Raw genomic sequence first — 72,089 nt, 5'->3', positions numbered from 1 at the left:
CCTTTCATCTGAAGTATGTCAAATTTCTTTTCAAAAATTTTAATAACGTAAGGATCTATGATTGAAATGAGGCAGAAAATTCACCTGTAAATGGATCAGTGCTGAGCACACATTCTCCCGTGTTCAGAAACTTCACATCCAATTGGCGAAATGGCAGACAAATTCAAATGAAATCAAGCAGCAGAAAAGCTTGAGGGGCTTTTTTGATTTTCAGATCCGAAAGGTCCCTTGTTCCGTCTTTGATGTGGATAATATACTTCTTTGGACGTATGGCATTTTCATAAACACAAGCTCACAATCCATTCAAACCTCCTTGCAAATGTCCTTAAGGAATGACACAATTTTATATTCTTCTCTGGTGATTAAAGTATTGCAAGAACCAGATTCTTCATAGGGAGTAATTTATTGGGATTACTTATCAGTACAGAAAAATCCAAAATGGCACACAATACTGATTGCTCTATGTTACGATCTACTTCTATGTTTCTGCATTGGACTACTATGTTTGGGTCTGTGGACTTTTTCAGACTGATGGCTTTTATATTCTATGTTTTTTATTGCCTGTTCCTTTTCCGTTTTGTTGTGCAAGGAGAAAGTGTAGGGGGTTGATGTCCTGTTTTGTTCTATTAGCTTCTTGTGTGGGGGAGGGGTTGTTATTGGGAGCTGATGTTCCTGTTTTGTTTTGTGCAGGGAAGGGGTGGGTTGATGTTCAGAATGCCATTCTCTTTTGTGCAGGAGGGTGGTTTTGATGTTTCTCTCTGAACAACTTTCTTGTCCTTTCTTTGTTTCGTGGCTATCTGAAGAAGACAAATTTCAGAGTTGTATACGGATACACGCGTTGATAATAAGAGAAACTTTGAATGTTTTTTCTTGAACCTTTGAAACAAGCTCAAACTGTTCCAGCTTGAGACTAGACTATATCCCATATCATTGCCAAAGAAAGAGAAGCAGGAGTGAGCCATTGAGCTCTGTGAGGAGTGAAGATGAAAGGGCTGGATCTGAAACATCGACAGTCCATTTCCTCCCCAGATGGTGCTTGACCTGCTGAGTCCATCCAGCAGTTTGTATTTTTTTTTGCTCTTAGTTTTCTGAGTAAACGGCATTATTTAGAAGATCATGGCTGAACTTTGACCTCAACCCTGTACCTGTCAATATACACCACACATTTCTTTATTCCTTTAATATCAGCAGTTTAGTTCATTCCTATCTTGAATATCCTATGTAATGGAGTATCCCAATTCTCTAGGGTGGTGAGTTCAGATTCTCATTACTTTGACAGCACATATTTATTTTATCTCATCGATGGCTAGCCCTTTGTTCTAGTTCTTGTCTCCACTGTAGGGGAAACATTTCCCTGTAACACTTCTCTGCAACTCATTAAAAAAAATTATACATTCAGTGGACACTTTAGTAAGTAAGTCCTGTACCTACTAAAGTGGCCATTGAGTGTATGTTCATGATTTCCTGCTGTTGTAGCCCATCCACTTCAAGATTCGATGTGTTGAGCATTCAGAGCTGCTGGCTATTTGAGTTACTGCCACTTACCCGTCAGGTTGGACCAGGCTGGCCATTCTCCTTTGACTTCTCACATTAACAAGGCATTTTCTTTCCTCCGCAGACTTGCCACTCACTGGTTGTTTATTGTTTTTCCCACCATTCTCTGTAAACTCCTCTGTGTTGTGCATGAAAATTCCAGGAGATCAGAAATTTCTGAGATACTCCAGCCACCCCGGCTGGCATCAACAATCATTCCACAGTCAAAGTCACTTAGATCACATTCCTTCCCCATTATGATGTTTAGTCTGAACAACAACTGAAACTCTTGACCATGCCTACATGTTCTTATGTATTGAGTTGCTGCCACATAGTTGACTGATGAGATATTTGCATTAACGAGCTGGTGTACAGATGTGCCTAAAATAAAATCGCTACTGAGTGTATGTTTCAATGAGTTCACTCTTGTTCTTCCAAATTTTAAGGCCTAGTCTCCTCAATTTACCTCAGCGACATGTCAATCCAGGAATGGCAGAGAATTGTTTCTCCCTTTGTCATGTGACTGATTTTCTGAGCTCTGGCCTAGATTCCATCCACTTTAAAGCTCAGCTGACTCACCAAGACTGTGCTCATTATCCTGCAGTAGACAGGCATACACCAACAACTCAAACTGTTGATTCTCAGTCTTTGATTTAGAATCCCTTCAAGGCTAGGTTCCCCTCTTTTTATTTAACACTCTAGTTCTATAAAGAGTTTATTGAAATCTATTCCGGTTTACTATCCACCAGTATCTTTCCACCTGTATCAGTCTTGCCTTCAGCCATTGTGGGTGAACGGTGGCTAATTTCCCCTCTGTCACATCACATTCCTCACATAAAGCAGCCTTTGAAACATTGCTTGATTTGGCCGCAACTCCTAATGCCTTCTACTTGGCATCCTCTTCCTTGATCATCTGCTTTGTTGGGATATTTTACCCTGTTAAAGTTGTTCCTTCCGTTCCGAAACACAAGTGATCTTGTAGATGCTGGAAATTCAGAACAACATACAGAAATTGCTGGAAAATCTCAGCAGGTCAGGCTCTATCTATGGAAATCAATAAATAGCTGATGCCTTGGGCCAAGACACTTCATCAGGACTGGAAAGGAAGGGAGGAAAAGCCAGAATAAGAACGCGGGCGGGGGGTGGGTGGGGAAGGGAAGGAAACAAGCTGGAAGCGATAGGTGAATTCAAGTGGGAGAGGGGTTAAGATGGGAAAAGCTAGGAGGTGATAGGTGGAAAAGGTAAAGGGCTGAAGAGTGGACCATGGAAGAAAGTGAAGGAGGAGGGGCACCAGGGGAAGGTGATAGGCAGGTGAAGAGAAGAGGAGGGCTGAGATGAGAGCCAGAGTGTTGAGTTGTAGTGGGAGGGGGAAAATTACTGGAAGTTGGAGAAGTCGGGGTTCTTTCCATCAGGCTGGAGGCTACCCAGATGGAATACCCAGGTTGCTCCTCCCAACCTGAGAGTGGCCTCATTGTGGCTGTAGAAGACACCATGGACTGACATGTCGGAATGGGAATGGAGACTGGATTGAAATGGTTGGCCATGGGAAATCCAGTTCAGGTTGTTAATTGCACAACTTTAATGCTTTTGATTGACTTAATGACACCATCACTGATTAAGCTGGCAAAGAACATGGCTGCCAGACCGAGTCTGTGGTAGTTATCAGCTGAAGGAATAACTTACTTCATACTCTCCAGTTTGACTGTGCAAAATCCATAATTCACAACTGCATTAGTAGAGGTGTCAAATGCGCAATACTGTGGCAACAAAGTTCCGTTTTTCCCCCCAATCTGACTGCACCATCCATCATGCTGTGCGGCACTGGAATTGTACTAACTGCGATAGACCTAGAACAGATCTGGCATTCCAGCTTATCACTGGGCATCTATGAGTCACTGTGGCTCCTCAGTAGCAACCAAGTCGAGACAAGTTTATTAACTATATACCATCAAACAAAACATTTCACCAGACCAGGGTGTAAAACACTAGTACACATAACACATATATAACACACAATTCTTACTTCCCTAAGTTATGAGGTCTACAAATGAATTATGCATAAATAAACACAGTAAAGTTAATAAATTAAATATTGTAGGGCGTACGTGATGCAGCAGGAAGTTCCGAAGCCTAATGGCCAATGGCTACTTAGACAGCATCTAGCAAATCTAGAAGGACATGGTTTCAGGTATATGAAAACATTAGTGACAGGATTTCCCCCAAATTACACACCTAGCTAACTAGTACTGTATTGCTGTACCAGTGGGAGTTCCTTCACCAGAAGGACTGCAACAGGTCAAGAAGGTAGCTCACCAAAAATTGGAAGATTTAAAGTACATTTACTGTCAAAGTATGTACATAGTATACCACCCTGAGATTTGTCTTTCCACAGACAGCCACAGAACAAAGAAAACCATGGAATCCACTCAGAGAAATCATCAACCCTCCCCCCCACGACAAAAACAACCCAAAGCATGCTAACACAGAGAAACACAGAAGGTAAAACACAAAATCAAAGGAGTCCAGGCATGTTCGGTTCTGCTCAGTTCAGATCAATCTAGCGCTGTGTCGTTCATTACCTGCAAGCTGTCCTGATCAAAATCACTCCAAATAGCAACTTAAAAAAGAGGCGGCCAGATACCACCACACACACAATGGCAATTATGGGTGGGTAGTAATGCTGGCCTTGCTATTGCACTCAATCCCTAAACTAATTTAGTAAAACAGCAAAATAGCAATAGAGTAATATGGATATTTACAGGATCTTTTATCGATATTTCTCTCTCATGTTTGTTGCACTCAGTACTATTAAATAATGGATTGTGAACTTACTGAATATTGAGTCATATAATTAATGTATTTACAACACCCTTGTCGGGAATATATTATACAAATACTTGCATTACTCATGGTTACATTTAGTTTTTGTACATATAGCACTTAAACAACATGAAAAATTAAATATCAATAATCCACCATTTATAACTGCGTTATACTCTGGTTTGGTAACACATTTGCAAATTATATTGTACAACAACTATAATAGAAGCACCTACAAAATGCACAATTTCTTTCATTGCTGTTCCAATATAGAATTAACCTTTGGAATTAAAATAGCAGACAAGGATACTTAATACAGAAATGTTGTGTGAGTGCACTATCTTTTCTGAAATATAACCTTGAGGCCAATTTGTCTTATTATGATGCACAGTATGTGCAGTTATGCTCCTTGTTAATAGTTCTCAGACAAGAAGAAGCCCAGTCAGCTGTTGTTAGTGCTCACTTTTGCTTTTCTGAATATTGACAGGCTGCAAATAACCTTTATCACACCACTATGTTCTTCACTGATGCATATGCCTGTTCACACCTCATTTCAGTCCTCACTCCAACATGCTTGTGAGATCTGACACCAAATTGAAATAAATGTTTTTCATCAGACAGCAGTTTCCCTTTATTATACGAATGATGCTTTTTTAAACTATTGCAAAACAATCCACTGATCTACACAATGTTTAATCCAGCTGAACCATTGTAACTTTATTTGTCTCCACTTCCTCCAAAACATCTTTCCATTCAGAGATCTGACACTTGACCGCTTCATTGCATAGCACCAAATCCAATGTGGCCTCTCCTTTTGTGGGCCTGTCTATATATCGAGTCAGGAATTCTTCCTGGACTCACCAAACAAATTCCGTCTCATCGACCCTTTTTGCATAAAGGAGTTGCAGTTAGGGCAATTGAAGTCCCTCGTAACAACAACCCTGATATGTTTGCACCTTTCCAAAATCTGCCTTCTGATCTGTTCCTCAGCCTTCCAGCCTCCCGGATGGCCACATCTGCACCAGGTGCATCGAGCTGCAGCTCCTAAGGGACCGCGTTAGGGAACTGGAGTTGCAGCTCGATGACCTTCGTCTGGTCAGGGAGAGCGAGGAGGTGATGGAAAGGAGTTATAGGCAGGTGGTCACACTGGGGTCATGGGAGACAGACAATTGGGTCACAGTCAGGAGGGGAAGGGGAAGAGTCAGGTACTAGAGTGTACCTCTGTGGCTGTACCCCTTGACAATAAGTACTCCTGTTTGAGTACTGTTGAGGGGGACAGCCTACCTGGCAGAAACAACAGTGGCCGTACCTCTGGCACAGAGTCCAGCCCTATGGCTCAGAAGGGTTGGCATAGGAAGAGGAAGGCAGTAGTGATAGGGGACTCTATAGTTAAGGGGTCAGACAGGCGATTCTGTGGATGCAGGAAAGAAACTTGGATGGTAGTTTGCCTCCCAGGTGCCAGGGTCCAGGATGTTTCAGACTGCATCCACGATATCCTGCAGTGCGAGGGAGAACAGTCAGAGGTCGTGGTACATATTGGTACCAAAGGGAAGAGGTCCTGAAAACAGACTACAGGGAGTTAGGAAGGAAGTTGAGAAGCAGGACCACAAAGGTAGTAATCTCAGGATTACTGCCTGTGCAACGTGACAGTGAGTATCGGAATAGAATGAGGTGGAGGATAAATGCGTGGCTGAGGGACTGGAACTGAGGGCAGGGATTCAGATTTCTAGATCGTTGGGACCTCTTTTTGGCAGGAGTGACCTGTACAAAAAGGACAGGTTGCACTTGAATCCCAGGGGGACCAATCTCCTGGTGGGGAGATTTGCTAAGGCTACTGGGGAGAGTTTAAACTAGAATTGTGGGGGGGGGGTGGGAACTGAACTGAAGAGATTGGGGAAGAGGCTCACAGATAGAGAAAGCTTGGAGACAGTGTGTGAGAGAGGATAGGCAGGTGATAGAGAAGGGACGTGCTCAGACTTTTGGACAGGTACATGGAGCTCAGAAAAATAGAGGGCTATGGGTAGCCCTAGTAATTACTAAGGTAGGGACATGTTCAGCACAGCTTTGTGGGCCGAAGGGCCTGTATTGTGCTGTAGGTTTTATAAGTTTCTATGTATCTGTTGCAGTTGGAAGGTCCATAGATTACTCCCAAATTCTGACTTCCAGCCCTGCTAACTTGATAAACAATACCTGTGATACTACCCCAGTTTAGCAATGCCACTCCCCCACCTCATTTACCTGCTACTCTGTCCCTTTTGAAACATCTAGCAGTCATGCCTGCCAAGTCTCTGTTTCAGCCGCAACATCATAGTTCCATGTACTAATCCAAGTTCATCATCCTTATTCCTGATATTCCTTGTGTAAAATACTTACTCATCCCACTGACTGCAGTCTTGCCCAATCAGCTGCCTATCCTTCCTCGCAGACTCTCTACACACTGCATCTACTTGTAGACCAACTGCCTGACCCTCTGAATCTATCACCCTAATTCTTATCACCTTACCAAACTAGCTTAAACCCTCCACAACAGCTCTAGCAAATCGGCCCAGAAGGGTATTGGCTCCCCCTCAAGCTTATGTGTAACCCATCCTGTGTGTACTGGTTAGTGGGAAACGGATAGGGAATGCTAAAGGCTGGTGTATTTCCATTTTTATCATTATGTGAACCAAAAAAATTAAAAAAAGCATATTATTATCATCAGTATGTGCCATTTCGTATGAACTGGGTAATCATGGTCTTCCAATAGCCAAAGAAAATCATGATCTTAAAACATTTCTTTCTATGTCCAAGACAAATTGACATATATCCTTCTCCGTCAACAGTGTATCAGTGTTGGGACCTTTGTTGTCAGTCATGTACATACACTGTTTGGATTAAAAAGTCTGTGGTTCGACAAGTCACTTTGCTGATGACATGAAAATTGGTGGAGTTATAGACAATGAGCTAGATTGCCGAAGTATACAGAGGGACAGAGATTAGCTGGAAAGTTAGGCAGATAGAATTTATTCCATTTGAGGGTGAGGTAATGTGTTTTTAGCTCATCTAATACTAGCCAGACAAATACAGTAAACAGTAGGGACCTTAGCAGCATTGATATGCAGTGGGATCTTGAGATACAAGTTCACAGCTCATAGAACCACAGAAAACCTAGAGCACAATACAGGCCCTTCAGCCCACAAGGTTGTGCTGAACATGTCCCTACCCTAGAAATTACTAGGCTTACCTATAGCCCTCTATTTTTGTAAGCTCCTTGTAACTATCCAAAAGTCTTTTAAAAAACCCTATCATATCCGCCTCCACCACTGTTGCCGGCAGCCCATTCCACTCACTCACCACTCTCTGAGTAAAAAACTTACCCCTGTACCTACTCCTCAGCACCTTAAACCTGTGTCCTCTTGTGGCAACCATTTCAGCCCTGGGGAAAAGTCTCATGATCAATGCCTCTCGACATCTTATACACCTCTATCAGGTCACCTCTCAACCTCCGTCGCTCCAAGGAGAAAAGGCCGACTTCATTCAACATATCCTCATAAGACATGTTCCCCAATCCAGGCAACATCCTTGTAAATCTCCTCTGCACCCTTTCTATGGTTTCTACATCCTTCCTGTAGTGAGGCAACCAGAACTGAGCACAGTACTCCAAGTGGGGTCTGACCAGGGTCCTATATAGCTGCAACATTACCTCTTGGCTCTTAAATTCAATTCCACGACTGATGAAGACCAATACACTGTACGCCTTCTTAACCACAGAGTCAACCTGTGCAGCTGCTTTGAGCGTCCTATGGACTCAGATCCCAGGATCCCTCTGATTCTCCACGCTGCCAAAAGTCTTACCATTAATACTAGATTCTGCCATCATTTTTGACTTACCAAAATAAATCACTTCACGCTTGAAATCGGTGACATAGATAGACAAAGTCATGAAGAAGGCATCTAGCTTGTTGCTCAAGGACTAAGGTACTGAGATCTATGTTGGTTGTTAATGCAAACAATGCATTGCACTGTATGCTTCGATATACATGTGGTAAATGAATCTAGTCATTGGCTCGGTCACACTAGGAATATTGTGTATAGTTCTGGTAATGCCATAAGTGTTAACGCAACACTATTACAGCTTGGAGTGTCAGAACTTGGAGATTAATTCTGAAGTCATCTGTAAGGAGTCTGTACATCCTCCCCATGGAACGCATGGCTTTTCTCCAGGTGCTCTGGTTTCCCTCAACAATCCAAAGACACACTGGATAGTAGATTAACTGGTCACTGGAAATTGCCCCATGATTAGGCTAGTGTTGAATCTGGGGTTGCTAGGCAGCGCGGCTCAAAGGGCAGACAGGGCCTAGTCCGTGCTTTATTTCAATAAACAAATAAATAAATAAAGATAGAAGATATTCACCAGGACGTGGGCTTGAATGGAGGGCTCTAGTTACAATTAGAGTTTATGTAGGCTGGGATTGTTCTCAAAGGAGTGCAATTGGAGAGGGGTGACCCTATAGATGAGTAAAATAACCAGGTGAATAGATAGGGTCAACAATGGCAGTCTTTATCCAAGGTGGCGGAACCAGAAATTAGAACCTAAAGTAATGCCTGTGTTAAGATTTCTACTGCTATGCTGTAGGTATTTCATTTTAGCAATTTTTGCAGAAGTGGCGTGTCATGCTGGTAGAATGTTTTGGTTTCGTCTAAAGATAAGAAGCCCTTCTGTTTAGCTTAGAAATGTTGTGTAGGCCAATTGGCATGGTGGAATCGGGAGAAAGTTCTTGAGGGAGCGGGGCAGAGAGAGATTTGTGACAGACAGTAGTCTGGTTTGGGGTCTTTTTTGCTGGAGCTGTGGAGAGGACAGGAGGGACCATGCCTCAGAACACCGTGCGAAGGAGAGTCCCTGTTGCAAGAAATGCTTTGTGCAGGTGAATGGTTCCACGGAGGAGGGGCAACACTCCTGAGAGAGAGAAAGCCAGTTTGCTTGAGATGGTTTTTGAGGGGAGTTTGAAAATGTGGCGGACTGTGGGTCCAGCGCCTGAGTAGGAGATACATCCCCAAATACCCAGTTTTGGAAGATCTCATATCATTATCATCTCCAACATTATGTGCACGTTTAGAGTGGCTTAACTGTAATGGGCACTTTTATTTTTTTCTTTTCATAACTGTTTGGTAAAGCTGAAACCAATAGTTAGATGAAGCTAATAATTGTGCATGGACAGTATTTAAACAGCATTTGTTGAAATTGAGATTTCTTTAATCAGAATCCTGTTTGATTGAACCCGAAATCATACCGACCCTAGTTGTATATAGTTTATGAATGGCGGCCTTCTCATTGCTGTTAGCAGAGCCAGCTAACGGGCCAGGTTTAATTACGAGCTCGGTGATGGGGCTACACTTTCTTTTAATCATTTTAGAAGACATTAGTTTACAGTGAGAGGGGGAGTGTTTAAAAGAGGTCTGAGGGGCAAGATTTTCACACAGAGAGGGTGGTGGGTATATGGAACAAATTGACACAGGAGGTGAAAGAGGCAAGTACAATCACAGTGTTTAAAAAGCATTTAGACAAGTGCAAGGCTAGGAAAGGATAGGAGAAATAAGGGAGAAATGAAGGAAAATATGGTTGGCATGGACAGGCATCTCAGTCATTAGATAGGAGCCAGGCTGAAAGGCCTGTTTCCATTCTGTACAACTCTAAGACTCTAAAATAACTGTGTTCTGAATCTCGTCTCAGAAAGTGGTTAAAAAGTAGGTATGTGGATCATTATATATGATTAATTTGAGCCTGATGATCAAAAAGTTCAAAAGTACATTTATCGTCAAAGTACATATGTGTCACCTTATACACCTCTGAGATTTGTTTCTTGCTGGCATTCACAGTAAATACAAAAACACAACAGAATCAGTGAAAGACCACACCCAACAGAACAAGCAACCAATGTACAGAAGACAACAAAATGCAAAAGTACAAATGTAAACAAAATAAAATAAATAATAATAAGACCATAAGACATTGGAGCAGAATTAGGCCACCTGGCCCATCGACTCTGCTCTGCCATTCAATCATGGCTGATCTTTTTTTCTCCTCCTCCTCAACTCCAGTTCCCAGCCTTCTCCCCATAACCTTTGATGCCATGTCCTGTAAAGAACCTGTCAATCTTTGCTTTAAATACACCCAACATCCTGGTCTCCACAGCTACCTGTGGCAACAAATCCTGCAAATTCACCACGCTTCGGCTAAAGAAATTTCTCATCTCTGTTTTGAAAGGGCTCTCCTCTATCCTAAGGCTGTGCCCTCTTGTCCTAGACTCTTCCACCATGGGAATCATCCTTTCCACATTTATTCTGTCTAGGCCTTTCAACATTCGAAAGGTTTCAATAAGATCTCCCCTCACCCTTCTGAATCCCAGTGAATACAGACCCAGAGCCATCAAACATTCCTTGTATGATAACTCTTTCATTCCTGGAATCATCCTTGTGCACCTCCTCTGGACCCTTTCCAATGTCAGCACATCTTTTCTAAGATGAAGGGTCCAAAACTGTTCACAATACTCAAGATGAGGCCTCACCAGTGCCTTATAAAGTCTCAGTATCACATTCCTGCTCTTGTATTCAAGACCTCTTGAAATGAATGCTAACATGGCATTTGCTTTCCTCACCACCAACTCAACCTGCAAGTTAACCTTTAAGGTGTTCTGCACAAGGACATCCAAGTCCCTTTGCATTTCAAATTTTTGGATTTTCTCCTCATTTAGAAAATAGACTGCACATTTATTTCTACTACCAAAGTCCATGACCATGCATTTTCCAACATTGTATTTTATTTGCCACTTTCTTGCCCATTCTCCTAATCTCTCTGTCCTTCTGCATCCTACCTGTTTCCTCAGCACTACCTGCCCATCCGCCAATCTTCTTATCATCTGCAAACTTGGCAACAAAGCCATCGATTCCATCACCGAAATCATTTATATACAGCATAAAAAGAAGTGGTCCTAACACCGACCCCTGTGGAACACCACTAGTCACTGGCAGCCAACCCGAATAGGTTCCTTTTATTCCCACTCACTGCCTCCTACCAATCAGCCAATGCTCTAACCATGTTCGTAACTTTCCTGTAATCCTCTGGGCTGTTAACTTGGTAAGCAGCTTTATGTGTGGCACCCTGTCAAAGGTCTTCTGAAAGTCCAAATATGCAACATCCACTGCATCTCCTTTATCTCCTTAAAGAATTCCAGCAGATACATCAGGCAGGATTTTCCTTGAAGGAAACCATGCTGACTTTGTACCATCTTGTCCTGTGTCACCAGGTAGTCCATCACCTCATCCTTAACAATTGACTCTAATGTCTTTGCCACCACTGAGGTCAGGCTAACTGGTCTATAATTTCCTTTCTGCTGCCTTCCTCCTTTCTTAAAGAGTAGAGTGACATTTGCAATTTTCCAGTCCTCTGGCACCATCCCAGAGTCCAATAATTTTTGAAAGATCATTTCTAATGCCACCACAATCTCTAACACTACCTCTTTCAGAACCCTAGGGTGCATTTTGTTTAGTCTGGGTGACCAGTTGCACTCACCCCCATCATTGCAAAGTGCTTTGAGACACTGGTTCTATCACATCTGAAATCCTGTCTGCCCACTACCCTGGACCCCCATCAATTTGCCTGTCGCACCAACAGGTCAACAGAGGACGCCATCTCTGCAGCACTTTACTCTGCCCTGACCCACCTGGACAGCCCCAACTCTTACATCAGAATGCTGTTCATTGACTTCAGTTCAGCATTCAATACTGTGACCCCCTCCAAGCTGATCACCAAACTTTGCCAGCTTGGTATCAGCTCATCCCTCTGCAATTGGACCTTGGACTTTCTGACTAACAGACCCCAATCTGTTAAGTTAGACAACCTCTCCTCCTCCATTCTCACCCCAAACACTGGCGTGCCTCAAGGCTGTGTGCTGAGCCCTCTTCTGTACTCCCTTTTCACCTATGACTGTGTTCCTGTACATGGTTCTAATTCCATAATCAAGTTCACAGACGACACCACGGTGATTGGCCTGATTAGGGAGAATGACAAAGCAGTCAACAGGGACGAGGTCCAGCACCTGGCCATGTGGTGTGCCGACAACAACCTGGCCCTTAACACCCAGAAGACCAAGGAGATCAATGTTCACTTCAGGCATGCTTGGAGACACACTCAAGTCCCCATCTACATCAATGGAGCTGTAGTGGAGCATGTATCAAGCTTCAAATTCCTTGGTGTCGTCCACACTTCTGATGATCTTACCTAGTCCCTGAACTCCTCCATCCTGATCAAAAAGGTGCAACAGCGCCTTTATTTCCTGCGGAGAATCAAGAAAGCTCACCTTTGTCCCAGGATACTGATGGACTTTTACCGCTGTACCATTGAGAGCATACTCACCAACTGCATCTCAGTGTGGTATGGCAATTGTCCCGTATCGGACTGCAAAGTGCTCCAGCGGGTGGCGAAAACTACCCAGCAGATTATTGGCACCCAATTGCCCACCATTGAGAACATTTATCGTAAATGCTGCCTGAGCAGGGCAAAAAGCATTATCAAGGATGCATCTCACCCTAACCATAACTTTTTACTCTCCTCCCATCCGGTAGGCACTACAGGAGCCTCCGCTCCCGCACCAGCAGGCACAGGAAGAGCTTCTTCCCTGAGGCTGTGACCCTGCTGAACCTCACATCACAGCGCTAAGCAGTATTGCACCCATATTGTACTGTCTCAGTACTTTTATATTTGTGTGCTGTAGCACTTACTTTTTATTCACAGTTATTTTGTAAATAGCGCTATTCCTTTGCACTTCTGGTTAGATGCTAACTGCATTTCATTGGCTTTGTATCTGTACTTGGCACAATGACAATAAAATTGAATCTAATCTAATCTAATTTAATAATGATTTTGACACAGTACCATAAAACATTGAATGATTGAGCAAGGGTGGCCAAGGACAGCAAATAAATCTTCAAACACCTTGTTCCCCCAGTTCTCAGGTTCATCAATGCATCACACCCCACTATGATGCCAATATGACTATTCCCGCTCATGCTTGCTCATGGTCTATGTCCCTCTCTGTCTAAATCCCTTTTACTGAAGCTTGGAATTCAATCCCAGTGTCCTCTGTAAGGAATCTGTATCCCCTGTGGAATGTGTGCGTTTTCTCCAGCCGCTCTGCTTTCCTCCCACGGTCCAACAACATACCAGTTAGTGAGTTAATTGGTCATTGTAGAATGTCCCGTGATTAAGTTAGGGTTAAACTGGGCATTGTCAGGAGTTGCTGGCCTGCTGGGCTGGAAGCGCCCATTCATGCTGCATCTCTAAATAAATAAATAGATAGATGTTGCTGTCATACTTGTTTCTAATACTTCCCCAGGTTTCTCATCCCAAACACTTGCCTCATAATAAACTTGCCTCATGATTCTCCTTTAAACTTACCCTTCTCTAACCTTAAACTGACAAATTTTGACAGTTCCACTCTAGGTAAGAGACTCCAGCTATCAGGAGGTAACTAATAAATTGGTCACTGAGTATATATGAAATATATACCACAAACAACAGACGTCCCAGCACTAATCTTTGTAGAATACCACTAGTCACAAACCTGCAGTTAGAGAAACACTCCTCAACCATTACTGTCTGTCTTCTATGACCAAGCCATACTTCCCAACTCAACATGAATCATGTGTGATTTAATCATCTGGACAGCCTATCATGAGGGACTTCATCAAATGTTTTACTTTAAGACATCTGCTGACCTACCCTCATCTATCATTGTCATCAACTCTTCAAAAAACTCAGTAAAATTTGTGAGACTGGACCCTCTTCACACCAAACCACAAAGCATGTGAGAATGGCCCTACTGAATTGCAAATGCCTTAGCCATACCACCTTGAAGAGGTGGATATAGAAGAATTGCTCCCTAAATGTCCAGGGAGGCTTTCTTCTCCTATCTTGTCTTCACTCTTCAGGAATCCTGTCTGGGTCCATCATAGCCTCGGATGGCAACTGCTCTAAATAAATTGTATGTGTTGTGAACTAGCCTCCCCTTCACTGACTCAGTCTACACTTCCTGTTGCCTTATGGAAGCAATCAATGTAGTCAAGGAGACCTCCCACCACAGTCATTCTCTCTTTTCCCTCTTCCCACTGAGCAGGAGATACATAAGCTGAAGAGTACATACCACCAGGCTCAAGGACAACGCCTATCCATTGTTAACCTCACACATCCTAAAAGCTGAATGCTTAATCTTCCAATATACCTTCTCACAACACTTGCACTTGATTTGCTCAGCTGAACTGCACTTTCTCTGTTACTGAAGCATTATATCCTGCATTCTGTTTTCCAATTCTATTATGTTGCTGTACTTATACGTGACTTGTCCAGATGGCATATAAACAAAATGCTTTTCGTTGTACTTCAGTACACCTGACAATATTAAAGCAATTCAGTTTCCAATTCCCATCTCATTCTTGGGTGACAGGGGTGGAGATTGAAGATACGTCTCTACCAGAGGAGAGGTAAGGCACTCTTTTCCTCTGCTAGCCTGCAGGTCACCCTTGGGCAAGGTGTAGTGCCTCCTTAGCCCCACGATCAGGGCAATGCGAAGCCATGGGGACGGGCGGTGGATGATTGTATGAGCAGCTGGTACATATCGCAAGTCCTGGTTATGCGACCACTGATACTAGGAAGACAATCTCTGAAGAGTAGCGATAATGGCCGGGGTCACTCATCTTGTAAAGACACTGCCCAGAAGACAGCTTCTGTAGAAAAATTAGTAAGAACAATCATGATCAAGACCACGATCGCCCACATCACACGATGGGGAACATAACAAGCAAACATATGATTCCCAATCTATGTGATGTGTGTTGCTCCAACTGTAAACGCTATCCAAGAAACAGATCTTGTAGCAGCTAGCTATTGCAGTTGAGAAAAAAACTCCCTGCAGATTCTGTCATCTGTAGAACTGCTATTGCAGTTTGAAGCAACATACAATATATTGGTTTAGATTCTAAACTTTAGAACATAGAACACTTCAGCACAGTACAGGTCATTCGGTCCATGATGTTGAGCCAGCCTTTTAACCTACTCCAAGATCAAGCTAACCCCACCCTCCAAAATACTTCTCTACTTTTCTTTTATCCACGTGCCTATCTATCTGAGACTCTCTTAAAAGTCCCTAATGTTTCTGCTTCAGAAGTGCGTTCTATGTATTTACCACTCTTGTGTAAAAGATCTTACTTCTGACATCCTCCCCCCCAATACTTCCCTTCAATCATCTTAAAATTTTTCCCTCTTGTATTAGCCTTTCTGCTCTGGGAAAAAGGCGCTGTCTGTCCACTCTATGTCTGTTATAATTTTACACACCACTATCAAGTCACCTCTCAATGTCCTAAAGCAGCTTCTGCCTTTTCCAACACAAAACAAATGTGAAGCAACTGAAATGCACCATCTTGAAGAAGATGAAATAAATGCAAGTATTAAAATCCAGGTCCATATAGGTTTGTAAGCTGGAATTCCAGCCAATCAACAATTGATAAACATGGAATTTAACAATAATAGGCCAATAGAATTGCGTGAGACATAGACTGACCCGACATGCTTGGTTGAGTGGAATAGGAACACAACTGCAGAGGAAAAAGAGAGGAAACCTTGCCGGAGTACACAAGGAGTCAATGAATGTTTGTAATTGCATGCTGATTCAGATGTTCTAGAAATTACAGTAATCAAACCAATTTTGGCTCTTGTGACATTTATTCCATTTTTGGCTCATCCAATGAGTAAAATTTTCCAGTTATCAAAATCTTTTTAAATTCTATGGAGAGTTGAACAAACTTCTGTGACCCACAGATCCTCATTAGAACTAGTAATTTGACCTTCCAGCTCAAACAAGCACATTTTGATACCAAATGTTCTCAAAAGTTTTGTGTATCAGAGCTTGGTCCTTAAACACATGATGAAAAAATACTTGCTCTTTTTATACCTTCTCTATGCCTATCTGGCCACAATCAGGAACTATTTGTGTGAGGGGCTGTTGCAATGTATGCATTGAATTAGCATACATTATTAAGAATCAATGGATATTTGGCTAGCCATTACAATCACTTAGAAGGTCTATCAAACAACAGGAATACAATCACTTCAGAGAGAATGCACTGATAGCATTTTGTATACATTCAGAAGAAAGTTATTTATTTTTTCAATGATCATCTAAATTGAACAATCCTACTGCAAAATGATAGAATAGTTTTTTTTCAACCATTTAAATTCTCCTTACTTTAATCCGAGCAATATTTTTATACATTTACCTTATTTTGAAAAAGTTACATTTTTTCAATTATTTAAAATATTTCAACTGTGGTCAGATTCACTGACAAATAGTTGGAATAATCTTGGCCAGCTCAAGGTATCACAAGGCCAACAGGACAGTAAAGTGGCAGAGATTTGGGATCTGCTCTAATTTTTGTAGGACACGAGCAAAATGAGGCTTACAGTTCAGTAGGGGCACATGGTCGCAAATATAGCAGTAACAAAGGGGGAAAATTTGAGGTGTGGAGTGCTTCAAGCTAATTGCTAATTCTGGCCCAATATGTATGGAATGATTGCTTTATATAATCTAGTTTTGGGGGGGGGGAGGGGGGTGGGTGTGGATTTCCTCTGGTTCTTCACCATTTCATTATGTATGTTGGGCCAGCTATTTCTAAGCTGGCCAAACCTCAAGTTCATCTCACATCACCAAGGTCAATATCTGAATAACTGAACATAGAAGATAGAACATTACTGCGCAGTCAGGCTTTTCAGCCCATGATGTTGAGCCAGCCTTTTAACCTACTCCATTTTCAATCTAACCTTCCCAATTAGTTCTTTATTTTTACATTCATTCATGTGAATATCTATAATGTCCCTAATATTTATCCCTCTACAAGCAACCCTGGCAGTGCATTCCATGTACTTACCACTCTCTGTGCAAAAATCTACCTCAAGGTAGATCAAAAGTCACCCTATACTTTCCTCCCATCACCTAAAAATTATACTGTCTTGTATTTTCCATTCTATTATTTTTGTATACAACTATATCAAGTCACCACACATTCTTCATTTCAAGAGAAAAGCTTTAGCTCATTGAAGCATTCCTCGTAAGACATGCTATCTAATCCAGGCAGCATCCTGGTAAATCCCCTCAGAACCCTCTTCAAAACTTCCACATCCTTCCTGTAATGAGGTGACCAGAACTGAGTACAATAATCCAAACTAGAGTTTTATACAGCTGCTACATTACCTCACAGCTCTTGAACTCAGTCCCCAGATTAATGAATGCCAAAACACCATACACCTTCTTAATCACTGGATAAAGGTCTACTGAATTGTACATCCCAATACACAGGTATTCTCAGGGTAGGAGGTTCAGTATGCTGTGGGGATTAGAGAAAGAACACAGAAAAGGAAAACCACATGGGCAGGTGGAATTCAAGGAGGGAAAAGGTGAGGTCATTGCAATTTACATTTAACAAAGACAACTCAAAATAAATTTTTAATAGTTTGAACCTTGGAGATTTGGAAGGACACAAATATTCTGGTGTCCATATTCATAAAGTAATCAAGTTAGTCTGCAAGGGCACAAAACAATCGAAACAGCTCAACAAACATTGGTCTTCATCTCAAGGTGGATCCAGATGAATGTTTAAGGTCAGATCACATCTGTTTTTACTCATACACAGTTAATAAGGAATGATATTAGCCCATCAAGAGGAAACAGCAGGTTCATTGGGATAATAGCAGGGTTTAAAGTGTTAACCTATGAGGTAGTTGTATAAACATTCCCATTTGTCTCATAACCATGGGATGACCCAGTCAAGGTAGTTTAAAGATTGAAGTATTTGATTAGATGTAGAGCAATTATTTCCTCTGGTAAGGAAATCCAAATCAAGGGGATGCAATCTTAACATTAAAGAACCCATTTAAGTGTGAAGTCAGAAAGCAGATTTTCACACAAAAGTTTAGTGAAATCACGAACTTTCTCCCCCCACAGACTATCGAGAGGAAGTGATTTGAAGCTTTTGAGAATAAGATTGACTGACTTCTGTTAGGCAAGAATACCTAGAGATTTGGAATAAAAGTGGGTAGATGGAAGAGCAATTCACATCAGATGTGATCTGAGTGAAAGCTAGACAGTCGAGGTTAAAATGAGCTACATCTGCTTCTCCTGTTCTAATGCACCCAGACAACACTGCTCCATTATCAGGATAAAAAGGTGCATTTTATGCATTAAATTAGATGAGCTTCACAGTTCTGTGACATAACTGGTGTCTTAGTCGTTACTGAGCAGTGAATTGTTTCCGGTCAGATGGTGCTGTGTTTGAACGCAGCAGCCTCTCTGGGGCCAACCAAAGGCGTTTTTAAACAATTATTTTTATGAAAGCAAGACAATGCTTGACATTAAGTACTTCAAGTATTGTAGGTCTACCTCATCGATGAGCTACTGGTTGGCGGAGAAGCTGAAGGAGCTGGATTTGATGCAGACTGTGTTGTTGCCTAATAAAGAAAGGCATCAGAGTTGGCAGGCAAAGGCAGTGTGCAGTCCAAGAGCAACTAATTGTCTAGGACGTTTCTCATGTGATTGCAAGATGCTATTGGACATTGGTAATATAAAGTACTGCCAGGCCATTTCCATAAGACCATAAGATATAGGAGCAGAACTAAGCCATTTGACCCATTGAGTCTGCTCCACCATTTCATTATGGCTGATCTAGTTTTCCTCTCAGCTCTAATCTCCTGCCTTTTCCCATTATCCTTTATGCCCTGACCAATCAAGAATCTAACTCTGTTTAAATATACATAAAGACATGGCCTCCTTGGCTGCCTGTGGCAATTAATTCCCCAGATTCACTGTTCTCTGGCTAAAGAAATTCCTTCTTATCTCCATTTTAAAAGGATGCCCCTCTATTCTGAGCCTGTATTCTCTGGCCTTAGCCTTTCCCACTATAGGAAACATCCTCTCCACATCCACTCAATCAAGGCTTTTCACCATTCAATAGGTTTCAATGAGGTCACCCCTCATTCTTCTGATTCCCAGTGAATACAGGCCCAGAGCCATCAAACACTTTTTATATGACAAGCCATTCAAAACTGGAATCATTCTCATGAACCTCCTTCGAGCCCTCTTCAGTGTCAGCACATCCTTTCTAAGATAAGGGGCCCAAAACTGCTCACAATACTCCAAGTGAGGCTTCAACATTGCTTTATAAAGTCTCAACATTACATCCATGCATTTATAATCTTGTCCTCTTGAAATGAATGATAACATTGCATTTGCCTTCCTCACCACAGACTCAACCTGCAAATGAATTTTTAGGGAATCCTGCTCAAGGACTCAAGTCCCATTGTGCCTCAGATTTTTTGTATTTTCTCTCCATTTAGAAAATAGTCAACCCTTTCATTTCTTCTACCAAAGTGTATGACCATACACTTCCCCCACACTGTATTCTGTTTGCCACTTCTTTGCCCATTCTCCTAATCTCTCCCAGTCCTTCTGCAGCCTCTCTACTTTCTCAAAACTTCCTGCTCCTCCACCTATCTTCATATCATCTGCAAACTTGGCAACAAAGCCATCAATTCCATCATCCAGATCATTGACATATAATGTAAAAAGAATCAGGCCCAATACAGACCCCTGTGGAACACCACTATTTACTGGCAGCCAACCAGGAAAGGCTCCCCTTATTTCCACTCTTTGCCTCCTGACAATCAGCCATTGCTTTATCAATGCTATAATCTTTCCTGTAATACCATGGGCTCGTGAAAGGTTGAGCAGCCTCATGTGTCAAAGGCCTTCTGAAAATCCAAGTACAGAACATCACCCAATTCTCTTATGTCTATCCTGCTTGTCATTTCTTCAAAGAATTGCAACAGATTTGTCAGGTAAGATTTTCCCTTGTGGAAACCATGCTGACTATGGTCTATTTTAGCATGTGCCTCCAAATACCCTGAGACATCATTCTTAATAGCTGGCTCCAATATCTTCTTAGATTCCTTTTTTCTGTCTCTCTCCTTTCGTGAAGAGTGGAGTGACATTTGCAATTGTCCTGTCTTCTGGAATCATTCCAGAATCTAGTGATTCTTGAAAGATAATTTCTAATGCCTCCACAATCTCTTCAGCCACCTCTTTCAGAACTCTGGGGTGTATACCATCTGGTCCAGGTGACTTATCCACCTTCAGAACTTTGTTTCACAAGAACCTTCTCTAGTTATGGTAACTTCACACACTTCATGCCCCCTGACACCTGGAACTTCCACCATACTGATAGCGTCTTCCACAATGATGACTGATGCAAAATACTTACTCAGTTTGTTTGTTATTTCATTGTCCCCCATTACTACCTCTCCAGCATCATTTTCCAGCAGTCCGATATCCACTTTCACCTCTTTTTCACACTTTATGCATCTGAAGAAACTTTTGGTATCTACTTTAATATTATTGGCTGGCTTTCCCTCGTTTAACCCTTGTTTATTGGAGAGAGAGAGGTAGTGGGGGAGCTGCATGTCCTCAGTTGTAGTGAGGACTAGACCTCAGTCTATGGACTTGCCTTTTGCAGCAGTCCAGGATTGGAGACACCAAATGTGGTGCAGTGCAGAGTTCATGCTGGCTTAGGGGCTCTTCCTCCCCATTGGTACTACTCTCCAGTGTTTGTTTGGTGGAAGACAAACTGGATTGCTTGCTTGTGTTCTTCCGTCTGCGTACTTCTGAGAACTGTTTGTTCTTTCTGATAATACCCATGCACCACCAATTTCACTTAGGGACCTGGACTATGCATTTTTTGTGTGACTGTATGTTTAATGCTATTTTATATGTGCTATACGAGCATTGTGCTGTATGTGACTGTTGTTGCTGTATTTGCACCTTGGCCCCGGAGGAACGCTGTTTCATTTGGCTGTATTCATGGGTATTCATGTATGGTTGAATGATAATTAAACTTGAACTTGAATCTGAGCAGATTAAATGAAACTATCATAATCATTACTCACCAGATTCACTGTTGTTGCTTTTGGAATTGTATTCAATACCCTGCACATTACCAAATTAATGTATAAGCAAATGCATGTTACATATTTTTCAGTAAATTCTGTGATCCACTCAACCGGTAAAGAGCTACTTACATGCTGTAATCCCTAGACGATTTAAGGATTGCTAGTAGCAAGTTAATTTTATGAAAAGGAAAAGAGCAAAAGTGAAATAAGATCAAGGCAAGTCACAGAACAGTACAGCACAGAAACAGGCCCTTTGGCCCATCTATTATTTTGACTAGTCCCATTGACCTGCACCTGGACCATAGGCCTTCTTACTGTAATTTACAGTTTTTATTATTATGCATTGCAATGTACTGCGGCCACTTAACAGCAAATTTCATGACATACGCTTGTGATATTAAACCTGATTCTGAATTGAATCCACATCCATGACTTCCACTGGCAGCTCATTCCACTTGGGGGAGGGGGGAAGAAGTTCCCCTCATATTCCCCTTAAACATTTCACCTTTCACCTTTAACCCATAACCTCTAGTTCCAGTCTCACTCAACCTCTGAGGAAAAAGCTGCTTGCATTTTCCCCTCCCCTCATCATTTTTGTATACCTCCATCAAATCGCCCCTCATTCTCCTACACCCCAGGGAATAAAATCTAACCTATTCTAACTTTCCCTGTAAAAACACAAAATGCTGGCAGAACTCAGCAGGCCAGACAGCATCTATGGGAGGAGGTAGTGACGACGTCTCACTACAGGAAACGTCGTCACTACCTCCTCCCATAGATGCTGTCTGGCCTGATGAGTTCTGACAGCATTTTGTGTTTTTATTTATTTCTAGCATCTGCAGATTCACTCGTGCTAACTTTCCCTGTAACTCAGATCCTCATGTAACGGCAGCACCCTTGTTATTTTTCACGAGATGGGTATATTTCTATGTGGGTGCAGATGGAGCCTTGATTACTTTCAGTGGTACAAGAAAATGAACAAAATATGACTTATGTTCCCCCCGATAGGATTGGGCCAGAGCACGGGCAAAGTTTCTACATGCCTCATATTCCAGCTGGATAACCTCCAACTTGATGGCATGAATATTGATTATCCCTTCCAGTAAACAAATACCACCCCCCCATGTTCTATTCCCCATTCTGACCTTTTACTTCTCTCCTATTAGTTCCCCCTGGGTTCCTTTCTCCTTCCCTTTCTCCAATGATCCACTCTCCTCTTTTATCAGATTCCTCCTTATCCAGCCCTTGACCTTTCCCACCCACCTAGCATCACATAAAGCCTTCCAGCTCGCCATCTTCCCCTCCTCCCACCTTTTCATTCTGGCATCTTGCCCCTTCTTGTTCAGTCCCAAAGAAAGTTTTCAGACAAAACGTCAATGATCTATTCATTTCCATAGATGCTGCCTGAGTCCCTCCAGCATTTTGCTTGCATTACTTAAGGTTTTATATTCTTAGCCTATCAGAAAACCTCAATCCCAATACTAACTGGTTAAATTACCAACAATAAAAAAACCTGGTGTCAATAATGGCGAACAAAAACCCATCATATTGCTGTTGAAAATCCTTTGTCACATCAATACCACTTCAGGATGGAAATCAACCACTCTAGTAATCACTCAGCATGAGCTAAGAAAAAATAAATAATAATACAAATACAAGCCTGATCCTGCTTTAGAACTGGAATACCACAAATTATATTATGGCCACTCCATTATTACAGATAGGACAATCCACAGTAACCATCCAGATTTAATAATACTGGATAAACAAGCAGGAACAACTTACTTAATAGACACAGCCATTCCAAACACACTTAACTTACAGAAATCAATGTGAAAAACACTAGAAATGTGCTGAATTCAAAGAGGGAAATTGAAAGAATTGAAAGACTATGGAACATGAACAGGATATACATTGTTCCAATAGTAATATCTACAACTGGTATCATCCCAAAGTCACTACACAATAGCATTGAACACTTAGGGCTACACAGTAATATCTATGTAAATCTTCAAAAAGCCACAATATTAACCACCACTAAACTAGTCCAAAAGTCCCTAGCAATTGACAAATGAGCATGCTTGGCTATGCCCCTACCTCAGGTTTTACCAGCTTGAGTTGAGGAAAAATAAATAATAATATCAATAAATAAATAAGCAGTAAATATGTGTGACTATAAGTTATGGGAACAATTCTATGATTTTGAGTGAGGATCTCCCTTCTGGTTCAAGGGCCTGATGGTTGAGGGATAATAACCATTTAACCATTCCCTCCACTGCCTGTGAGGAGTATGTATATCTCCCTGTGACTGTGTGGGTTTCCACCGAGTGCTCAGGTTTCCTCCCACAGTCCAAAGAAGTACCGGTTGGTGGGTTAATCAGTCATTATAAATTGTCCCATGATTAGGCTAGGATTAATAGGGATTTTGCTGGGTGGTGCACTCAAAGTGCCAGAAAGGCTTATTTCATGCTGTTTCTCAATCGATCAATCAATAAATAAATTGGTCCTGAATCTGGTGGTGTGAGTTCTGTGGCTCCTGTACCTTCTTCCTGATGGCAGCAGTGAGAAGAGAGCCTGACCTGGGTGGTGGGGTTCCCTGATGATGGAGGCTGCTTTCCTGTGACAGTGCTCCGTGTCAATGTGCTCAGTGGTGGGGAGAGCTCAACCGTGATGGACTGGGCCATATCCACTATCCCTGAAGCACAGACTTCAGAGGAGAATCTACTGGAGGTTCATGAGGATGTGTTCAGTAAAATAAAAGATGAGGGAAGCCAGAGGATGTGGTTAATCAGCTTTCAATAAGTTGCTAGAGAGAGGTTTGTGAAGATCTTCAAACATGAAATCGGGGAAAAATACCAACCTGAACTGAGAGTCAGTTTATAAGTAACAGATAAAAAAAATAGAAATAAATATGTCCTCCTCCAATTGGCAGAAGGTTGGTCTTTGGATCACAGCTATTTACTATCTATATTCACAACTTGTCTGAAAGGATCCCAGTGCTAATGTTTCCATGCTTGCAGATGAAGATGAGTTGTGAAGATACATGGGGGGGGCGGGGTTATAGACAAGTTGAGTAAGTCGGACACAATATGGCAGATGGAATATAACATGGGAAAATTGTGATGTTATCCAATTTGATACAAAAAGAAAGCAGAAATGCTAAGTATGCAATGTTGGGAGACATTAATCTAGTTCCTTTGCCTGCATTTAGGCTATATCCTCTAAATCATTCTTCTCTCTAATAAGTTCAAATTTCACTCCAGTAAAGACAAGCACTATGTCCCAAAGAGTGTTAGCTGTGTCGGGCAGGGTGTCATTTCCCAAGATAGAACATAGAACAATACAGCACAGTTTGGGCCCTTTGGCTCATGAAGTTGTGTTGACTTTTTAACATACTCCAAGATCAATCTAACCCTTCTCTCCCATACATCTTATAAGCCCCCATTTACCTTTCATCCATGTGCCTATCTAAGAGTCTCTAAAATGTCCCAAATGTATCAGCTTTCACTATCATATCTCATAGTGTATTCCAGGCACTCATCTTCTGCATAAACAACCTATCTCTGATATCCTTCCTAAAGTTTCTTTCACCCACTTTAAAAGCATATCCTCTGGTCCTAGCCATTGCTTCCCTGATAAGAAAAAGTACTAGGTGTCTTTTCTATTGATAAATCTTATCATCTTATACACCTCTGTCAAGTCTCCTGTGATCCTTTGCTCCAAGGAGAAAGGTCCTAGCTCTGCTGTGGGGTCCATGTGCCCGCACAGATGGGCTACACAACAAGTTCAGCAAATGTGCCCATGAGTATGCAAGTTCTAACTAATTACTGTTTCTTTATGGTGGTATTTAACTCCCTTCTTTTTGTTCTAGTCTTGTCAAGACTTGACCAAAATGTTTCTATGTTTCTAAAAGCACAGCAACGTTTATGCTCCCTGTTTACCCTTGTCCTGGTCTGGGAAAGAGTACTATTACTTTGACTGACGTTGGAAAGAAGCAGTGTTCATTTGGTACTTAGTTATTGTTTCCAGCCACAATGATGGCACTTAACTTTCAGTTTAAGAGTTTTGGTTAATGGCCCAGTTGGCCGAACATTCATTGTTTTTCTTTTCCTTTAAATTCTACAACAATTCTCATTAAAGTAATTGAACTGTCGTCCCACTTCAATGTTTCTCTCCCTCTCCGCAATTGGCCCCTATCCGAACGGTCTGACGCTAGCTTGCTCAAAATGGGCATCAGATCTGAACCAAATGGCACTGGGACTGCCCTAGGCAGACTCCTATTTCCAGATCATCAGCAAATGGGAATTAGAAGACCAGTCATCATACACCAGCTATTCAGTTGCCTCCAAGGCTTCATGGAGCCTGTCTTTAGCACAAAGTATTGGTTAAGATTAGTTGGCCAGGCTACATAAGATTTAAGAAAAAAGGATGGAATTGATACAACTTATTGCAAACAAAGTGTGCTTGCAAGGATAAAGTGAGTATTTAGAATTGAGCCATCAATTAAGTATTTTCCAAGGTTATTACTGGTAAATGTCATTAAAACAGTGTTAAGGTTTCCAATCCATGCAGCGAGGGCTGCAAAATATAAATGAAAATCATATGTCTTTTATAAATGTATTTTAAATAGTGGAGGCTTTCATAAAAATCTGCCGGGAGAACACTTTGGTTTTCATGGAATAATACAGCGATACACCAAACACTTAAGCATGTACTGCAGGGTAAGTGAGCCAGCCAAACTTTGGGTGTTTGGTTTGGCCAAGATCTCCTTGGCCAGTTGTAAATCATTCCAGTTCCCAGAAAGCGTTGCCCTTCGGATTAACCTGCCTTAATCAGAATTTTAATAAAAACTACCAAACTGGAGATGGCAGATCACTGAAGCTGGCACAAGAATGCACACATTGGAAATGCAGGCTGTTCTGTCGGAGCCAACCTAACAGGCTTGGCACAGGCTCTGAGCCAGTCAGCTCCTGCCTACCCTGCTACTTTGAAAGTTGTTGACAGATTAACACCAGACCAAAAGCACGTGTCGCATTATTGTGCGAGATTCTTTTTGTCAAAGAAGATCCAGTGAAGTTTGAGTCTGATCTTTCATGCTACTTTGGAAAGTGCCTTGAGGCCCTGTAGAATCTCCTGTAAGGTGCATAAAGCTCTACTTCTCTGTGTGTGCATCTGGAAGCTTCAGAGAACGTGCAGAGGACTAGAGGATCGGTTGAGTGAGCTGGGGCCTTCCTGGTTGGAGTGAAGGAAGATGAGAAGTGATTGGAGAGAGGCATACAAGATAAGAAGAGGCATAGATTGAGTGGATAGCCAGAGACAATTTCCCTGGGCAGAAATGGCTAATAAAGTGGTCATAATTTTAAGACCATTGGAGGAAAGTATGGGGGGGTGGGTATCAGAGTTAAGTTCTTTACATGGAGAGTGGGGGATGCATGGAATGCCCTGACCTGCTGGGACGCTGTAAGAGGCAGATATATTAGGGGCATTTAAGAAACTGGATAATAGAAAAGTGGAAGGCTATGTAGGAGCGAAGGGTTAGATTGATCTTAGAGTAGGTTAAAGCTCGGCACAATATTGTGGGTCACAGTATTACATACTGTGCTGCAATGTTCTGTGTTCTATCTGGCATCCCTGCGTCCTGGTGAACTGTTCAGATATTTTGACACAAGGGCTATCACTATCCAAGGAGCCTATGGTTGGGGCCTAGCCAGAGTAATGCTAGGATATTCGTGGAACGTCGTCAAGCCAAAATCAGACCAATTTACAGACATTTTTACGCAATACACCAATCAAACCCCAAGTGGTTCTCACTGGCAGATGAACTTTGAGGTGGCACCGGTGACCCAGGTTCAATTCCCACCACAGTCTGGAGGAGTTCTCCTCCCACAGTCCAAAGCCTAATTGATCATTGTAAACTGCCTCATGATTGGTCTAGGATTAAATTTGGGGTTTGCTGGGTGGTGTGGCTCGAAGGACCTATTCTGCACTGTATCTCAATAAATTATAGATAAAATCCCATCCATAATTCTTTGTGTGATTTATCGATGTGCAGCTGAGACTTGTTTGGTGTCAGTCTTGCACCTCAGGACATAACAGACAGGGCAGAGCACATTGTTCTTCAATCTCATCTCAATGGGGTCATGTCCGGGAGCACAGCGGGCGGGGTTCCGGAATGAGACAGCAAGTCACATTGCACAAACCTGCCAGCCACACCTCATAACAGCCGACATCACTGAAGATAACTCACTGGATCTCCTGTCACTGCCCACAGCCTCTTTATTCACAGCACTTCCGAATGCACATGTTGAGAACCAGCCCCTGAAATGACCTGTAGTTTGGGGCCATTCGCAGTGTAAGAGTCGAATGATGCAGTGAAGAGGCATGCCCGAAGGTTCCCCACCCCCATCTCCATCTATACTGCGTTCCTTAAGGGCTGACTGAAGTCACAAAAGCACAGCAGCTGCCACCAGGAATCGCGCGGCTTCCATTTTAGTGCACGGCCCTGTGTGTAAAATACCACTGAGATTGCTTTTTGCCTGATTTCACAATTGTGTTTTCAAATGGTCTGAATATGATTTACTATTAAATGCAGCACATATGAGTGCACCAAAAGTGGTTGAAGCCCAACTTCCAGGGAATTAATTTTAACTGATGAAAGAACCTCTACCTTGGTGTAATAGGTTGTGGATAATGTGACAGAAGAAGGGCTGTCACTCATGAGCATCCATTTGAGTTTGAACAAACTGCTATTCAAGGGGATGCATTGCTTAATTCCTTATCTGCATTTAAATCAAATCTTTGCGGTTATATATGGTCAGCAGTTTACTTTCTTCTGTTCTTGCAGGTGTGGGCAGTTACCTGCCTCAGCCTGTGAGATCTGGGACGTTTTGGGTTGCAATGGGATGAGAGGGGTGTAGGGAAGGGTTTGTTTTGCAGTCGCCTGCTTTATAATGTACACATCATCAGAGACAAACCCATCAAGTGTTGGTACCTTTTACAAATGAAATGTGGGAACGAATGTAGCTCCAGTGTCACTCCTCATTACTAGAGGGAACAAATTTGCGGTGAACAGCAGTAGGGTGACACTGTTCCTGTTTTTATTTCAGGTTTGTGAGCATTGATCCAGGTTCATTTCCCACTGCTGTCTATGAGGAGATTGTACTCTCTCTCTGTGAATGCGTGGGTTTCCTCCGGGCGCTCCAGTTTCCTCTCACAGTCCAAAGACATACCAGGGGGTTAATTGGTCATTGTAAATTGTTCCATGTTTAGGCTAGGGTTAAATCAGGGGTTACCGGGTGGCACTACAGAGGACGGGGAGGAGGTCTGGCCCCTGCACACATAGCACGCAGGCCCACTGGCATGTGGACACACCCTGGTGCTCATGAACCAGATCCCCAGCAACGGGTAAGTAGCCCCACTGCCTTGTGGGCAGCTTCAGGAGAGACGAAGGCTACGGGAGTAAACCCAGACAGCAAATCAAGAGGAGGTGCCCTAAGAAGTTGACATCCGTCAGCAAGGACCCTCACCATCCAGGACAAGAACTCTTCTCCTTGTTGTCACTGGGGAGGATGTACAGGAACCAGCAGATCCACACTCAATGATTTAGAAACAGCTTCTACATCCCCTCTGTCACCAGATTTCTGAACGGCCATGAATCCATGACACTACCTTGTTATTCCCTCCTTTTAAACTATTTATTTATTTTCAGAATTTCTAATAATTTTATGTCTTTTCACTCAGCTGCTGCTGCACAACAACAAATCTCACATAATCTAAGCCAGTGATAATAAATCCGATTCTCAATAAAGGGAAATGTATAGTGATGCTTGTTAAAAGCAAAGACGAACATTAGTGAGCCTAGAACTGGCACATTAAGAGGATGATCAAGTGATTAGACAAAATGGTGATTTTTAATAGAAAGGAGGGAGGGAAAACGGCCGAGAGAATCTGGGAAAACAGAAGGTGCCATTACCATTGGAGGAACAATGAGGGAGAGTTGGTTCTACTGGAGAAGTAGAGACATGGAAGTGATTGTAGAGCTAGACAAAGGAGGGGCAGCAACATCAACATTCTTGACCACGGGAACTTTATGTGTGACAGGCTGGGGGATTGGGACGGGAATGGTGATGGGTAAAATTGCTATGGGAGAGCAAACCTAGAAGCATTTCAAATCGCACCATGACAGCTAGGAAAAGGTTCAGTGAGCTTTGGTGGCAAGGTTCCAAATCTGACTCAGCGGCAGGATCAATGGTAAGGGTGGGGAGTGATGTGAGGGAACCAAAGATGATGTTTCCAATCTCAGTAACACACCAGTGTATCAGCTCGTTAGTTCTGGGTGGCAACTAAGCAGTTCAACGTCACAGGCACAGTGATACATTTAGGAGAGAGTCCGGACAGACAGAAGTAGGATTCTTCAATATACATTAGAGTGCAAAGTTCTAAGCAAATATATTTTCAAAGTACATATATGTCACCATATTTTTGCTTGAGATTCCTTCTCTTGTAGACATTCAGAGTAGAACACAGAAATACAATAGAATCAATGAGAGGTTACACATAAACAAAGACACACAGACAACCAATGTGCTGAGAAAGACAAACGGTGCAAATAAATAAATAAATAATATTGAGACCATGAGTTGTAAAAGGACATACAGGTTGTGATATCAATTCCGTGCTGAGGTGAGTGAAGTTATCGATGCTGGTGACAAGTGAAATTGCAACAGAGTCTGACAGTGCTCAGCTCTTGTTCTGGCAAGTCCATCTGCCATTGCCTGATCTCTAAACTCTTCCCACATCACTTCCTTCAGTTTCTTGGCAAATAATTTCATTCTTGATAACTTGTGTCTACCTTAAAAGGCCTAGCAATTTACTTCAAAAACAACTTTTGTCACAATGCAATAAGGGCAAGTTGTGTTCTGCCAGCTGGCAACATTTTAACTGTAGTTTTAACTTCACCAACACCCTGCCAACTTTCATCCTAACCACTCTCACTGGTACTGTGTGCTGCTTTGTGACCCTTGGACTGAGAAGTGTGGAGGTTCTGGTTCTGGGAAGTGTGTTGGTGGGGTGTTTTCAAGTGTAAATGCTCCTGGTGGAACTTGAGCTTCTTTGGCATTCAAGAGCAAAGTTTTTAAAAGTTAGGGTCATCTGTCCAGGGGGACTTCATGGTGGTTTTCCTGCTCTGGCTGGGACTAGCACTTTAAGCACTGTTCCGCAAGTGCAGTTAGTGGGTTAAGGAAGGATGACCTTTTAACTTATTATTTTATCTACTTGCACTAGGAGACTATTTTCTCTTACTGTCGATGAGAGAGGAGTAACCCATTCCATAAAATCCTGGAAATACTCTGTAGGTCAGGCAGCGTCTGTGGAAAGAGAAACAGTTCAAGCTTGAAGACCCTCTGTCAGAACAAGGAAAGAGAGAAAATTGAAGATAAAGTGAAGGCTTGAGATGAAGTCCAAAGGAAATACAGTATCAGTGATAGGGTAATATCAGGTCAAAGGGGTTAATGGGGACAGTTAGATGGTGATTACATTTCTTTGTATTGTATGTTGCTTATATTCAGGATTTTCTATACACTACATGCAGAGCATACAGTAGAATAAGTAATGTGATGGAGACAACCTTGCCCTTCAGTAGCAGATTCCTGTCCCCAAAATCTAGGAGCTGTCAATCAAGGCTGGTTCATGATTGACAGTGTTTCCCCTCTTAAACTGACAGCATCTTCACCATCCAGATGACAGCTGCTTCACCCCTCCCCACTGATTCCACCAATCCACAGCCCTGGAAACAGATGATTGTCCTCAAGTCACTCCTACTTAATTCTTCGCTTTGTGGCTGACTGTGGGGACAACGAATACCAAAGTTGAGATTTTTTTGTGGGTATTCACAGTAAATATAAGAAGCACAAAAGAATCAATGAAAGAATATACCCAACAGAATGGATGAGCAGGCAAAGTGCAAAAGACCACAAACAGTACAAGTACAAAAAAGAAAGAAAATAAATAATAATAGTAAGAAATAGAATAAATAAGCAATAAATATTGATAATATAAGATGAAGAGTCCTTGAAAGTGAGTCCATAGGTTGTGGGAACAGTTCGGTGTTGGGATGAGTGAAGTTATCCCCTCTGGTTAAGGGGTAATAACTGTTCCTGAACCTGGTGGTATGGATTCTGAGATTCCTGTATCTCCTTTTTGATGGTAGCAGAGAAAAGCGAGCATGGCCTGTTTATTGGGGGTCTTTGATGATGGACGCTGTTTTCTTGCAACAGAGACTCATGTAGGTGTGCTCAGTGGTGGGGTGGGCATTACACGTGATGGACTGGACTGTATCCACTACTTTTTGTAGGCTTTTCCATTCAAGGGTATCGGTTTTCCATACCAGACCTTGACGCAACTAGTCACTATATTCTCCACTATGCATATATTGAAGTTTATCAAAGTTTTAGATGACATGCCGAATCTTTGCAAACTTTGAAGAAAGTAGCAGTGCTGCCTTGCTGTCTTCATAATGGCACTTATGTGCTGAACTCTCTGAAATGATTACACCAAGGAATTTAAAGTTGCTGACCCTCTTCACCTCTGGTCCCTCAATAAGGGTTGGATCATGGACCTCCAGTTTCCTTCTCTATGATGCCAATGATCAGCTCCTGGTCCTTGCTGGCATTAAGTGAGAGGTTGTTGTGGCACGACTCAGCCAGATTTTCAATCTCCCTCCTATATGCTGATTTATCACTATGTTTGATTCACCTGTTGACATTGGTGTCATGAGCAAACTTAAGTATGGCATTGGAGCTGTGCTTAGCCTGGCAGTCATAAGTACTGTCTAAAGTGAACAGATCAGGGGGAATAAGCACAGAGCCGTGTGGTGCACATGTGCTGATGTTGATTGTGGAGATGTTGTTGCCAATCCGAACTGACTGGGGTCCGTAAGTGAGGAAATGTAGGATTCAGTTACACAAGGAGGTATTGAGGCCAAGGACTTGAAGCTTATTGATTAATTTTGAGATGGTGATTGTATTGAATGCTGAGCTGCACTTCCACTGTTCAGGTGTTCCAAGGTTGAGTGAAGAGCCAATGAAATGGCATTTGCTGTTCACCTGTTGTGATGGTAAGCAAAATGAAGCAGATCCAAGTCGATTCTCAAAGCACTTCAACTCATTGGACTTAAGCATTAATGGATGATGATAGACATTAAAGATCTCAGTGAACACTCCATCCAGTTGATCAGCACAGGTCCTAAGTACTCAGCCAGGTAACACATCTGGACTGGATGCTTTCTGTGAGCTCACCCTCCTGAAGGATTCTCTCAGATTGGCCTCAGAGGCTGAAATCATAGGGTCATCGTGGGCTGTGGGAGTTTGTGAAGCTGCCTCCATGTATTTATGGTCAAAGTGAGCATAGAATGCCTTGAGCTCATCTGGGAGTGAAACTTCGTTGTCACCTATGTCACTTTGTAAGAGGTGACAGCATTGAAGCCCTTCCACAGCTGTCAAGCATCCTTCAGTGATCCAAGTTTGGTCTGGAATTGCCACTTTGCATTTGAGACAGCCTTCAGTAGATCATATCTCGACTTCTTATACTTTACATAGTCGCCAGACCTGAATGCCACCGATCTGGCCTTTAGCAGATTGCAGATCTCATAGTTCATCCAGGGCTGGTGAATCCTCTGAATGACTTTGTGGGGACACACTTGTCTCTGACTGTTTTTATAAAGTCTGTGACAGCGATGGTGTATTTGTTCAGATCCTCTGAGAAGTCCTTGAGCACAGCCCAGTCCACCAAAGCTTTCCAGTAGCCGCTCCTCTGCCTCCCACAACCGACTTTTCATTGTCCTTACTTTGTAGCCTTGGTCTTTGGCCTCTGCCTGTCTGCAGGTTGGAGGAAGACAGCCAAAAGATCAGATTTCCCAAAATACAGTCCAAAGATTGAATAGTAGGTATTCCTTATGGGAGTGTAGCAGTGGTTGAATGTGTTAGGACCCCTGTTGCTGCTGCAGAATCCTTGTGGGTAGAGTTAAGAAGCTGCAAGTGTAAAAGAACCCTGATGGGAGTAATATACAGACTCCGAACAGTAGCCAGGATGTGGGCTACAAATTACAACAGGAGACAGAAAAGGCATGTAATAAAGGCAATGTTACTATAGTCATGGGGGAATTTCAATATGCAGGTAGATTTGGAAAATCAAGTTGGTGCTGGATCCCAAGAGAGGGAATCTGTAGAATGCCTTCAAGATGGCTTTTTAGAGCAGCTTGTGGTTGAGTCCACTAGGGGAATGGCAATTCTGGATTGGGTGTTGTGTAATAACCCAGATTTGATTAGGGAGCTTAAGGAAAAGTAACCCTTGGGAGCAGTGATCATCATGTGATAGAATTCAGCCTGCAGTTTTAGAAGCAGAAACTAAAATTGGATGTATCAGTATCACAGTGGAGTAAAAGGATTTAAGGAGCATGAGAGAGGAGCTGGTCAAAGTTGATTGGAAGGGGACACTAGCAAGGATGATGGCAGAACAGCAACGGCTGAAGTTACTGGCAGCAATTTTGAAGGTGAACGTCAAAATACACCCGGAAGATGAAGAAGTATTCCAAAGGCAGGATGAACCATGGCTGACGTGAAGTCAGAGATAGATAAAAACAAAAGAGGGCATGTAATACAGCAAAAGAACACAGAAAAAAATAATGGGAAAGCAGAGGGTTTAGAAGCTTTTAAAAACCAACACAAGACAACATAACAAAGAAAAGATGAAATCTGAAGGTACACTAGCTAATAATATTATAAAAGATACCAAAAGACTTATTAGATATATCATATAAAAAGTAAATGAGAGGCAAGAGTGGATATCTGATTTCAGAATAGAGGAACGTCCATTTAGAGCAGAGATGATCAATTTCTTTCACCAGGGAGTAGTATATCTGTGGAATTCATTGCTGCAGACAGCTGTAGAGGTGAAGTTCATAGGTTTTTGATTCGTCAGGGTGTCAAAGATTAAGGGGAGAAGGCAGGAGAATGTGGTTGAGAGGGATAATAAATCAGCCATGATGGAATAGCAGAGCAGATTTGAAGGACCAAATGGCCTAATTCTGTTTCAATGCCTTCTTTTCTTATGAGTCTAAAAGGGCAAATGTGAATTTGAATTTCTTGTCCAAAAAATCTTCTCTAGTCTGATTCTAGAAATTAGAAATGGTTCAGAACTTGTTTGGATAAAGCGTGCCATTTTTTCTTCTTATATACACAAGAGATGCTGGGAATCTTGATCAACACACACAACATGCTGGAGGAATTCAGCAAGTCAGGGTGCATCCACGGAGGGGAATAAGCAGTTGATATTTTGGGTTGAGATCCTCCATCAGACTGCCTCTCATTGTGCATGTACTTGAACCAATTTATGAGCTGAAATCAAAGGATATTCTACTTTAGCTCAAAAGCAGTTTCTTTTTGTGATGTATTACTATTGCTCCAATCTAGAATGATATTCTGACATGACTTAACAAATTTTAAGGCACTATCCAAATTTTGAAAATCCACACCGTAAAAGCGAAAGGCTTAGAACTAATTAATTATTCCTTCAAAGTTCTGGCATAGTTACAACTGAGATGTGGAAGAATTGAATATTACGTACACTCCATTTGCAAAACATAGATTACACAATTAGGACTTTCCCAAGAAAAGCAAAGCCTCAGAAATATAAATAGACTCAACTTCAGTTAAATAAAATCTGTACGTGTGCAGAGTAGGTCTTTATTTTTCTCAGATAGAAGGTTTTCACATGGCAGCTGGTGTAACTGATGCTTTTTCACCCTTCACCGAAGTTGTGCTGAAGATAAAGCACTGGATGTGACAGGTTAAAAAAGCCGCTCATTCGACATGAAGGTGCAATTAATCACAATGTGTCAAAACTATTCAGAACCTGGCTAACATCTGTGCAAGCTCATACAAATGAATGCAAGATGTAATTTATTCAACCCACCCTTACCCCTGTGTAAAGAAAGCTGAGCTGAGGAACTAATGCTAATATTTTTTTTTGTGTAATGCTTGGTGTATTTAAAACCATTTCTCTTCTGAAAGCTGGTTCACAAGAGGCCACAGGACTTCCAACGTAATGTTAGCTTCACTTAATGTGCCCATGCCCAGAGAGTGGATCTGAATATCTGCCGAGTTTTGATCACCTTCATAACTTTAGTGCCAACTATGAATCGTGGAGAAGGAAGAGAACAAGCTCTGGGTGGAAACCAAGCCGTATAATTCCTGACCTTGTGATATCCCAAAGCATGTTAAAGGCAACGTTTTGAAGTGGAGTCACTGCTATAACTGAGGAACTGAAGCAGACTATTTGTACCCTGAAAGCACCCATCTTCAGAATAACGACCTGAGCATGTTTTTCAGTGATATTGTTTGGGAGTTAATTATTGACCAGGGAGAAAGCTTCACGTCTTCTTTAAATTATGGCCTTTTGCATCCCCCTGAAAATGGAGGCTTTCTGTATAGTGAATTCAATATTTCAGTAATATTTGAGTCATATTGTAAATATTTTGTTCAAATTTTGAAGTTCAAAGTAAATTTACTATCAAAGTACATATGTCACCACAAACAGCCCTGCAATTCAGTTTCTTTAGGGCATACTCAATAAATCAATAATCATAATAGAAACAATGAAAGACTGAACCAACAGACCAGTGTGCCAAACACAACAAACTCTGCAAATACAAAAAGAGAAATAATAATAATAATAAATTAATGAGCAATAAATATCAAGAATATGAAATGAAGAGTGCTGGAAAGCAAGTCTATAGGTGTGGGAACATTTCATTAATAGGGCAAGTAAATCTGAGTGAAGTTATCCCCTCTGCTTCAACAGCCTGATGCTTGAGGGGAATTAATTGTTCCTGAACCTTGTGGTATGAGTGCCACTTTCTTGATGGCAGCATCTGTGCCACCTTCCTGATGCCAGCAGTGATAAAAGAGCATGTTCTGGGTGGTGGTGTCCCTGATGATGAGTGCCACTTTCCTGCAACAGTGCTCTTTGTAGATGTTCTCAATGCTGGGGAGAACTTTACCCACGGTGGACTTTTCCACCACTTTTTGTAGGATTTTCCATTGAAGGGCATTGGTGTTACCATACCAGGCTGTGGTACAACCGATGAAAATACTCTCCGCCAAACATCTATAAATATATATTGTTATATACACATATATATTAATGATTTAGACGAGGGAATTAAATGCAGCATCTCCAAGTTTGCGGAAGACACGAAGCTGGGCGGTGGTGTTAGCTGTGAGGAGGATGCTAAGAGGATGCAGGGTGACTTGGATAGGTTAGGTGAGTGGGCAAATTCATGGCAGATGCAATTTAATGTGGATAAATGTGAGGTTATCTACTTTGGTTGTAAGAACAGGAAAACAGATTATTATCTGAACGGTGGCCGATTAGGAAAAGGGGAGGTGCAACGAGACCTGGGTGTCATTGTACACCAGTCATTGAAGGTGGGCATGCAGGTACAGCAGGCGGTGAAAAAGGAAAATGGTATGTTGACATTCATAGCAAAAGGATTTGAGTACAGGAGCAGGGAGGTTCTACTGCAATTGTACAAGGCCTTGGTGAGACCACACCTAGAATATTGTGTGCAGTTTTGGTCCCCTAATCTGAGGAAAGACATTCTTGCCATAGAGGGAGTACAAAGAAGGTTCACCAGGTTGATTCCTGGGATGGCAGGACTTTCATATGAAGAGAGACTGGATCGACTAGGCTTATACTCACTGGAATTTAGAAGATTGAGGGGGGGATCTTATTGAAACGTATAAAATTCTAAAGGGATTGGACAGGCTAGATGCAGGAAGATTGTTTCTGATGTTGGGGAAGTCCAGAACGAGGGGTCACAGTTTAAGGATAAAGGGGAAGCCTTTTAGGACTGAGATGGGGGAAAACTTCTTCACACAGAGAGTGGTGAATCTGTGGAATTCTCTGCCACAGGAAACAGTTGAGGCCGGTTCATTGGCTATATTTAAGAGGAAGTTAGATATGGCCCTTGTGGCTAAAGGGATCAGGGGGTATGGAGAGAAGGCAGGTACAGGGTTCTGAGTTGGATGATCAGCCATGATCATACTGAATGGCAGTGCAGACTCAAAGGGCCGAATGGCCTACTCCTGCACCTATTTTCTATGTTTCTATGTTTCTATATACACAGACACATATATATTGTTTGATCAAGCATAATTCATTACAGGTTATATGTAAGAAGTAAGTGAATGGCATACGTCATTATGTCATCATGTCTTATGTGAGCGCCTCACAAAAGTAAAGAAAAAACTAAGTAGGCAAGTATCCTAGCTCCTGTGTTTTTCTTTCAATTAGTTTCTGGAGTTACAAAACATAACAGTCTGGAGTAATGTAGACACGCAGCTTACAGTCTATCCTTTCAGTAAGCTACTGGGAGAGTCCGTAATCTAATCTACCAGTGATCAAGGTGGGATTTTAATGGTAGCTGTTACTGTAGAGTATTGCATTTAATGTTACAGTGAGGAAATAAATTCAAAACTACACTGCCTTCATACCCTTTTTAAACTTTAATGCACAATATTTGAAAGACAAATCTCATGCATCTACTTAAACATCCCAATCTTTCCTGATCTTTTGTGAAGCGTGGCACTGTATTGTAACCGTTAGCATAAGGCTTTATGGTGCCAGTGATCACTGACTGAGGTTCATTTCCCACCATTCCCTGTTAGGACTTTGTTCGTTCTCCCCATGTCCATGTATGCTGGCTCGGAGCCAGAGCTGCAAGTCAATATGGACAAATTCTCCACGGCTTGTGACAACTTTGGTCTCACCATCAACATGAAAAAGACCGAAGTCATGCACCAGCCGGCCCCTCGTGCACCGTACACAGAACCGAAAATCACAATCAAAGGACAAAACTACAGGCTGTTGACCAGTTTGCTTACCGTGGCAGCACCCTCTCCCGAGCAGTGACTACTGAGAAAGAAGTTAACTGAAGGTTAGCAAAGGCACGTTCTGCTTTTGGTAGACTGCGCTCCACTGTATGGGAACGTCGAGGAATCAGCCCAGCAACACAACTGAAGGTCTACAGAGCCATGGGACTGACTACCCTCCTGTATGCCTGTGAAACGTGACTGTGTATCGAAGGTGTGCAAGACAGCTCAACCATTTCCATGTGACTTATCTTTGCAGAATATTAGGCATCAGATGGCAAGACAAAGTACCAGACACTGAAGTTCTTTCTAGAGCAAATCCACCATCAGCCCACACACTGCTGATGAGAGCACAGACCCGGTGGGCAGGTCATGTCATCTGCAGGCCGGACGAACGCATACCCAAGCAGCTCTTTTTTGCGGAATGCTCTGCTGGAAGATGCTCGCATGGAGGGCAGAAGAAACGTCACAAAGACACACTAAAGGCCTCCCTGAAGTCGCTTGACATAGACACGACCTCGTGGGAAACGCTGGCACAAAGCCGCTCTACCTGGCGAGGCCTCATCCACAGGGGCTGTCAAGCTTACGGACCAAGGCGCACTGCTGAAGCACAACACAAGCACGAGCTGCGCAAGTCCAGAGCCACCAGCGCAACAACTGCAGTGCCTACACACGTCTGCCCAACATGTGCCAGGACATTCCGTGCCTGAATTGGCCTGACCAGTCATCGTCGGGCACACCGCATCCAGTCTCAAAGTGACTGAGGGTGTCGAGGTCTTCATTGACGACGATGGACGAACCACCATGTGTGTTTCCTTTGGGTGCTCCAGATCCCTCCCACAGTCCAAAGACATATAGTTAGGGTTGGTAAATTGTGGGCATGCTATGTTGGTGTCAAAAGCATGACAACACTTGTGGGCTGCACCCAACACATCCTTGGACTGTGCTGGTTGTTTTCACCACTGACACATCACGCTGTACGATTTGATGCTTTGATGAATGTGTGACAAATAAATCTTATACTTTCACTATGCTACTGACGTGCAGGAATTTCTTCACTGAGTGTTATGACCTTTAGACATAAATCTCTCCTAACAATATTCTAGATTAGCGTGTGAGTAGTGATCTAGTAGTGAGTTGAAAAGGTTAATGTTACCTCATTGGCCCAATTTCTCTGCATGCCCTTAAGCAGTCATTTCACATTTCCCTGATGAATAGATTCTAAATGTCAGCTGTCCCAATTTGACTACTTGACATTTATAATCCAATCTAATCTTATATATTTGTAGTGGATTATTTTTACAACATGGTACTGTATGGTTTGTGCTTCAAGAGGAGGAACTCAAACAGTTAAGTTAGTTTCTTTTTTTGTGAACTTGCATCTCACGGGACTTGCAACAGAGCATTATAAGCAATCAAAGGTTTTGTGTATTATTCCCTGGTAAGTCATCCACACGTTTAGTCTGCAAGTGATTCAGTCTAACAGTTTGGGCTGCTTTGCTGAGTTTATGTTGTCAGTGTATAATTTCAATGGAAAATGCAGCAAATCCTCCATGACTCTGTCATTCCTATGGAGTCATTCTTTGTGGTGGTGAAAAGCCAACAGTACAGTCAATTACTGTCCTCTTGCCTGGAGTTTGCTCCGGAGCTACATACAACGTGTAAGGGGACGTTGAACTGATCAGAGAGTTCATAAAGGGAAACGAAAGAAGAAAGCTGGTTGAAGACACGGCACATCGATTACCTTGGAACAGAGAAACGACAGCTTGCCATCTCAGATGCAGACGAAGGATTAAAGTCTCTCCATTTCTGATCTGGTGAATTTTATATCTGGGATGCAGGGAAATGGACAAGAAAACTCTGGCGTTTCACCAAAAGTCACCAGAAAATTGATGTGCCTTCTTTAATCACCCAGCAGGTTGGAATCACATGGAAATTTCCATGTTATGGAATACTTGGATTCATGGAAAATTTCAACTTCCTCAAAACAGCTGCTAAAAATTTGCTTCTAGGGCAGTTCTGTGCAATAGTTTCCCAATGAATTGGCTTCAGAGTTGCACATACTTGTGCTTGTACTTATTTTGTCCTTAAAATATTATATATTATATATATATATAGATATTTCTCTCATTGTAATTGAATGTTTTTCATTACATATAGCACTGTACTGCTGCAGCAGAACAACTTCCAGGACAACAGTATGCAAGTTATATTAAACCTGATTAACGTTCTAAAATGGTCCCTTTTGAGTCCCGTCAAAGTTCTTAAGACTTTGATTCCACGGGACAGTGACAGAAAAAATATAAGCAACAGGTCCCGGATCAGATTAAAATTCAAAATCAGATCCACCCACCCCACGAGAGTAAAACTCTATTCATCTAATGTCTTTGGGACTTTGGCAGTGCTGAACCAGTGAATTTCCTGGGTCCTTGGGTATTTTTCCTATTGTCACACAAACACGCATTTATAGGCTTAGAGTCATAGAATATATAGAAGAGAAGCATTCCCATCTACCTACACCTCCAATCCATGCACATAACAAACTTCTCTTAAATATTACAATTGAACTCCCATCTACCACTTCTTTAAGCAACTCATTCCACACTCACAACACCCTCTGAGTGAGGAACTTTCCCTTCAGATTCCTCTTGAATATTTCACCTTTCACCCTAAACAAATGAACTTTAACTCTAGTCTCACCCAATCGGTGGGGAGGGGGGTGGGGGGATCTTGCATGCACTCACCCTATCTATACCCCTCACAGATCTGTACACCTCATTCTCCTGCGCTCCAGGGAATAAAGCCCTAACCTATTCAACTCAGGTAGTTCCTCAAGTCCCGGCAACATATCTGCACTCTTTCAAGGCTTTTCTGTAAGTAGGTGACCAGAAATGTACACAATACTCCAAATTCCGTACCAGCTAAGTTTTATATAACTTCAACACAACATAATATTAGCATGTTATGAACTGATGAATGGTCTTGGCCTGGAACGTCGACTGTTGACTCTTCCATTGACGCTGCCTGACCTGCTGAGTTCCTCCAGCATTTTGCGTGTGTGTTATTTAACATTTGTTTCCCATTTTTACATTTTGCACAGCAGGATAATAAATTTCCCGTTAAACACAGTGCATTTAAAGGGAGAAGGAAATGCATAACAGCTCTGTGTGCTGGTCGCAGTCCCATCCACGTTCCTGATCCTGACCCTACCCACACACCCTTGCTTGCAGTCTGGGCTCCTGCTTCACGTTCCAGACGGGAGACACCACAGATTGCTGATGCTGAAGCCTGGAGCAACACATGAACTGCTGCAGGAGCTCGGCAGATCCAGCAGCTGAAGCATCAACTCAGCAGGTCACCTTTGTGGCGACTGTTTCATGGAACCCATCCTGTAATGTAGATCCATGGTTGCTCTACACACCGTAGTTTTGGTCACCATCTTCTTGGGTCACAGAGGAACGAACAAGAAGACTCTGGCATTTCACCAAAAAAGAGTGGAAAATTGAAGCACCTTCATTAATTACCCAACAGGTTGCAATCACAAACATGATAAAGTCTGTATGTGCTGGAAATCCAAAGCAACAGACACAAAAATCTGGAGGAACTCAGCAGGTCAGGCAGCATCTATAGAAATGAATAAACAGTCAATGTTTGAGCTGAGACCGTTCTTCAGGACTGAAAAGGAAGGGAGAAGGCACCATAACAAAAAGATAGTGGGAGGGGAAGGGGCTAGCTAGAAGGTGATAGGTGAAGCCAGGTGGATGGGAAAGGTAAAGGGACGAAGGAATCTTCACCTCCAGATGGCTTATATCTTCACACAACCTATATGAAGATTGATTTTTGTTGCTTGTTTTCAACCAAAAGTTCAAAATTATCAGCACCTCTTCAAACTCCTGTTGTTCCATTTTGGCTGTCCACCATGCTTTACTGGTCACAGCAGGAAAGGTTCTTCCATTTGAAACACGGCAGTGCCTCTGCTTCCTTAGGAGTCTGTGGAGATTTAGCATGGCACCTAAACCTTCGACAAACTTCGACAGATGTATAGTCGAGAGTATACTGACCAGCTGCATCGTGGCCTGGAATGGAAACGCCAATGCCTTTGAATGGAAATCCTACAAAACAGAGAAACATAGAAAACCTACAGCATGATGCTGTGGCAAACATGCACTTACTTTAGAAATTACCTAGGGTTACCAATAGCCTTCTACTTTTCTAAGCTCCATGTACCTAGCCTGCAGTCTCTTGAAAGACCCTATCATATCCGCCTCCACCACGATCGCTAGCAGCCTATTCTACACATCCACCACGATCGCTAGCAGCCTATTCTACACATCCACCACTCTCTGCATAAAAAACTTACCCCTGACATCTCCTCTGTACCTACTTCTAAGCACCTTAAATCTGTACCCTCTCGTGTTAGCCATTTCAGCCCTGGGAAAAAGTCCCTATCCACATGATCAATGCCTATCATCTTGCACACCTCTATCAGGTCACCTCTCATCCTCCGCCGCTCCAAGGAGTAAAAGCCGAGTTCACTCAACCTATTCTCATAAGGCATGCTCCCCAATCCAGGCAACATCCTTGTAGATCTCCTCTGCACCCTTTCTATAGTTTCCACATCCTTCCTGTAGTGAGGCAACCAGAACTGAGCACAGTACTCCAAGTGGGGTCTGACCAGGGTCCTATATAACTGTAACATTACCTCTCAGCTCTTAAACTCAATCCTACGGCTGATGGCCAATGTATCGTATGCCTTCTTAACCACACAGTCAACCTGCATAGCAGCTTTGAGTGTCCTATGGACTCAGACTCCAAAATCCCTCTGATCCTTCACACTGCCAAGAGTCTTACCATTAATACTATATTCTGCCATCATATTTGACCTACCAAAATGAACCAACTCACACTTATCTGGGTTGAACTCCATCTGTTACCTCTCAGCCCAGTTTTGCATCCTATCAATGTCCTCTAACCTCTGACAGCCCTCCACACTATCCACAACACCCCAACCTTTATGCCATCAGCAAATTTACTAACCATCCCTCCACTTCCTCATCCAGGTTATTTATAAAAATCATGAAGAGAAGGGGTCCCAGATCAGATTCCTGAGGCACACCACTGGTCACTGACCTCCATGCAGAATATGACCTGTCTACAACCACTCTTTGCCTTCTGTGGGCAAGCCAGTTCTGGATCCACAAAGCAATGTCCCCATGGATCCCATGCCTCCTTACTTTCTCAATAAGCCTTGCATGGGGTACCATATCAAATGCCTTGCTGAAATCCAAACACACTACAGCTACTGCTCTACCCTCATCAACATGTTTAGTCACATTCTCAAAAGGCAGTGGATTCAGTCTAGCACATCAAGGGTAAAGCCCTCCTGGCCACTGAGCACATCTACATGAAATGTTGCCATAGGAAAGCAGCATCCATCATCAGAGATCCCCAGCACCCAGGTCATACTCTATTCTTGCTGCTGCCATTAGTTAGAAGGTACAAGATACTCAGAACTCACACCATTAGATTCGAGAACAGTTGCTACCCCACAACCATCAGGCTCTTGAACAAAATAGGATAACTACACTAATTTGGCCTTCCATTGAGAGGTGCCAACAGCCAATGATCTCACTGTAAGGACTCTTTATCTTGTTATTTCATGTTCTTGTTGTTTATTGCTATATATTTATATTTGCATTTGCAGTTTGTTGTCTTCTGTACTCTGGTTGATCTTTCATTGATCCTGTTATAGTTAGAAGCTATAGATTTGCTGAGGCTGAATGGATCTCAGGGTTGTATGTGGTGACAGGGGCCAAGGTAGAAGCGTACATGTCGCAGCCCTGTTTCATCCAATTTTACCACCACCACGCGCAGCAAGTAGTATATTCAATATTTTTGTACCATTGATCTGATCATGCCTGAAGACAGAGGTTGTCGATGTCAGAAACACGGGTCTTTTTCAAGATCGGCATTGACTGTTATATCTGCTAACGTTGAAGGATTCTCTGCAGCAGATCTTGTTGAATTCAACAACAAGGCACAAAAATGTGTCCAGTTCTGCCTGGGTCATGTATAGACTGTCCGTGGACACGATAAGAAGTAAGTAGTGACATATATGTTTTGATAATAAAATTTACTTTGAGCTTTGAATTCATTGTAAAGTTCTGCGTTCAAAGTAGTTTCATTATCAAATAATGTTTAGCTATGTACGACCTTTCTTACAGGCTGCCACAGAAACAAAGAAACCCAGCAGAACTCATTTAAAAAGACCATCAAACACCCAATGCATGAAAAAAGAGTAAGTTGTGCAAACAGTGAAAAGTAAACAAATAACACTCAGAACTGAAGTTCACACAAGTGAGGACACAGCCACAAAGCAGCAGCTAGTCCAGGAGCCCAGTAATGGCAGGACACAGCCTCAGTTCAGAGCAGAGATGAGTAAACCTCACAAGCAGTGAGCTGAACACTGACTTGTCTCTCACCTCGAGCCCCAACACCCGAACCTTCTCAGTCTGGTCTGGCACTTCATTGGCGGGACATCGGCTCACTCTCGGGCCTGGGCCCTGCTGCTTTGATTCAGTCCCATGTCCATTCCAGCAATGACTAAGCATGGGCTTGTTCTTTGCTCTCAGGCCTAAAAAGTATGGAGTGGGCCTACAGTTGCTTTTCATGGCATTAACAATTGATTCCTTTGCCTTACAACCTTAGAAAACCAACCACTCACTTGTCTTTCCAATTAGTCCTCTCTCTTGCTAAGTGTTTAGTATCCACATGGCCAGGAGTGAAGCTTCCTGTCCTCTCCAGCAGATTTTAGTGGAGACTTCCTCTGCTGTGGTGCTAAACTTCCGCAAAAATAAGAATGAGTAGGAGGTTTATAAAAATACAGGACATTCTGAAATACAGAAGGAGTCATCTGCAGCCCAAACCATATTTTAAAGCTAACACAAATAAGGCTTAATATTAAAGGAGAAGGGGATTCTCACTGCTCTCTGCCGCAGTACATTTTAGCTGCACAGCTACAAAGCACCCCATTCAGTTGGAGCATAACCCATCAGGGTTGCTGTGTGTAAACATTTAGAGAAAGGGCACACAGGAAAGTGAGGTCTATACACCAGACCCCCCAGGGCTCTTTGAAAGGCATTAGATCTCGCTGAAAAATGAAATAGCCAAGTACATTTTGTGGGATTGTCTTGTGTGCTCCATGGAGAAGCAAGCTCTGTAATTGTTGCAATAGCTGTTGAAGGTCTTTCTAGTCAGCTCGTCGTAGGTCGGTCCACTTAATCTAGCTCATTACCCAGCAATAATTGACTCTGCCTCTGAATTTTTTTGTTTCTGGGGTCTATGTATTCAGAAAAATTTACAGACTATTAGTTAAACAATGATCACAGCCATTAAATCAAGTAAGTTTGTCAGTCCGTTAATTTTTGTTCTTCTTATCCTAACATCTTTCCTGTGTAAATATTAAATTCTGACACATTCTGTAGAAGCTGCCACAAGGGGGCAAAATGGGACCATCTTCCTCAGGGGCCCTGTGTGAACTGCATCACCATCTGAAATCCACTTTGATGCACTTCTCAACACATCTCATCCAACAGCCGGAGCAGGTTTTAAGCCTTCTCTTGTAAGTACCTAGTTTTGCTGTTCAGATGTTTAGAATATTGTGAAGCTTATATTACCTTTGGGAGCAGACAATGAAGTTCTGTGAAGTGACTCAGTCTGCAGAAGAGCTTTTGCCTTCCAAGTTTTCCATTGAACACAGGCATGCATGTGGAAGGTGATCAGAAATTGCAGCCCAGGTGTTTGTTCATCTCAGTGAGCCCTAATCGCATGAGGATCTCATCAAGACTTCTCAGCACTAAACCCTCTTTCTCATTCCACTTTTATACTACATCTACTGAAATAAGACCAACTGCAGAATTAGGCCAACTGGTCCATTGAGACTGTACCGCCATTTCATCGTGGCTGAACCATTTTCCCTGTCAGCCCCAATCTTCTGCCTTCTCCCCGTATCCCTTTATGCCCCAACCAATCAAGAATCTATCAACCTCTGTCTTAAATATACAGCAGTTCTAGAACATTTGTCAACCCTATTGAATTTTCTCTATTTCTGCATAAATATGATCTAAAATATGATCAGGTCTTCAAGTAAGTTCTAAAACTAGATAAAGAGAATCCAGTTAAATGAACAACACAAAAAACATTATGCTTATTCATTTATTTATTCAGAAAAAATGATCCAATACTTACATGTATTTGTTGGAAAAAGCATGTGAACCTTTACTTTAGTAACTGATGTGACACCCGTTGTACAGCATTAACTTCAACCACAAGTTTCCGGTAACTGTTGATCAGACCTGCACATCAGCTTGGAGGAATTTTAGGCCATTGCTCCTAACAAAACTGCTTCAACTCTGGGATGTTAGTGGGCTTCCTTGTATGAACTGCTTGCTTCAGGTTCTTCCACAACATTGCTACAGGATTCAGGTCAGGACTTTGACTCAGCCTTTCCAAAACATGTATTTTCTTCTTTTTAAACTAATCTACTGTTGATTTACTCTTGTCTTTCAGATCATTGTCTTGTTCTATTATCCAACTTCTATTAAGCTTCAGCTGATGGACTGCTACCCTGACGTTCTCCTGTAAAATGTATTGATACAATTTTGAATTCATTTTTCCTTCAACAATCGCAAACTGTCCAGGCCCTGAGGCAGCAAAGTAGCCCCAAACCATGATGCTCCTTCCACCATGCTTCACAGCTAGGATGAGGTTTTGGTGCTGGTGTGCAGTGTCCTTTTCCCTCCAAACATAGCAACGTGCATTTCTGCCAAAAATTTCAACTTTTGTCTCATCTGTCCACGGAACATTGTCCCAGAAGTGTTGTAGAACACCTGGGTGGTCTTTTGTAAACTTGAGGCGTGCAGCAATGTTTCTTTTGGAGAGCAGTGGTTTCTTCTGTGGTGTCCTTCCATGAACACCATGCTTGTTCACTGTTTTTGAATTGAATTGATTTTATTTCTTACATCCTTCACATACATGAGAAGTAAAAATATTTATGTTAGGTCTCTGTCTGAATGTGCAATGGGCAATTATAGTAATTTGTAATAAATAGTATGTACAACAGGACAGTCAATATAAAATAGAAATATCATTGTATCAGCATGAATTAATCAGTCTGATGGCCTGGTGGAAGAAGCTGTCCTGGAGCCTGTTGGTCCTGACTTTAATTCTGCAGCACCGTTTCCTGAATGGTAGCAGCTGGAACAGTTTGTGGTTGGGGTGACTCAGGTCCTCAATGATCCTTCGGGCTCTTTTTACGTACCCGTCTTTATAAATGCCCTGAATAGTGGGAAGTTCTGGGCTGTCTGCACCACTCTCTGCAGAGTCCTGCGATGAGGGAAGAACAGCTCCCATACCAGGCAGTGATGCAGCCAGTCAGGATGCTCTCAATTGTGCCCCTGTAGAAAGTCCCTGGGATTTGGGGGCCCATACCAAAATTCTTCAACCGTCTGAGGTGAAAGAGGCACTGTTGCGCTTTTTTTCATCACACAGCTGGTATGTACAGACCATGTGAGATCCTCAGTGATGTGTATGCTGAGGAACTTGAAGCTGTCCACCCTCTCAACCCCAGATCCATTTATGTCAATAGGGGTTAGACCGTCTCCATTCCTCCTGTAGTCCACAACCAGCTTCATTGTTTTTGCGACATTGAGGGAGAGGTTGTTTTCTTGACACCACTGTGTCAGGGTGATAACTTCTTCTCTGTAGGCTACCTCGTTATTATTTGAGATAAGACTTTTAGTGGACACATGAACAGAGACTTTAGCAAGTTCTCGAGATTTCTCAGGTCTTATACTGTTACCTTTGGGTTCTTTATCAAATCCTTCAGCATTGCACATTGTGCTCTTGGTGTGATCTTTGCAGGATGCCCACTTCTAGGGAGACTAGCACCAGTACTGAATTTCTTCCATTTGTGGACAATTTCTCTTACTATGGACTGATGAGCACTCAGGTCTTTAGAAGCCTTTTCCAGCTTCATACATCTCTACAAATCTTCTAAGGTCCTCTGAAAGTTGTTTTTAACAGGCATGGTGCACATAAAACATCTTTCTTGAGAAGAGCATGCTCTGTCAGTAACCTGATTTTGTGTGTGTTTTTATAGGCCAGGGCACCTCTACAACCCACACCTCCAATCTCATCTTATTTATCCGAACACCTGATCCAAATAGTTTTTGTAGAAGGCATTTCCCCAGAGATACACATACTTTTTCCAACAAATACATGTAATATTGGATAAGTTTCCTCAATAAATGAGCAAGTATAAATAAACAAGTATATTTTTTTGTGTTATTTATTTAATTGGGCTCTCTTTATTTTGTTTTCAGACTTACGTGAAGATCTGATAACATTTTAGGTCATGTTTATGCAGAAATAGAGAAAATTCTACAGGGTTCACAAACTTTCTATCACCACTATACATACATAAAGACTTGGCCTCCACAGCTGCCTGTAGCAATGAATTCCACAGATTTACCACTCTCTAGTGAAGAAATTCCTCCTCCTCTCCATTCTAAATGGACGCCTCTCTATTCTGAGGCTGTGCCCTTTGGTCCTAGACTAACCCACTATAGGAAACATCCTCTCCACAGCCATTCTACTGAGGCCTTTCAACATTCAATAGGTTTTAATTTGGTTACCCCTCATTCTTCTGAACTCCAGTGAGTACAGGCCCAGAGCCATCAAATGCTCTTCACATGACAAACTGTAATTTGCGAGGCACAGTGACTCGGCTAGTAGAGCCTCTCCCTCACAGCACCACAGACCCTTGGAGGGGTGACTGAATAGGTATATTCTCATTGGAATGTAAGTGACTGATGTCTGACTTAAGAGAGGTTTATAAGACTGTGAGGGACATAGGATAAATAATAAGAATCTGGAACAAAGTGAAAGGGCAGAAAATGAAAGGGTTTTAAATTTGAAGGAGACCTGAGGGTTAAGTTTTTTAGATAGAGGCTGGTGGATATCTGAGGTGAACTGCTGGGATAGGTAGCAGACACATGAACAATTACAAAGTCTAAGTAGGTGGGAAGGACACGGAGTGATATGGACCTAATACAGATAAATGGGATTAATGTAGTTAGGCATAATGGTTGGCATGGGCAAGATAGAATGAAAGGACCCGTTTCTTTGCTGATCGATTCTATGATTTTAGATCATAGAATTTAAAAACTTCTATTGTCATTAAAAGTCATTAAAAAAATTGGATAGGTATATGGACAGGAAAGGAATGGAGGGTTATGGGCTGAGTGCAGGTAGGTGGGACTAGGTAAGAGTAAGCATTCAGCACGGACTAGAAGGGTCGAGATGGCCTGTTTCTGTGCTGTAATTGTTATATGGTTATATGGCTATATTATATGGTTATAGATCTAGATTCATAGATCTGATCTAGATTCATAGATCTGATCTCCAGTCCTATTTGTGTAGCGTTTGCACACTCTTCCTGTGATCGTGTGGACTTCCTCACCATACTCCATTTTCTTCCCACACCCAGAAGATAGTCAGGACTTTGTGGGCTGAAGGGTTGTTTCCCATTGATTCTAACTAGTAGTGTGAGTCTGGGAAAAAGATTCTCTCCATATGGGATGAGTCACTCTCTGGCACTTTCATGGCATGAGAGTTGCCTACCATTTCTGCTTGAATATTTTCTAGATTTTGCAGCATTAATTGCTGAGTTGAGAATGGAACTGAACAATGTGTAAGCTGTAGCCAATGTACCCCGACACCCACTACTCTCTTTCAATACTGTCACCTCTTGGTTTTTCTAAACTCTGAACACAGCCTGCTCCATCTTTCCACACATAAAATCCATTCCCCAGGAATGAATATGGCCAAGGTCTCCAAGACAAGTGCATCCCTTCATGAGTAAGAATAGCCAAAACCGTATGCAGTATTCCAAGTGTGGTTCTACCAAAACCTTGTACAGTTATAGCAAGACTTCTTGCCTCCTGTCAGAGAAAAAAACATTTCACTGGCCTTCCTTCTTTTTGTCAGGGCCCTGACATCAGCTCGCCCGGGGGTCAGTATCGATGATCAACACCAAAAGGTCAATCGGATGTCCAGATGCCGAAGTCTAATGGCCAAACCTGGAGACAGGAGACCTGGACATCTATCCTGCGGTTGGAGGACTGTCTGTTTGTGTTATGGATGGGAGGGAGGAAAGGGGCTTATCTTACTGTTGTTGTTGTGCCAAGCATTGTTGGCACTGGAATGTGCGGCGCCAGCTGGGCGTTGCCCCCAGCACACACTTCATTGTACGTTTTGATATATATGTAACAGATAAATAAATCTGAATCTGAGTACCATAAATTAATAATTTTTGCCACAGTGGCCACATGGCTTCTTTGCTGGGGCGGGTTGCTTCCAGAAAACTAGGCAACAGTTTCTCTAGGCTTTTCTCTACTCTTGTTGATTATTGTGTCATGAGTCACATGGAATGGGGACAAGTCTATCAGACCGCCAACTCTGATCCAACCATCGACCAGCTGCATTAATCTCCTTTCATTCTCACGACATGTTGGTGAAATACTGACGGAGATTGGGTGAAATCTCTTCAGAAAATCCATTGTCTATTGAAAAAAGTCACTCTTCCTCACTCTTCATGATGATTGTTTCTTCTGTTCTTCTTGGTTTCCGGCTACCAGGTAACATGTCTGAATGACCGGTGTCCTGTTGCACTCACCTCATTAATAAGCAAATACTTTGAGAGCTGGTCAAGGACTACATCTGAAGCTTGCTACCACCTACATTGGACCCCCTACAGTTCGCCTACTGACACAACCAATCAACAGATGATGTGATAGGCACAGCTCTACACACTGTCCGTACACATCTGAAAAAGGATGCTTATGTGAGAATGCTGTTCTTGGACTACAGTTCAGCATTCAACACCATAATTCCCTCCAGGTTTGACAAGAAGCTCAGAGACCTCGGCCTTTACCCTGCCTTATGTAGCTGGATTCTGGACTTCCTGTCAGATCACCAGCAGGTGGTAAGAGTAGGCTCCGTTATCTCTGCCTCTCTGACCCTCAGAACAGGTGCCCCTTAGGGCTATATACTAAGCCCCCTCATTTACTCTCTGTATTCCCATGACTGTGTCGCCACCCACAGCTCCAATCTAATTAACTTTGTTGACGATACTACATTGATTGGCCTAATCTCAAATAATAGCAAGGCAGCTTACAGAGAAGAAGTCATCACCCTGACATGGTGGTGTCAAGAAAACAACCTCTCCCTCAATGTCTCAAAAACAAAGGAGCTGGTTGTGGACTACAGGAGGAATGGAGATAGGCTTACCCCTATTGGCATCAATGGATCTGGGGTTGAGAGGGTGAACAGCTTTAAGTTTCTCGGCATCCACATCACCAAGGATCTCACGTGGTCTGTACATACTGGCTGTGTGGTGGAAAAGACACAATAGTGCTTCTTTCACCTCAGATGATTGAGGAAGTTTGGTATGGGCCCTCAAATCCTAAGAACTTTCTATAGGGGTACAATTGAGAGCATCCTGACTGGCTGCATCACTGCCTGGAATGGGAACAGAACTTCCGTCAATCATAGGACTCTGCAGAGAGTGGTGTGGACAGCCCAGCGCATCTGTAGATGTGAACTTCCCACTATCCAGGACATTTACAAAGACAAGTGTGTAAAAAGGGCATGAAGGATCATTGGGGACCCGAGTCCCCTCAACTACAAACTGTTCCAGCTGCTACCATCTGGGAAACTGTACTGCAGCATAAAAGCCAGGACCAACAGGCTCCGGGACAGCTTCTTCCACCAGGCCATCAGACTGATTAATTCATGCTGATACAATGATATTTCTATGTTATATTGACTGTCCTGTTGTACATACTATTTATTAAAAATTACTATAGATTGCACATTGCACATTTAGATGAAGACTTAACAGAAATATTTTTACTCCTCATGTATGTGAAGGATGCAAGTAATAAAGTTGATTCAGTTCAATTCAATGCCTAATCAGAAACTTTCAGAATTATGGCAATGCCTGTTGGATTTCCTCCTTTTGATTTTTTGTTTGAAAGAAAATCACCGTTACTCGATCTCGGTCATGGGGCTTTCAGCACATGGAGATGATTTGATCCATTGTATCTGTGCTGACTCCTTGCAGGACCACTCCATTTTTAGTCCTAAAGCAGCTCTTTCCAGCAACCTATATGAGTCATCATCCAATTCCTTTCCGAAAATTTCTGTGTGATCACAGAAACTCAGCAGGGAACTCCTAGGTTTCTAATAAACCCCTCCTCTGGATCCCCTGCCAACGATGTTGAACCTTTGTCCACCAACCACTGGCGTTCTGGCCTGTGGGAATGTTTCTCCCTACAGAGCCCCTCATCACAGTGAGGATTGAAGATAATTTCCGGGCCCGATAAGGAAATGTGAAGCTCATATTTGAAAGAAAGCAAATGAAAACAAAGAGCTGAGAGTTATTTTAGAATGCAGCTTCATTCCATTTTCCGAGGTCTAAAGCTCTCAGTGCAAAGAATGTCTCCTCTGGAATTCTTTTCAAAGTGTTGCTAAACTCTTTCCCACACTGCCAAAATTATACCCTAATAGAGAAATTCCTGCAGACACAAACTTCCTGAGCACGGCCATAAAAGTCTCATTGCCATTGAGAATATTGCAGGGTCACCAAATCATGAAGGTTGATTAGGTCAGTATCTGACACGGACTCCCAATGATATCTCGGTGTCAGAAGGACACAATGTCTTGACACAGGTGACCTAGAATTACACATATCAATCCTTTTCAACAGGGAGTCTATTTCAGATCAATTCCCATTACCTGTTTTTTTAATTTAACCTTAAATATGCTTGCACTAATTATCAACCTACCTCCCGATACAGTTTTAATATTTTTATTTTTTTTAATTTTGAGATACAGCACAATAACAGGCCCTTCTGGCCTAACAAGCCCAACCTGCCCATTAACACCCATGTGACCAATTAACCTATTAACCCATAAGTTTTTGGTGTGTGGGAGGAAACCCACATGGTATTGTGGTGAAGTTAGAAACTCCTTACAGACTGTGGTGGAATTGAACCTAGGTTGCTGGCGCTGGGTTAGCTACACAATCATGCCACACCTCCTAATTTCCTTTGTCAAAATCCCTCATAGTTCATTAAATCTCAACAAATAAGTAAATAAGACTTCCGTCAAATCTCTCTGCTCTGAAGGAGTCAGTTCCAAGCTTCTTTGATCGCTCCACATAAAACTGACTAAATCTGCTATTTTCCTCGAAAAATTACAACCTTCCTCCTTAAGCAGTACCTGCATCCCTGGTGCACAATATCATATGCAAGTCTCCATGTGTGGTCTTAAATAATAAACATTTTCACCTATAACTGTAGAAACATTGTGATTATAAAATCCAAACACGAGGAAATCTACAGATGCTGGAAATTCAAGCAACACATACAAAATGCTGGTGGAACACAGCAGGCCAGGCAGCATCTATAGGGAGAAGCACTGTCAATGTTTCAGTCCCTATGCAACTCCCTTGTCCATTTGTCCCCCCCATCCCTTCCCACCGATCTCCGTCCTGGCACTTATTCTTGTAAACGGAACAAGTGCTACACCTGCCCTTACACTTCCTCCCTCACCACCATTCAGGGCCCCAGAAAGTCCTTCCAGGTGAGGCGACACTTCACCTGTGAGTCAGCTGGTGTGGTATACTGCGTCCAGTGCTCCCGGTGTGGCCTTTTATATATTGGTGAGACCCAACACAGACTGGGAGACCTTTTCACTGAACACCTATGCTCGGTCCGCCAGAAAAAGCAGGATCTCCCAGTGGCCACACATTTTAATTCCACGTCCCATTCCCATTCTGATATGTCTATCCATGGCCTCCTCTACTGTCAAGATGAGGCCACACTCAGGTTGGAGGAACAACACCTTATATACTGTCCGGGTAGCCTCCAACCTGATGGCATGAACATTGACTTCTCTAACCTGTTAATGCCCCTCCTCCCCTTCTTACCCCACCCCTGATATATTTAGTTTTTTCCCCCCTCATCCTTTTTTTCTCTCTCTTTCTGCCCATCACTCTTGCCTGTTCTCCATCTCCCTCTGGTGCTCCCCTCCCCCTTTCTTTCTCCCTAGGCCTCCCGTCCCATGATCCTTTCCCTTCTCCAGCTCTATATCCCTTTTGCCAATCACCTGTCTGGCTCTCAGCTTCACCCTACTCCCTCCGGTCTTCTCCTATCATTTCGCATTTCCCCCTCCCCCTCCTACTTTAAAATCTCTTACTATCTCTCTTTTCAGTTCGTCCTGACGAAGGGTCTCGGCCCGAAACATCGACAGCGCTTCTCCCTATAGATGCTGCCTGGCCTGCTGCGTTCCGCCAGCATTTTGTGTGTGTTGCGTGATTATAAAATGTAAGGTAGGTGACATAGCAGTTTTCATGTTATAACATTAATGTTAAAAGAAATATTTAATTGGAAAAATAAAAAGCTAAATTAATGTTCAGAATTCTAGTGCATATTATGTATTACTGCTTAAATTTTGATTTGTAAACTTTTTTTTACAGCCTAGTGTAATATCAATACCATAGTGTTTGGAAGATAAGCTTTCAATGTGCAGAACCTTCTCATATCTGGACTGGAGCCTGGTGTTCCTCATTATCACCGTGTATAATTACATCAAGCCCTTGAATTATTGTGGCAGAACGTATATCATTAAGGATATGACTGTCTGCAAGTGACACCCAAGAATTGTCTGGAAGTTGTAGAATTTATTGTCCGACATAGTAGCGCACTGGCAGTCTAATGAGATTAGTCGGAATGACAGAACCTCTTCGTTTCATTTGGATGTGCTGCTGACAGCATATTAGAGATTAATCTGTATAAAAGGAACTATTTTGCTATGCTGATGGCCACTTGTAAGGAGATTCAGTTTACTACGTGCATTTAAATAGCTTTCAGTACTTTCGGCATTCCTCCCTTTTTAATAAATCTCCTGATCTTTAACTCCCACCTGTTCTCTCTTTCTAACCTTCATCCTCCCGGGAAATAAATCAAATCTAATAATATTGCAATTTGAGAGAAAGGAAAAAAGAAATTGTCTTTGTTGCATCTCAGAATCCATTTAAATGCCTCACATACAATTCACCACTGAGGCTGGTGCTTCTTGTTAAAAAGGCAGCCGTTTCCTGCATAAATGGCACTGAGAAGGCCAACTGTTAGTGACCTAATTGCGTTCTCTGGTGATGTCGGCTGAGAAAGGAATGATGGGCCAAACACCGGGACAATAATGCTGATCTTTCTTGGATGAAGCCATGAAACTAATGATACCAGTTGAAGGGTGACAGCCCAGGAATGCATGTAGATCTGAGGCAGAAACTGTGAGACTGAGTTTGGCCTGAATTTCCCTGGATGTGGGGCTCGTAGAGCAGCACAACACAGTCTATTTAAAAAAATATATTGAATCTCCATAAATAGCTTGAATAAAATAATATAAATACAACGACTGCAAATTAAGTGACATACAATGCTGCATGACAAGCCTGCTATAAAATTGTACTGCTGTACCAAAAGCCATTTGACTTTTAAATTCACATGTCTGTACATTGCAACAGAGTCATAATGCAAAGATTTTTACTCCCTCATGTTGTGGGATGGATTTAAGAATTAAATAAATTCTAATTCTATTCTAATTCTGCAGTCTAGTATGACTTCTGTATTCAGTACCATACCTGCTTTAACCCTTTACAATAATTCCTGATATCTCCCTCTCTCTCCCCCTCCCTCCCTCTCCCTCTCTCTCCCCCTCCCTCTCCTTACCCAGGTGGTAATCCTGTTTGCAGTTTTTTTGCAAGTGACTCTTTAATTCTAAACATCATTTATATAATAACTCTCGATGCTTTTAGGTTATTTCACAAGGGAAAACACTCTCATGTTCTGCCCATGACTTCTTGTAGCTTCCTTCCACTTCCTTTGAGCCCTGTTATGATTCACAAATCACAACTGTGAAAATTTGGGTATATCATCTCCCTCTTGTTTGTTCAATATGGAAGTATTTGATGTCCAACTAACGGCTCAACAGTGACAGTTTGATGAAGAGAGGCCAGTTTATTTCCTCTGATGTAATTGCTTGTTCAGGACAGAACTAGACTCATCGGAATTTCTCATTATTTATCCAGTGACTTGTTACTTGGGTGATATTATCACATAGCAGAGGTCTAGGAGAAAAGCTTATCTTTGCCTACAGTACTATGCAAAAAGTCTTAGGAGACATATATAGAGCTGGGTGCCTAAGACGTTTGTACAGTACTGTAGTCATTTTATGTATTGCACTGTGCTGTTGCCGCAAATACACAAAACAAATTTCATGATGGCCATTGTCTTTGTCAGAGCTGGGGAGCAGCCAATACCCGCCAAAAGAACATCTGCAGCTGAAGTTCCCCAACCATATCGCAGCCACCACCCTGCGACCAGACATTGTCCTTGTGTCTGAGTCTACGAAGCGAGTGGTGATGCTGGAGCTGACAGTCCCATGGGAAGATCGCTTGGAAGAGGCCTTTGAAAGGAAGCTCTCCAAGTACACAGGACTGGTCAGCAACTTTCAGCAGTCTGGATGGAGAGCGAGGAGTCTCCCAGTGGAGGCTGGTTGTAGGGGAATCGCAGCCCGTTCCTTAGCTAGAGCCTTCAGCAATTTGAACATCGAGGGAGAGAGGAAGAGGAGAACCATCCGCAGTACCACCGATGTGGCAGAGAGGGCTTCAGGATGGCTGTGGCTCAAAAGATGGGAGCCTTTAGCTGGCCATCAATGTAGCTAGCCATCTGGACACAAGCTGGGGTCTGATCAGCCCCAGCTGGGTCACCTGGAGGAGGGTGTATGTTGTTGAAAGACCCGAAACACCCGATGATTCCAGGTCCATCACTGAAAATGTGTCCAGAGGCATCAGTAGATGTATGCACACAGCATGACATATGTGAGCTACGATCACCCTGATTCTGATATGGGTCTTTATTGTGGACTGAAAGTGGGAAGTGGGCAGGGAGAGGGGAAATCATGGCTGGGGAAAGGGGGAAGGGAGGAGCAGGAGCATCAGAGAGACATTCGGTAATGATCAGAAAACCATTTGTTTGGAATTAAATGACTTTGCCTGGTGCTTCATGACTGGGTGTATCTGCACCCCCGCCACCTCCTGCCCCCAGCACTCCTTCTCTCCTACCTGTCCGACAGAGCGCTCCACCCAACATGGTTTGCTCCCGCCAGATTTACAAACTCGCTCTTCACTTCACATTGACAAATACAGTACTGTGCAGAAGTCTTAGGCACCCTAGCTATATATATGCACTAAGACTTTTGCACAGTATTGTATTTATAGCTTATTTGAAATGTTGAGCAGTGACAGTGCTCGACACAATACCTAGGGATCAGGAACTGAACTGAAATAGCTACAGAGGCTGACAAAGCAGGTCAGAGGCTGGGAATCCTGAAGCAGGTACTTCACCGGCTAACATCACAAAACCTTTCCACCATCTACAAGGCTCAAGTCTGTGATGTGAGGGAAAACTCTTCACTTGCCTGGGTGAGTACAGCTCCAAAAGCACTTAAGAAGCCTGACACCATACAGGATATAGCAGCCTATTGGACAGGCACCCACCCACAACTGTAATTGATTGATTTACATGCCGGTGATAATAAACCTGTTTCTATTTCTGTTTCCCAGACTGCACTCTATCTCGGTAGCTGTCTCTTAGATCCTTTCTGAAAGGGCTGAGCAAGCCGTTCCATTCAGAGAGTAATTGAAGATGGGCAATCACTGGTGTCCCAGCCTGGCACTTTTGTTCCTGTAAACAAATCACAGAAATAATTATTGTTATTAATAGACTGGGATTTGAACTCAGAAAAAAAATGAGTTTCACAGTTATCAGGAGGCGCAAACTGAGTTGCAATCACTTTAGTGGTTTAGAACTAAACGACTTTATAGATTCAGCATGCACATGGATGTTTTGGATTCCTTGCAAAGGTATCCATTATAACCTGCAAGCAGGGACTTGCATGGATGGGGTGGTAGCAGCTGGGGCATTGAGGACATGCAGATTTGCACAAGCGTGTACAATGTGGGTCTGTTTAACAGCCAGAAAGTTAAAACACAATATTTTGCCGCCCGCAGTGTCATCGCTGTAGAGCTGCCGTCTCATAGCTTCAGGAACCCCGGATGCAATCCCAACCTCTGGCGCTGCCCGTGTAGTGTTTCCATGGAAACGGGCCTTTCGGCCCACCATCTCCACAAGGAGAATTCTTGATTGTTTGGTCCAGCTCATCAGAGCAATTGAGCTTATTTATCCACCTGAAATGCACTTCTCAGTAACTGCAACACTATTCTGTACTCCGCCATTTTGCTTTCCTTTTTCACTACTTTGGCATACCTACAGTACTCTGCAAATGTCTTATGCACATGTAAAGAAATTCTCAATAGCAAAGATGCTTTCAAAAATAATGAAATGAAAAGTTTCTAAATATAAAAAAATACTATGAAGAGCTGTAAACAGTAAAAAATACTCAATCAAATCAATATTTGGTGCGTTCACCCTTTAAAATTACATCAATTCTCTTTGGTACACTGTTGTGTAGTTTTATAAGAAAATCGGCTGGTAGGTTGTTCCAAACATCTTGGAGAACTTGCCACAGTCCTTCTGCAGACTTTGGCCGTCTCACTTGCTTCTGTCTCTCCAGGTAATCCCAGACAGTCTCAATGATGTTGGGATAAGGGTTCTGTGGAGGCCACACCATCTGAAACCAGATAAAATAAAACCCAAGGTGCCTAAGACTTTTGCAAAGTACTGTATATATGGAACTATCTGTCTTGTTGGCATGCAAACAAAAATTTTTTTTACTGTATCTTGCCACCGTATTTGTGACAATAATAAACCACTAACCAATTACAAGTGGGCACGCTTCCAATATTCTTCAAATACTTGGCTACAGTCTACAATGCCTGGGTAATTCAACTGTTTTTGTAGACACTCCTTGAATTCTGTGAGAGAACATGCACTGTTTGGCTGCACCTTCCGCGTGCCCTCCCTGTGACTGTGCGTTGGCTTCCTCCCACGTTCCAATGATGAGCAGATTGGTAGGTTATTTGGACATCGTAAATTGCCCCCAATGGGTAGGTGAGTAGCCGAGTATGGGAGGAATTAATGGGAACTTCATTTCATGGGGAAGTGGTACAGACTCCTTACAGACAACGTTGGAATTGAATTCTGAACTTTGACGCCTATTGCGGGACAATTTACAACGTCCAATTGACCCTTTATCTGGTCTGTCTTTGGACTGTGGGAGGAATCCCAAGCACCCGTAGGAAAGCCATACATTCCACCAGGCCAGGACGTATAAGCTCCTTACAACGGATGCTGAGATTGAACTCTGAACTTCGACGCCCCTAGCTGTAATAGCGTGGAGCTAACCGCTGCGCTACCGTTGTGGCTGTTATCTCACTGCTTTTCACATTAACGTCCGTATTCCACATTTCTTTATGACACTGAATGAGGCCACTTAGGCCCATCATTCCTCACTATGCTTTCCTCTGACCTATTCTTCACGTACTTCCATGAGCTCCTCCAGAGTCCAGGGTGACCAAATCATCTACCAACCTGCCTTTTGGATCTGGGAGGAAAATGGAGCTCTGGCAGGCAAAGTCATGAGATGACAGGGAGAAAGTATAAACTCTACACTGACTGCATTTGGAGGCTGCGATTGAATGCTGGACTTGGGAAGCAGCAGCTCCATTAGCTGAGCTATTTTTGAATCCCTCTAAACCTCACTGAAAATATCCCAAAGCTATGTGATACGTTGGGATGGAATTTTCCAGACGGAGTGCCTAGAGAGTTGGACCGACTCCTGCACCTTTCGCTTTTAGGATGTTGTCCTGGGCATTTTGCTGGTGCTGGGAACTGATTCTAAATTGATTGCAAGGGAAACAGGGTTTCTGGGATCTTAAACCAGTATGCGATGAGCAATGAATCTTAAACTAAAGGGATCTAAGGACTGAGAAATAAGAGAGGACCGGAGAGAAAGGGTATAGAAGAATGGCGAACTCTAAGGTGCAATCCTGTTTGGAAAGGAGGGTGAGAAATCTCTTACAATCTCTTCTTTCAGTTGGCCCCGATGAAGGGTCTCGGCCCAAAACGTCAACTGTAGTTCTTCCTATAGGTGCTGCCTGGCCTGCTGCATTCCACCAGCATTTTGTATATGTTGCTTGAATTTCCAGCATCTGTAGATTTCCTCGTGTTTGAGAAAGAGAGGGTTATGAGAAGAGAAAAAGAGACCAAAAGGAATAGTAACAATGAAAGACAACACTTTAAATACCTCCAACAATTATTCACCTCCATACTAAGAACTGATCATTTTTCTGGGCAGGTTTAGCAGTCCATAACAATTATCATGCACTTAGGGCCACTTTATTAGGTACCTCCTCTACTTAATGTACCATACTTAAAGTGTAAGATTGTGGTCTTGTTCTGCAGTAGCCTGTCCACTTCAAGCTTCAATGTGTTGTGCATTCAGAGATGCTCTTCTGCACACCACTGTTGTTTTGCATGTTTATTTGAGTTACTGGCTTTCTGTCAGCTTGAACCAGTCTGTCCGTTCTCTTCTGATCTCTCTCATTAACCAAGTGTTTTCTCCCACAGTACTGCCACTCACTGCATTTTTTTTTTGCTTTTTGCACCATTCTCTGTAAACTCTAGAGACTGGTGTGCATGAAAATCCCAGGAGATCAGTGGTTTCTACGATACTGAAGCCACACCGTCTGGTACCAGCAATCATTCCACAGTTAAAGTCGCTTAGATCACATTTCTCCCCCATTCTGATGTTTGGTCTGAACAATAACTGAACCTTTTGACCATGTCTGCATGCTTTTATGCATTGAGTTGCTGCCACATGATTGGCTGATTAGATACTTGCATTAACGAGCAGGTGTACCTAATAAAGTGGTCAATGAATGCATCCTGAGGCCATGTACTTGCACTGCTTGGCGTACAAGGCTTACTTTCTGTGGTGAATTTACTGGGCCGTTAAAGGGCAAGAGCAGTAATCTCAAGAGAACCACTGAGAGCTGAAGGTGCTGTTTTCCAGAACTGATGGCAGAGCAAGACATCCAGCAACATGTGGCGACAGGGAGGCTCACGAGCTATCTCTTCCTCGCTGCAAATTGCCAGCCAATCTCGTACATTAATAAAGGCGTGCTTTGTTCAGGTGCCATTATTTTTCCTGGTTCAGTGCACTTAAACTGTGCACTGGTTCTGTAACATGCAGAAAAACAGGCCAGGCTTTTGAACTGAAATGAGTCATTTCTGTCCCTGGTGGCTGATATTTGGCAGGTCTGCGCAATGGGGCCAGCAGCTATCTCGACGCTGCATAATCATTACAGAGGCCAGCATTTAGCCGGTGAGATAAAGAAACAGTTGCCAGTATATAAGTATGTGGTTTGGTCATTCTTGCTACCCTAGGCAACAACTTTAAATGCCGATAATGCAATCCCTGTTGGCTACCTTGGGCTTTATTCACTTAATGGTTTAAGCTGAAATCCCTTTCAATCATTGTGCCTGTCTAATGCATCAAACAGTATGGGAGTGTAGTAGCTGGCATTGTTTTACAGTGCCAGTGATCACTGATCAGAATTCAATTCCTTCTGCTGCCTAAAAGGATTTAGGAAGTTTTCTTTGTGACCACATGGGATTCCTCCAGGTGATCCAGCTTTCTCCCACGTTCCAAAGACACGTGGTCAGGGTTAGTGGGTCATGGAGACACTTGCAGGTTGTCCCCAGCACAATCCGCACTGATTCGATTTGACACAAACAATGTGTTTCACTGTGTGTTTCAACGAACATTCAACAAAAAAAGCTAATATAACCATATAACAATTACAGCACGGAAACTGGCCATCTCGGCCCTTCTAGTCTGTGCCGACGCTTACACTCACCTAGTCCCACTGGTCCGCATTCAGCCCATAACCCTCCATTCCTTTCCTGTCCATATACCTATCCGATTTTATTTTAAATGACAATACCGAACCTGCCTCTACCACTTCTACTGGAAGCTCATTCCACACAGTTACTACTCTCTGAGTAAAGAAATTCCCCCTTGTGTTACCCTTAAATTTTTGCCCTCTAACTCTCAACTCATGTCCTCTTGTTTGAATCTCCCCTACTCTCAATGGAAAAAGACTATCCACGTCAACTCGATCTATCCCCCTCATAATTTTAAATCCCTCTATCAAGTCCCCCCTCAACCTTCTACGCTCCAAAGAATAAAGACCTAACTTGTTCAACCTTTCCCTGTAACTTAGGTGCTGAAACCCAGGTAACATTCTAGTAAATCTTCTCTGTACTCTCTCTATTTTGTTGATATCTTTCCTATAATTCGGTGACCAGAACTGTACACAATACTCCAAATTTGGCCTTACCAATGCCTTGTACAATTTTAACATTACATCCCAACTCCTACACTCAATGCTCTGATTTATGAAGGCCAGCATACCAAAAGCTTTCTTCACCACCCTATCCACATGAGATTCCACCTTCAGGGAACTTTGCACCATTATTCCTAGATCACTCTGTTCTACTGCATTCTTCAATGCCCTACCATTTACCATGTATGTCCTATCTGGATTTTTCCTACCAAAGTGTAGCACCTCACACTTATCAGCCTTAAACTCCATCTGCCATCTTTCAGCCCACTCTTCTAACTGGCCTAAATCTCTCTGCAAGCTTTGAAAACCTACTTCATTATCCACAACGCCACCTACCTTAGTATCAGCTGCATACTTACTAATCCAATTTACCACCCCATCATTCAGATCATTAATGTATCTGACAAGCAACATTGGACCCAGTACAGATCCCTGAGGCGCACCACTAGTCACCGGCCTCCAACCTAATGAACAGTTATCCACCACTACTCTCTGGCATCTCCCATCCAGCCACTGTTGAATCTATTTTACTACTTCAATATTAATATCTAACGATTGAACCTTCCTAACTAACCTTCCGTGCGGAACCTTGTCAAAGGCCTTACTGAAGTCCATATAGACTACATTCACTGCCTTACCCTTGTCAACTTTCCTCGTAACCTCTTCAAAAAATTCAATAAGATTTGTCAAACATGACCTTCCACACACAAATCCATGCTGACTGTTTCTAATCAGACCCTGTCTATCCAGATAATTATATATAACATCTCTAAGAATACTTTCCATTAATTTACCCACCACTGACATCAAACTGACAGGCCTATAATTGCTAGGTTTATTCTTAGAACCCTTTTTAAACAATGGAACCACATGAGCAATATGCCAATCCTCCGGCACCATCCCCGTTTCTAATGGCATTTGAAATATTTCTGTCAGAGCCCCTGCTATTTCTACACTAACTTCCCTCATGGTCCTAGGGAAAATCCTGTCAGGATCTGGAGATTTATCCACTTTCATATTCCTTAAAAGCGCCAGTACTTCCTCCTCTTTAATCGTCATAGTTTCCATCACTTCCCTACTTGTTTCCCTTACCTTACACAATTCAATATCCTTCTCCTTAGTGAATACCGAAGAAAAGAAATCGTTCAAAATCTCCCTCATCTCTTTCGGCTCCACACATAGCTGCCCACTCTAATTCTCTAAGGGACCAATTTTATCACTCACTATCCTTTTGCTATTAATATAACTGTAGAAACCCTTTGGATTTATTTTCACCTTACTTGCCAAAACAACCTCATATCTTCTTTTAGCTTTTCTAATTTCTTTAAGATTCTTCTTACATTCTTTATATTCCTCGAGCACCTCATTTACTCCATGCTGCCTCTATTTATTGCAACTCTTCTTCAAACAAGACAAGCAACTCTGTTGGATCAATCAGATTTCTTTGATTGAAGTACATAAATATTTCTATCGGCAAAATAGATTTACAACAGCATGCCAGGATGGAAAAGTTACAGCAATGGGAGACCGAAGAAAGGAAAGGCAGCATTCAGCACTCACTACAAAATCTCCAAATGTCACTGCTTTTCAGGCACTGGAGTGAATTCAAGGGAATTTGCTCATCTGCAGTTCTGTTTTCCAAGTGAACAGTGTAAGAATGTGGCACAAATGGTGTGGCTAAGGACCCCCTACCCATTGATGTGGTACTGCTGGGGTGTGACGGGGCTGAAGTCTAAGGCTGTGCAACTGCAGTTTAATGGGCACAGGACCTGGCTGGGATTTGGAAATCACTTGTGATGTGATTCCCATCCCCTCATTGCCCATCTCCTTGTGCAGAGGGTATGGCAGGACCAGGTTTGAGGCGGAAAGCCTCACATCAGCTGTCTCGTCATGGGGATGGACCCTGTGCTGCCAGGGGGCAAAAACGTCTTTTCTGTTGGTAGCAGTGAGATTGGTACAGGGGTTCAAAGTTCAAAGGAAATTTATTATCAAAGTATATATACCTCCCCGTAAACAACATTGAGAATAATTTTCTTGTAGGCATACTCAATAAATCCAATAACCGTAATAGAGTCATTGAAGGGACATCAAACAACATGGACAAAGAGTGTGCCAAAGACAAAAAAAGAAATAATTAAAGAAAGAAAGAAAGAAGCAATAGATAGCAAGAACATGAGATTAGAGTCCTTGGAAGTGAGTTCCTAGGTGTTACGTACCCCGTAAGGGATTAGAAAGAACTAGCAGAAATGGACACACCGGGAGTCGGAGTCTTCCGTTATAAACTATTTTATTAGAAACTACGTGATAAAGTGATATAAAACAAGATGAGGTAAACAGATTAGCAGAGTATATGAATATATAAGTGAGTAAATAAAGTTCCCAAGCTTTTCCCAGCTCAGGAGGTTAGGTGATACAGTCTTACGGTGGGATGGTAAGTAATCAGTTCAGTTCTGGAATTTGATTTGAGTAGAGTTGGAGAGGGAGAGTTGTTTTGTCTTCCCAGTGCCGCTGCCAATGCCGACCCTCCTCGTCGTCCTCCTGCTCCCCAAACTTATCAAAGTCACCGACTTGTGACCACAAAAAGAAGACTGTTTTCAACGTTAACGCTATCAACCCAGGCGAGGATTAAACACACTGATAGTGTTCCACCGGTCACTCCTTTGTCCACACTGTGAGCAAAAACCCCACCCTTGTCGTGGGCACACAAACCTCACCAGTGTCTTCCTTGTCTCTGGTGTGTCTGATTAAAAAGCCAACTGACCTTGTATTTATCTCACAAGTGCTGAACACGAGCTGTCTGTCATATAGCTCGGCCTTTCAGTTTCCAAGGCAACTCACAGACTCTCTCTCTCTCTGTTGCTCTCCCTCCCTGCTGAAATAGTGCACAAGCTGTTTACTCCCTCTCTCTCTCTTTAAAGGAACAGTCCACTTTAGAATAATCCTTCAGATCTCGTCACAATAGGTTATGGGAACAGTTCAGTGATGAGGTGAGTGAAGTTATCCCTACTGGTTCAAGACCCTGATGGTTGAGGGGTAATAACTGGTAATAGCAGTACCAGCTTCTTATCAATATGTCAGCTGCCTTGCACTGGACAATAGAGCACTGGACTTTCTGTATGCGAATGTAAAGGACGCAGACAATGCCACTGCCCTTGCCCCACTTGGGAGACCCGATCACACCCTGGTCCTGCTAACACCCAGGCACATGCCTCTTGCCCAGCGGCAGCCTGTGTCAATAAGAGTTGTAAGGTTGAGGCACTGCAGGAATGGTTTGAGAGGACGGACTGGATGTGTCATGTGAGCCACACAGGGGGGGCGTTAACAAAATGACTGATTGTAACCCACATTATATCAAATTCTGTGAGAAGACCATCTTGCCAGCCAAGACTGCTGCTTCTCCAACAACAGGCCCTAGATCACCAGTGACATGAAAGAACTTTTGAATAAGAAGAAAGCCTTCAGGTCTGGAGATAGACAAGTACTGAGGCGAGTACAGAGTGAACTGAGGGTAAAGCTGAGGGTGTGCAAAGACTCCTACAAGAGGACTCCGGAGCACAAGCTCCAGCAGAGTAGCATAAGGGTCGTGTGGTCAGGCCTGAAGCAGGTCACTGGCTTCAAGGTTAAAGAAAGGAAGATCGGTGGCTGGCTGGATAGGCCAAACGAATTGAACTCGTTTTTCAGCAGGTTCAACATGGGACCACCTACTGTCCCCTTTCCCGCTTGCCTAGACCACATACCCTCTCTGTCCCTGAAGCCTTCTCCCTCCACCCCTCCCTCCCCTCTGGGGAGTGCTTGTGTTCCAAACTTTGGAGTATCCTGCTTCCATGGGGATGACCAATCTTCCCTGCCTGACCGTGATTACAGGTCAGGTCAATAGACAGCTAGAGAGACTACATCAAGGCAAGGCTGCTGGACTGGATGGTATCAGTCACAAGGTACTGAAGGCTTGTGTGAGCCAGCTACCTGGTATTTTGTAGGACCTTTACAATCAGAGCCTGAGTCAGGAAAAGATGCTGTTGCTATGGAAAACTTCCTGCTTGGTTCCTGTACCCAGGAGGCGATTCCATATGGATTTAATGACTACAGACCAATTGCCATCATACCTCATGTGCTGAAGGTACTGGACAGGCTGGTCCTGACTTAACTTGGACTGCAGGTGAGATCTTCATTGGACCCTCCACAGTTTGCCTAACAACCTCATGCGGGAGTGGATGATGCGATCATCTACCTGTTGCAGAGAGCTCACTCCCATCCGGATGAAGCTGGTGGCATTGTGAGAATCATATTTTTTGATTTCTCTAGTGCCTTCAATACAATCCAGCCACTTCTTCTGAATAAGAAGCTGCAAAGAATGAGCGTAGACAAATCCACTATCTCCTCGATTACTGACTACCTGACAGTTAGATCCCAGTTTGTACGGCTGGGCAGTTCTCTGTCTGAGGAGATGGTGTTGAGTGGCACTGGATCACCACAAGGGACTGTCCTGTCTCCATTTCTATTCACACTCTACTCCTCAGACTTTCAGCACAGCTCTGAGTCTTGCAGAAGTTCTCTGAGGACTCTGCGGTAGCTGTGTGTATCAGAGATGGCCAGGAGTCAGAATACAGGGGACTTGTGGACAAGTTTGTGGAGTGGTGCAGGAGGAATCACCTGCTCCTGCATGTGGCCAAAACCAGGGAGATGGTGATTGATTTTGGGAGGAAGAGGACCATGACAAGTCCTGTATACATTCTGGGAGAAGAAGTTGTGGTGGTGGAGGAGTACAAATACTTGGGTATTCACCTCAACAACAGACGTGACTGGAAAACCAACACCAAGGCTGTTTACTAGAAGGGGATGAGCAGACTCTATTTTCCAAGGAAGCTGAGATCCTTCGATGTGTGCAGCAGGAGGTTGGAGATCTTTTACCGGTCTGGTGTAGCGAGTTCAGTCTTCTTTCCAGCTTTATATTGGGGCAGCAGAATCGGTGCTGGTGATGCAAAAAGACCAAATAAACTCATCAAAAAGGCTGGACCCATCCTTGGCTACAACCTGGACTCTGCTGAGTTAGTGATGGAGAGGAGGTCACTAAACAAACTGTTATCCATTATGGACAATCTGGGACATCCTCTCCATGACCTACTGAATAAGCAGCGGAGCATCCTTTCGAACAGACTCATTCAGCTCCGTTGTCACAAGGATCGTTACAGAAAATCTTTCCTACCAAATTCAATAAGCGTATACAACAGTTCATCTCTGTGCAACAAGAGAACACACATCATAGTATAATAGTCTCTGTTTTATTATTTCATACATTATTATTGCACATTGGTAAATTATCATTATGTATATTATTAATCTGTAACACGAGTGAATCTGCAGATGCTGGAAATAAATAAATACACAAAATGCTGGCAGAACTCAGCAGGCCAGACAACATCTATGGGAGGAGGTAGTGACGATGTTTCGGGCCGAAACCCTTCATCAGGAGGGTTAATCTGTACTTTATTATTAGTTAAGTCTGCACACTGCTAAGTGTGTTTTTAAATGCTGCTGCTGTAACAAAAGTATTTCTCACTCAGGATCAATAAAGTATTTATTATTATTATTATTAACTGTTCCTGGCCTTGTGGTGTGAGTGCTGAGACCCCTGTACTTTCTTCCTGATGACAGTAACAAGAAGAGTGCATGACCCGAGTGGTGGGTTTCCTTGACCTTTTGTGATTCATGCACAATCACTCCCAAGTCCCTCTGCACAGCAGCATGCTGCATTTTTTACCATTTAAATAATAATTTGATCTTCCATTTTTCCTTGCAAAGTAGATGACTTTGTATTTACCAATATTGTACTCCATCTGCCAGACCCTTGCCCACTCACTTAACCTATTTATATCTCTCTGCAGACTCTCCGTATCTTCTGCACAATTTGCTTTTCCACTCAATTTAGTATCATCAGCAAACTTAGATACACTACACTTGGTTCCCTCTTCCAGATCGCTAATGTATATCATGAACAATTGCAGGCCCAGCATTGACACCTGCGGCACACCACTCACCACTGAAGATAACACATGATAAGCAAACATTCTTCATCCTGAACAGTCAGCTGTTTATACTACAATATTAAACCCAACTGCGTAAGGCAGTCCAAAACAGAAAAAAACTTATGAGGGAGAGGTTTCCAAATGATTTTGGGAAGCTATCACATCTAGCACAGTTTTCAGAAAGGCTGAGGTAGTAAGGAAGCAAAATTTTGGAGAGCTGAGTCAAATAAACGTACTTTATCCAAGCAGATCCTTGCTTCGTAGGATTGTTGGATTCTGATGTTTTTGATGTTGAGGTTCTTCTGAAGTCGAAAATGAGGCAATATTGTTTATAAAGTGCTAAGAGAACAAAGAGGTTAGGAAAGGAGAAAGAAAGTAATGGCAGGAAAAGAGAACAGCCAGAGCTGTAACCTATTGTATGTGCTCTCTCTTCTTATATCAGAGGTAACAGATATTCCATTCAAACTTTTAGATAAGAGTTAACCAATCAGATAGCTCCTATTCAAATAATGCAATAGCCAGGAAGTTTCCAGAATACAGAGGAACTGTAAATAATAGGAAGCACACTGATCAACTGCATATACATAGGTAGCTTACTCTATATAAAAACACAAACAGGCAAAGGAAGTTCAATTGCAAAATATTAGAAATTATCTGGTCTAATCCACCAGGGTGTTCCTAGGCATTTAGAGGGTTATGATTGCTGCATTTTCTCAGTAGCAATGTGTTTGGTGATCAGCTCAATTCATTAGTTATGAACAGAGTGTACTACGCATTGTGACCTTATGTGCTGCACAGACGTCTGTCAATAGTGCTCATCGTTTTAACTTCAGTTTGAATTCACTGTCATTAACAAGCTGCATTGCAATGTTTATGGGTCTGAATACTGTGCCAGTGCAGGAGACAGTTGAAAAATTGATGAATTCAAGGCTCTAGGAGCCTACATGGGACCTTCCACTTCCCCTGCCATTTCCAGCCACCCCAGCAGTTTCTGCTTCTCATCTGCTGATGTGATCGCTTGAGGGTAACAAGAACCTCTGCTGGATTTCAGCACCTATAGTACCAATTACTTTGGGATATGACTGCATTTGCATCCTGCCCTACTCCCATTAGCCTGGTGAAGTCCATTAAATTCAAGAAACTAGCACATTACCAAAACTGACACGGATATTGTTTGGTTCTACACTCCAGGTTTCAATTCAGATGACAATGGAAAGTTGGCTTTGCCCACAAGATGCAGCGTGGTGTACCCATGGAACCACCAAAGCTGTTTTTTTTTCGGAGTACAAATTTATTATCAAGGTGTATATGTATATATATCAATGAAAGACCGCTCTCAACTGGATGGGCAAACAATCAATGTGCAAATGACAACAAACTGCAAATACAAAAGGAAATAGTAATAATAATGATAAAATAAGCAACAAATAGAGTACATGACATGAAGAGTCCTTGAAAGTGAGTCCATTGTTTGTGAGAACAGTTCAGTGAAAGGGTGAGTGAAGTTATCCTCTCTGATTCAAAAGCCTGATGGCTGAAGGGCAGTAACTGTTGCTGAACCTGATGGTGTGGGCCCTGAGGCTCCCGTACCTTCTTCTTGATGGTAGCAGTGGGAAGAAAGCGAGGCCTTGGTGGTGGGAGTCCTTGATAATGGATGCTGCTTTCCTGCGACAGTGCACCATGTAGATGTGCTCAGTGGTGGGGAGGGCTTTACCCATGATGAACTGGACTGTATTCACCACTTTTTGTAAGATATTCCATTCAAAGTCATTGGTGTTTCCACACCAGGCCGTGATACAACTGGCCAATATATTCTCCACCAGACATTTACAGAATTTTTCAAAGTTTTAGATGAAGTGCCAAATCTTCACAAACATCAAAGAAAGTACAGCGGCTGCCAGGCTTTCTTTGCATGCTGGACCCAGGACAGATCACCTCCAAGGCTCTCGTAAAATGGAGAGATCTATTGGAACCACAGATGTCCCTGCCTTTCCTCTTCTTTTACTATCCGTTCATTCCTTCAAATGTTCTTGCACCCATCTCATGTTGTGCAATATCATTCTGACATATTAGTTTGTTATCATCTGTAAATCCCATTTCAGGCTTAATCCTGCCCAGATCATCAAACTCTCAATATCTTAGGGGTACCATGGTAGTGTAGCAGTTAGTACAATGTTATTACAGCTAGGGGTGTTCTGGAGTTTAGAGTTCCATTCTGGTGCCATTTATAAAGAGTTTTTATGTTCTCCCTGTGAACGCGTTGGTTTCCTCTGAGTGCTCTGGTTTCCTCCCACGGTTCTAAAGAAATACTGGTTAGTAGGGTAATTGGTCATTGTAAATTGCCCTGTGATTAGGCTAGTAATAAATAGTTGAGTGGTGTGGCTCGTTGGGCTTGAAGGACCTGTTAAATAGACCCATAGAACCATAGAACACTACAGCACAGTACAGGCCCTTCAGCCCTCCATGTTGTGCTGTCCCATATAATCCTTAAAAAAAAGTACTAAACCCACACTACCCCATAACCCTCCATTTTTCTTTCATCCATGTGCCTGTCCAAGAGGCTCCTAAATACCCCTAATGTTTCAGCCTCCATCACCATCCGTGGCAAGTCATTCCAGGCACTCACAACCCTCTGTGTAAAAAACATACCCCTGATGTCTCCACTAAACTTCCCTCCCTTAATTTTGTACACATGCCCTGCAGTGTTTGATATTCATGCTCTGGGAAACATGCACTGGCTATCCACCCTATCTATGCCTCTCATAATCTTGTAGACCTCTATCAAGTCCCCTCTCATTCTTCTACGCTCCAAAGAGAAAAGTCCCAGCTCTGCTAACCTTGCTTCATATGACTTGTTCTCCAAACCAGGCAACATTCTGGTAAATCTCCTCTGCACCCTCTCCATAGCTTCCACATCCTTCCTATAATGAGGTGACCAGAATTGAACACAATACTCTAAATGCGGTCTCACCAGAGATTTGTAGAGTTGCAACATGACCTCTCTACTCTTGAACTCAATCCCTCTGTTAATGAAGCCTAGCATCCCATAGGCCTTCTTAACTACCCTATCAACCTGTGCAGCGACCTTGAGGGATGTATGGATTTGAACCCCAAGGTCCCTTTGTTCATCCACACTATTAAGTAACTGACCATTAATCCTGTACTCAGTCTTCTGGTTTGTCCTTCCAAAATGCATCACCTCACACTTGTCTGGATTAAACTCCATCTGCCATTTTTCTGCCCAACTCTGCAGCCTGTCTATATCC

Source organism: Hemitrygon akajei, chromosome 7 (genome assembly GCF_048418815.1).
Source record: "Hemitrygon akajei chromosome 7, sHemAka1.3, whole genome shotgun sequence".
Lineage (NCBI taxonomy): Eukaryota > Metazoa > Chordata > Chondrichthyes > Myliobatiformes > Dasyatidae > Hemitrygon > Hemitrygon akajei.
The sequence above is the reverse complement of the archived record's forward strand: the minus strand, read 5'-3'. Positions refer to the sequence as shown.